Source organism: Rhinoderma darwinii, chromosome 1 (genome assembly GCF_050947455.1).
Source record: "Rhinoderma darwinii isolate aRhiDar2 chromosome 1, aRhiDar2.hap1, whole genome shotgun sequence".
In the NCBI taxonomy this organism is placed as follows: Eukaryota; Metazoa; Chordata; class Amphibia; order Anura; family Rhinodermatidae; genus Rhinoderma; species Rhinoderma darwinii.
This window is the reverse complement of record NC_134687.1, coordinates 406,172,780-406,244,868: the sequence shown is the minus strand read 5'-3', so window position 1 is coordinate 406,244,868 and position 72,089 is coordinate 406,172,780. Positions and strand designations below refer to the sequence as shown.

The following is a 72,089-nucleotide window of genomic DNA, read 5'->3' as shown; positions in this document are numbered from 1 at the left end:
TTTTAACAAAAGGACTTTTTTCATCAGAACAATGTCTGGAACGACCCATTTTCCCCAGTATTTCAGAAGGAAATGCACTATAACCAACATGTGCAACATTTGCCACCCTCCTACCCTAAATAAGGGCCAAAACGGACACCTGTTATTCCACAGAATGAATGACTTCACCAATTTAACCCATCGCTGCTATTATTTTGAACAAGCCCCTTTGAATTAACCCCTTCCCGCTTTGGCCACTTTTGAGCTTCCTGACAGAGTCTCATTTTTCAAATCTGACATGTTTCACTTTATGTGGTAATAACTGCGGAATGCTTTTACCTATCCAAGTGATTCTGAGAGTGCTTTCTTGTGACACATTGGACTTTAAGTTACTGGCAAAATTTGCTCGATACATTCAGTATTTAATTGTGAAAACCACAAAATGTAGCGAAAATTTGCAAAAATGTGAATTTTTCTCAATTTAAATATATCTGCTTGTAAGACAGGCAGTTATACCACACAAAATTGTTACTAATTAACATCTCCCATATGTCTACTTTAGATTGGCATCGTTTTTTGAACATCCTTTTATTTTTATTTTAAAAACTTCACCCCTCAAAGTATTCAAAACAGCATTTAGAAAGTTTATTAACCTTTTAGACGTTTCACAGGAATTAAAGCAAAGTAGAGGTAAAATTTACAAATTTCATATTTTTTTGCAGAAATTAATTTTGAATCCATTTTTTTTGTAACACAGAAAGTTTTACCAGAGAAATACAACTCAATATTTATTGCCCAGGTTCTGCAGTTTTTGGAAATATCCCACATGTGGCCGTAGCGTGTTACTGGACTGAAGCACAGGCCTCAGAAGCAAAGGAGCACCTAGAGGATTTTGGGGCCTTACTTTTATTAGAATATGTTTTAGGCACCATGTTAGGTTTGAAGGGCTCTTGTGGTGCATGTTGACTGCACAGGTTTTTTACAGAAATTATTGGATATAGGCCGTGAAAATTAAAATCTACATTTTTTCAAAGAAAATGTAGGTTTAGCTATTTTTTTTCTCATTTCCACAAGGACTAAAGGAGAAAAAGCACCCCAAAATTTGTAAAGCAATTTCTCCCGAGTAAAACAATACCCCATGTGTAGGCATAAACGGCTGTTTGGACACACGGCAGGGCTTAGAAGGGAAAGAGCGCTATTTGGCTTTTGGAGCTCAAATTTAGCAGTAATGCAGAGGCCATGTCACATTTACAAAGCCATTGAGGGGACAAAACAGTGGAAACCCCCCACAAGTGACCCCATTTTGGAAACTACACCCATTGAGGAAATTATCTAGGGGTATAGTGAGCATTTAGACCACACAGGTTTTTTTGCAGAAATTATTGGAATTAGGCCGTGAAAAAGGAAAATCTAAATTTTTTCAAAGAAAATGTAGATCTAGATAACTTTTTCTCATTTCCATGTAAAATTGAGGCCTAATTTGGCGATTTACAAAGTATTGGTTCTCAATTGCATGGCTCAGATTTGAAATAATAAAAAGAAAGTGACCCCATTTTGGAAACTACACCCCTCAAGGCATTTATTAAGGGTGTAGTGAGCATTTTCACCACACAGGTCTTTCCCATAAATGAATCCGATGCGGATGGTGCAAATTAAAAATTAATATTTTTCCCTACATATGCCATTTAAGTGGCAAATATGTCGTGCCCAGCTTATGCCACTGGAGACACACACCCCAAAATTGTTAAAAGGGTTCTCCCGGGTATGGCGATGCCATATATGCGGAAGTAAACTGCTGTTTGGGCACGCAGTAGGGTTCAGAGTGGAGGGAGTACCATTTGGCTTTTGGAGGGCAGATTTTGCTTGGTAGTAGTTTTGTTTGAGTATTGCTGGTGTTTCCATTTATAATGTGGGGGTACATGTAAGCCGGGCAGAGTACATCAGGGGCATAGTCAGGTGGTATTATAATGGGGTTAAAAAAAACAATAAAATAATCCATAGATGTGTGTTACGCTGTGGAGTAATCCTTTCTGCACAGGCCAGTGTCGCACTGATAAATGGTGTCCTTTCTTATCCCCTTTTTGGTCCACACTCACCTTTGCAGTTTGGGGAATTTTGCTAGGAAGTGTTGTCCTGGTATAATACGGGCATCGTCGCTTCCAGCGAATATGTTTGGGCCCTACCCTTCCTGGTTCCCTAATTTTAGGGCCTTGATAGTTCCCCTCTGATCTGCACAACTGCATATTTTTTCTTTCCTGACTTATTGGAGCCTTAACTAATTTTATTTTTTCATAGACGTAGTGATATGGGGGCTGTTTTTTGCGGGACGAGCTGTAGTTATTATCGGTACCATTATGAGGTACATGCGACTTTTTGATCACTTTTTATCCTATTTTTTGGGAGGCAAGGTGACCAAAAAAACGCAATACTGGCATAGTTTTTTTTATACAGCGTTCACCATGCGTTATAAATTACATTTTAACTTCATTGTGCAGGTCAGTCCGATTCCGGCAATACATATTTTATAGCACTTTTTTATGTTTTACAACGTTTTGCACAATAAAATTACTTTTTATAAAAAGAATGTGTTTTTCTGTCGCCAAGTTGTAAGAGCCATAACTTTTTCGTCGACGGAGCTGTATGAGGGCTTGTTTTTTGCGAGACGAGCTATAGTTTTTTTTATAGGTACCATTTTTGGATACGTGCGACTTTTTGATCATTTTTTATTCCAATATTTGTAGGGCAAAGTGACCAAAAAACAGAAATTCTGGTATGGTTTTTTAAAGTTTTTTTTTACGCTGTTCACCGCGTGCAATAAATAATAATATTTTTATAGCTCAGGCCGTTACGGTCGCGACGATACCAAATACGTATGGCTTATTATTTTTTTTCAATAATAAAGGACTTGATAAGGGAAAAGGGCGATTGTGTTTTATTTTATTACTTGAAACTTTTATTATGCTTTCAAACTTTTATTTTTTTATACAATATTTTATACTTTTTTTCTAATACATTGCACTATCTACGTAGTGCAATGTATTAGATCTGTCAGTTATTCACTGACAGCAAGTCGATTAGGCTTCGCCTCCCGGCGGGGCCTAATCGGCTTCCGTAATGGCAGAGGAGGCCATTGTGTCTCCTGTTGCCATAGCAGCAGTCAGCAGCCCTGATTGCATGTCAGGGCTGGCGATCTGCTAGCAACCGCTAAGATGCAGCGATCGCTGCATCTAAGGGGTTAGTGGCAGGGATCGGAGATAGCTCCGGTTCCTGGCTTTACAGGTAGATGTCAGCTGTAACGTCCACCGCTGAGCCAGCGCCATCTTGCCGGGCGGGTCCTGCTTCCGTGCTAGGCAGACCGGGAGGCCAGTATTTCCAATGAGCTGCAAACACCTTAAATGCAGCCGGATGTCTGCTGTAAGGTACAGCGATGATGGCACCGGCTCAGCTTCTTAGCCGGTGCCATGCATTTGGCGGATGGATACGGCAAAATGCAGGAAGCACTAGCTTTCCATGGCGTACCCATACGGCAAATGTCGGGAAGGGGTTAATGAATCAGTTACTCAGAACGAGCAGCCCGCATGTCCTAATTGTTGGCTCTGTTTTTTTTCTACTTCTCTACTACACTTACAAGTAAATTATTTGCTATGTAGAAATATCACTTCTACCAAAAATATTGATTTATCAGGTTAATGATGTTGGACTGCTATTTTTTTTTTTAAAACTACTATACTAGGGTGTATTTTGCTGCCCCGAACCAATATTGCATTTGCAGCATAGTTACAGGCCTAATCCGTGGCTTTCCCCCACACCTGCCTGGACTGCTTGCACCCGCCTGGCTATTTAACATCTTACCTGCTGTCCCAGCCTGCCTGTTATGCTTGGAGAGCCACCGGAGCAGACAGCCAATTGCTATGAACTTAGATGTGATTAATAACAGGGGGATCATGTGTGTCAGAGACAAGCCGGACCCCGCTATCACCGAAGCGGTCAGTCCCGCTGACCTAACAGATTTGGGTTTTAGTGAAAGATACAGATTATATGTATACAGGATACATAGACGCTGGATCTCAAAAAGTAAATAAAGTTGAATAAAAAGCAAATACAAAGTTGCACTAAACCCTATAAGGCCGGCTTCACATGGGGTGGATACGCTGCGTAAAAGCTACACAGCCTATCTGTCCCAGGGAATTCCAGGCGAAAAACCGCACCAAATTGTGGTACAGTTTTTCGCCCGGAATGTCCGCTGCGGAAAACTGCAGCATTTAGCCGGGCTGCTGGGATGACCATTGCGGTCTGTGATTGGCTGCATCGGCGGTCACATGGGATAAAAGTCATCCGGCTGATCGTTGCCCTGTTTACACAGGGCAATGATCGGGAACGAGCAGAACGCTTTATCATTTGAAATACATGCTCTGAACAATTAGCTGGAAGATTTTAAAAACAGGGCACACAGCGACAACCTGCACATTAGAGGGCTCCCGGAGACTATAACAGGAAAGAAAAGTATGGCGTTGTCAAAGAGGTATTCCCATCTCAGACATTTATATCATATATATCCACAGGTGTGATAAATGTCTGATAGATGAGGGTCCCCGCAGCTATCTTTAGAACGAGCCCCCTGACCCCATCCTAACTTCTTTCGCTGGCCTCAAAGGTGACTTACCTTCCAGAAACAGCTGAGCACATTTTTTTTGCACTATTTCCAGAGCTTCTATAGAAGTGAATGGATGAAAGGTAACAGCTGGTTTCAGAAATTGGCTGCTACAAAAAGCGTATAGCTCGCTGTGCTACAAAGATCCCGTAACTCTATGGGCGTTCCAAAAACAGCATAGCAAAAGGCGCTTGGCTATTTCCGAAAAAACTTGGCCACCTCGCAAGCCAGTGGCTGGAGCCCAGCGACAGGAGGTAGCACCTGAGTCAGGGGTCCCAGATGTGATACCCTCATCTATCAGATAATTATGGCATATCCTGTGTATAATTGACAGAACTGTCAGAAATGAAAATAGCCTTTAACAACTCCATATTTTTCTGTCCAGTACCGACGTGTCATCCCCACCCCCCCATAAATTGCGCACAAGAGAAAGGGAACATAATCTCTCACCCTCAGTCAATAAAGTGGAAATTTTAGTCACCTGCCTCAACTTCACATTGAACAGACTACCCCAGACCTACTCGCTAGATTTTCTCTCTGCCACCCCTGCTCACGGGGTTGGCTGACCTTTTTTATTATTTAATTCAATGCAAATATTATTACACAGAATTTCATAAACATGATATATAATGCCAATTATATATATATTAACCCCAATAAATAAAAATAAAAAAATAACCCACACCACACATCCTTCTTCCATTCTAATCTCCACTCCCTTCTGGATCCATGGAACCCATCCTGAGGAAAAAAACTGAATTTTGTCCCTTTTTTTCTGAAAACAGATTTTTCCAGAATAATAATCCTGTTAGCATAGTTAGCCCATTTAGAAACCAATGGAGGGCATTTACTCTTCCAATTCAAAAGGATGCACTTCCTGGCATAATAAAGTAATTTTCCCACTGCCATAGTCCTCCCCATTGACCCCTCTTTCATCTCCAAAGCTCCCAATAAACATAACCAAGGGTCTAGACCAGGGGTCTCAAACTCGGCAGGGTAAGTGGGCCGCATATAGAAAAAATGGGAAGTTGACGGGCCGCATTACTTTCAAATTTGTTACAATTGATAAAATTATTGTTAATAAATTACTTATTTGAACTACTATAACACTATATTACTATAATAATAATAATAATAATACTACATTACCATAAAAGTAATACTACATTACTATAATAATACCGCTAGGTTTAAAATTTGAGATATTTCTCCACGTGCGTATTTCAACAATCCAGTTTTCCAGTTTAAGTTTCGCTAAATGCAGTCCGGTGGCTCAGTTGGCAGACACACATGACAAGATTGGGCAGCCCCTTTTTAGATAGTGCCACAGTGCCCTCTGTAGAAGCTGCCACAGCGCCCTCTGTAGATGCTGCCACAGTGCCCTCTGTAGATAATGCAACACACCCCTAGATAATGCCACAGTGCCCTCTGTAGATAATGCAACACACCCCTAGATATTCCCAGTGCCCTCCGCAGATGCTGCCAGTGCCCTCCGCAGATGCTGCCAGTGCCCTCCGCAGATGCAGCCACAGTGCCCTCCGCAGATGCTGCCACAGTGCCCTCCGCAGATGCTGCCACAGTGCCCTCCGCAGATGCAGCCACAGTGCCCTCCGCAGATGCTGCCACAGTGCCCTCCGCAGATGCTGCCACAGTGCCCTCCGCAGATGCTGCCAGTGCCCTCCGCAGATGCTGCCACAGTGCCCTCCGCAGATGCTGCCACAGTGCCCTCCGCAGATGCTGCCACAGTGCCCTCCGCAGATGCTGCCACAGTGCCCTCCGCAGATGCTGCCACAGTGATGTCAGGGGCTTGCCCAGAGCTGGAGTCCCGGAGCAGAGCCGCTTCTAGCACTCTGCCTGGGATTCCAGCTCTGCTCCTGACATCACTGTCCATATATGGACAGAGATGTCAGGGGCAACCCCAGAGCTGGAGTCCCGGGCAGAGCGTTAGTAGGCTCTTCCTGGGAGTCCAGGTGTGGTCCTGACATCACTGGGACTCCTGCTCTGGGGAAGCCCCTGACATCATTGTCGATGTATGGACAGCGATGTCAGGGAATTCCACATAGTCCCGGAGCAGAGCCTGTACTAGCGCTCTGCCCGGGACTCTGCGGAAGACCCTGACACACTGTCCATATATGGACAGCGAGGTCAGGAAATTCCACAGAGTCCCGGAGCAGAGCCTGTACTAGCGCCCTGCATGGGATTCCGGCTCTGGGGAAGCCCCAGAAATCGCTGTTCATATGTGGACAGCGATATCAGGGAATTCCAGAGTCTCGGAGCAGAGCCGATACTAGCTGCTCTGTGTCCCGCGGGCCGCAGATAACAGCCCCAGGGGCCGCATGCGGCCCGCGGGCTTGAGACCCCTGGTCTAGACCTACTCTTACTCAAAAATCTCATTACAAATCTCTTCCACTAAACTATTTATTTTTGGACATGACCATAGTAGATGCTGATTATCAGCTTACAAGTTATTACATTTAGGGCATCTAGCTTCCTGAAGCTTATAAAATTTAGCTATCTTAGCCGGAGAAAAGTGTAAATTGTGCGCAATAAAAAACCGTGATATCCTATGCGCGGGACTAGTTGACACTTTTAAGAGGCCCCTTAATACCAGAGACCACTTTCTAATGTCCCGAGTACCTAAGGTCTCTTCCCAATACTTCCTAGGTTTAACTGGGTTCCTCTTCATGCCCGTCTCATATTTAACCCTTTCACGCCGACAATCTGTAGATTCACGTCCTATCCGCATATACCCGCAGATAGGACGTGAATCTGCAGACCTCTGCTTCTTCCGGCATAGCGTTGGGGAGATCGCTCTGACGCCGGCGGTGTCAGTGTCCCCGGCTCACCAGCAACCTGTTCTCTGATAGCCGAACGGATTGGTTAGACTAGAGAATATGATCACCGTTATTAACTGCTTCCTGACCGCCCACGGTAAATTCACGTCGGCGCATGCTGGGCTCTGAATTCACAGTGGGTGTTAAAAGCGTGATCCCGGTGTCTCAGAGTAGCGGTGACACCCGGATCGCGCTGTCAACCACTGCTTCTGGTCCCGGAGACATGATCGGGACCTGATTGGTTCAGGTCCCGATCATGTGATTGCAGGAAAAGTTTGTTGTAGCAACAAACTGGAAATTTTGTTGCTAGAACAAACTTTCCCAGGGACCGATTGAGGGTGCTGCCGTCGGTTGCATGGCAAAACCGGAGGCCATTCACGGAAGCCTATGAGGACCAGCCGGTCGTCATAGGCTTCCTGTCAGTGTGACGGTCAACGTCACACTGACAGTTTATAACACGTTATACTACCTAGGTAGTGTAATGTATTATAGCAGCTATCAGTGCAGCAGGTCTTCAAGTAAAAAAAAAATAAAATGTTTTAGAAAAGTGTAAAAACAAGTTAGAAAAGTTAGAAAAACAAAAAATGCTTCTTTCCTATGTCTTTTATTATAGGAAAAATATTAAAACGTTATAAAAAAGTACACATATTTGCTATCACCGCGTTCGTAACGACCCAAACTATAATATTATTTTTCCCGCACGGCGAACACCGCAAAAAATTATGACAAAACAATGCTAGCATCACAATTTTTTTGGTCATCACCCATCTCAAAATATAGAATAAAAAGTTATCAAAAAGTCGCATATACCCCAAAATACCACCAATAAAAACTACAACCCGACCACAAAAAAACAAGCCCTTACACAGCTTTTTTGACTGAAAAATAAAAAAATGATGGCTCTCAGTATATGGTGACAGAAAAAAATAAATAATAATTTGATAGAAAAGTGATAAAGTGATTTTATTGCGCAAACGCCACAAAACATAAAAAAAACTATATACATATGGTATCGCCGTAATCGTACCGACCCGCAGAATAAAGTAAAACGTCATTTATAGCGCACGGTGAACACTGTAAAAAAAAAAAAAAAGGACAAAAAACATTGTCAAAATGTACCGTATTTTTCGGAGTATAAGACGCATCTGACCATAAGACGCACCCAGGTTTTAAACAGAAAATAGGGAAAAAATTTTGTTAAAAAATAATTTATTCTGTTTCACCACATTCTGAGAGCCAACGTTTTTTAAAATATTTTTTTCATCGATTGAGCGGTGTGAGGGCTTATTTTTTGCGGGACGAGCTGTAGTTTTGTTGGCACCATTTTTTGGTACATACGATTTTTTGGATCACTTTTTTCTTTATTTCATATTTTAAGCACTAAGGTGACCAAAAAAACTATTTTGATGTTTTACATTTTTAAACTAGTAGTGAATGGCAGTTACGGAAGCAGCGAAGCATGGAAGCTACGCTGCTTCCGTAAATACTCTTTATTTCTATGGGAGTTACGGAAACAGCGCAGCTCCGAGAGTTACGCTGTTTCAGTAACTCCACATACAATCAAGTGGCCGGGAGAGCACAGAAAACTAGAACGGGGTTTAGGGGGCCCCGTTCTAGAGATAGGTGCGGGTCCTGCATCCTGTGGATATGTCATAAATGTCCTTCATAGAAAAAAACCCTATAAATGCTGCGGTCGCTATTGACCACGGCATTTAACTAGTTAAAGGGGTTTGCCATAAAACACATTTATCCCCTATCCACAGGATAGGGGCTACATGTGAGATCGCTGGTGGTCCCACTGCTCGGACCCCCAGCGATAAGGAGAACAGGGGACCGAAAGTCACCCAGAGCGCTACATGAGAAGCCTGGACTTCCGGATTCTGTGTCCGGCTTATCTGTTCCACAGCTCCATAGAGATCAATGGAGAGTCGCTCGCGCATGCGCAGAAGAATCCCATTGATCTCTAAGAAGCTGCCGGACACAGAACGCCTAAGTCACAGCTTCTCGTGCAGCGCTCTTGGTAGCTTTCGTTCCCCATTCTCACTATCGATCACACATGTATCCCCTATCCTGTGGATAGGGGATGCATGTGTTTTATGGCACAACCCCTTTAAACTGCCAGGAACAGCGAAATTGCTGTTCCTGGCCGTTACAGCAGCGTAACCAAAAAACAAAGGGGACATAGCACCCAATATTTATACCTATGAATGTATAACTGACACGTATCTTCATAAAATATATAAATCTTTATTGGTACATAATGAATAACGATACGTGATAACAGAAATATTAACAATGGTAAAATAAGTCAGATTCCAAGAACAGCATCAGAGTGGTATAGATGTAATAATACCTGAGGGTATACAGAATAACCTATCTAGAGGAAATGATGCCAAATACACATAGACACCATGTAATATAAAGGACATGTGCAGCTGTAAAAAACAGCATGAATACACAGCCCAAGCAAAAATAACTATAGGTAAGTATATATACAGTGAAGGAAATAAGTATTTGATCCCTTGCTGATATTGTAAGTTTGTCCACTGTCAAAGACATGAACAGTCTAGAATTTTTAGGCTAGGTTAATTTTACGAGTGAGAGATAGATTATATTTAAAAAAAAAAAACAGAAAATCACATAGTCAAAATTATATATATTTTATTGCATTGTGCACAGAGAAATAAGTATTTGATCCGCTACCAACCATTAAGAGTTCAGCCTCCTCCAGACCAGTTACACACTCCAAATCAACTTGGTGCCTGCATTAAAGACAGCTGTCTTACATGGTCACCTGTATAAAAGACTCCTGTCCACAGACTCAATTAATCAGTCTGACTCTAACCTCTACAACATGGGCAAGACCAAAGAGCTTTCTAAGGATGTCAGGGACAAGATCATAGACCTGCACAAGGCTGGAATGGGCTACAAAACCATAAGTAAGACGCTGGGTGAGAAGGAGACAACTGTTGGTGCAATAGTAAGAAAATGGAAGACATACAAAATGACTGTCAATCGACATCGATCTGGGGCTCCATGCAAAATCTCACCTCGTGGGGTATCCTTGATCCTGAGGAAGGTGAGAGCTCAGCCGAAAACTACACGGGGGGAACTTGTTAATGATCTCAAGGCAGCTGGGACCACAGGCACCAAGAAAACCATTGGTAACACATTACGCCGTAATGGATTAAAATCCTGCAGTGCCCGCAAGGTCCCCCTGCTCAAGAAGGCACATGTACAGGCCCGTCTGAAGTTTGCAAATGAACATCTGGATGATTCTGAGAGTGATTGGGAGAAGGTGCTATGGTCAGATGAGACTAAAATTGAGCTCTTTGGCATTAACTCAACTCGCCGTGTTTGGAGGAAGAGAAATGCTGCCTATAACCCAAAGAACACCGTCCCCACTGTCAAGCATGGAGGTGGAAACATTATGTTTTGGGGGTGTTTCTCTGCTAAGGGCACAGGATTACTGCACCGCATCAATGGGAGAATGGATGGAGCCATGTACCGTCAAATCCTGAGTGACAACCTCCTTCCCTCCACCAGGACATTAAAAATGGCTCGTGGCTGGGTCTTCCAGCACGACAATGACCCGAAACATACAGCCAAGGCAACAAAGGAGTGGTTCAAAAAGAAGCACATTAAGGTCATGGAGTGGCCTAGCCAGTCTCCAGACCTTAATCCCATCGAAAACTTATGGAGGGAGCTGAAGATCCGAGTTGCCAAGCGACAGCCTCGAAATCTTAATGATTTACAGATGATCTGCAAAGAGGAGTGGGCCAAAATTCCATCTAACATGTGTGCAAACCTCATCATCAACTACAAAAAACGTCTGAGTGTAGTGCTTGCCAACAAGGGTTTTGCCACCAAGTATTAAGTCTTGTTTGCCAAAGGGATCAAATACTTATTTCTCTGTGCACAATGCAAATAAATATATATAATTTTGACAATGTGATTTTCTTATTTTTTTTTTATATAATCTATCTCTCACTGGTAAAATTAACCTAACCTAAAAATTCTAGACTGTTCAAGTCTTTGACAGTGGGCAAACTTATGTATGTATATACAGCCCTATTTGGAAAGCTATCAAATAGGGAAAAGGCATATCACCAAGGAGAATAAAGCATACCTATAGACATGGTGAAAGGAGATGGACATCAGCCTAGATATGGCACAGAAACAAAGAGCACCTCGACGCACGTTTCGCCTGGGACCGGCTTCGTCAGAAGGCTGACTGCGTTAAAATCAAGGGGGCTTTTATAGAGGTACCGGGAGCACAAGAGAATGAGGTTCTCACCTGTGGGAAAACCGCAAATCGGCGCATAACGGCCATGATGATAAGCACCGCATCGCCGGAAGTGCCATGTGACTGCATGGTCGCAGAGACGCGCAGACAAACATTTTAGGCAGAAGCTGACAGCTGCAGTGTATGGAGTGGGCTCAGCGCGTGAGCCTGCTCCATACATCAACCCCCTCCAACACCATGATGTGCTGGCACGTCATGGGTCGGGAAGGGGTTAAGTAATGACGCGGTCATGGCGCCCGGCGATGCCGGGTCCCTTGACTGCGGACTATAAGACGCAGGGACTTTTTAGCAAGATTTATTCTTGCTAAAAACCGCGTCTCATAGTCCGAAAAATACGGTATGTTTTTTTGTCACTTTGCTTGCCAAAAAAATCGAATAAAAAGTGATCAAAAAAAATCACATGTACCCGAAAATTGTACCAATGAAAACTACAGATTGTAACGTAACAAATAAGCCTTCGCACGGCTCCAGTGGAGAAAAAAGTTCTGGTACTCAGAATATAGCGACAGAAATTGTGCAGAGCGTTCCAAAAGTGCGATACCAGCCACATATCTATGAATTATTATTTATTTACCGCATTATTTTACCCTCTTATTATGCCCTGATGTACTCTGCCCAGCTTACATATGCCCCAACATTATAAACTGAAATACCAGCAAAACCCCAAACAGAACTATTACCAAGCAAAATCTCCGCTCCAAATGGCGCTCCTTCCCTTCTGAGCTCTGACGTGGGTCCAAACAACAGTGTATTACCACATATGGGGTATTGCCGTAATCGGGAGAAATAGCTTTACAAGTTTTCGTGTGCTTTTTATTCTTTATTCCTTGTAAAAATTATTTTTTTTTATATTTTTTCAGAAAAAAAGTAGATTTTCATAGAGTTTCTACTGTTTTGGCACCACAAGACCTCTTCAAACCTGACATGGTGCCTAAAATATATTCTAAAAAAAGGAGACCCCAAAATCCACAAAGATGCTCCTTTGCTTCTGAGGCCTGTGCTTCAGTCCATTACCACACTAGAGCCACATGTGGGCTGTTTCTAAAAACTGCAGAATCTGGGCAATAAATATTGGAGTTGCGTTTCTCTGGTAAAACCTTCTGTGTTACAGAGAAAAAATGTATTACAAATTAATTTCGGCCAAAAAAATGAAATTTGTAAATTACACCTCTACTTTGCTTTAATTCCTGTGAAACGCTTAAAGGGTTAATAAACTTTCTGAATGCTGTTTTGAATACTTTGAGGGTGCCGTTTTGAAAATGGGGTGATTTATGGGGTCTATGTAGTACATAAGGCCCTCAAAGCCACTTCAGAACTGAACTGGTCCTTGAAAAATTGCCTTTTGAAATGTTCTTGAAAATGTGAGAAATTCCTGCTAAGTTCTAAGCCTTGTAACGTCCTAGAAAAATAAAATAATGTTCAAAAAACAATGCAAATATAAAGTAGACATATGGGGTATGTTACTTAGTAATACCACACAAATTTGTTGCTATCTGTTTTACAAGTAGATACATTTAAAATTAGAAAAATTATAATTTTTGCAAATTTTCTTTACATTTTGGTATTTTTTCAAAAGTAAGCTATGAATTTATTGACCAAATTTTTCCATCAACATAAAGTACAATATGTCACGAGAAAACAATCTCAGAATCGCTTGAATAGGCAAAAGCATTCCAGAGTTATTACCACATAAAATGACACGTCAGATTTGAAAAAAATGGGGCTGGTCCTCAAGGGCCAAAATGACCTTGGTCCTGAAAGGGATAATTTATATCGTTTGGACGACAACTTTTTATTGGAGGATGATTTCATCATTAGTCTAACAAAATCTGGAACTTCCACAATCCTCATTGCTCCTTGTTCTTCTGACCAAAAGACGGTATAACTGTATAAAGTAGAACCAGCCTCCTTTTCCCAGTTTAAATTTTCTATATAAAGTCTCAAAATCCAACAAGACACCACTCTCTACTCATTGCTCAATGCACAGGATACCCTTTCTATCCCAATATTTAATATTCAAAATTGTATTAAGTTCTGGGAAATAAACATTATCCCATATAAGACTAAAGACAAATCTCCCCTCTACTTTCCATTTATTTTTTATGTCCCACCATAATTTATCCATCATAACAAGGGCCGGGCACTTCCTAAAGGGTTCTGTCTTGGCTGACTTTTAAGACAAGAGACTTTCCCTGAAATGGTAGAGGCTGCCATTAAAATGTGGAAAATTAAGAGGCCAGACCCAGACGGCTTCCCTGCTTTGTATTATAAAATGTATGCCTATGTTTTGAGAGGTGAGGCCGCAAACTCCACGTTAACTGCGTCTATCTCTGTAATCCCAAAACCTGACCACTTCAGTTGGACCAACTACTGCCCAATTACCTTAATATAGACGTTATATTACTAGCTAAAATTCTTGCTCTTCCTCACATCCGCTGTGTATATACGGAGAGGCTGGGGGGAGGAGTGAAGTATAGAGTGGGCCCATAAGCTGAGCGTGACGGCTGTATGAAACAGCCGACACTTTACTGCAACATGCGGGATCCCACTAGTTTAACCCCTTAGATGCCACGGTCAATAGCGACCACAGCATCTAAGCCACTAGAAACAGGGGGCGGACCCCTCTGACGTCCCATCAGCCCTTACGACACGATTGCGGGGCATCAATGGTTGTTATGGCAGCCTGGGGTCCTAATAAAGGCCCCTAGGGCTGCCATTTTGTGCTCCAATTAAGTCCTGCCAGAGGCAGGCCTTAATAGAGCCATGTTAAAAATTACGATATACTGCAATATATTAGTATTGCAGTATTTCGTGGAAGCGATCGATCGCTGGTTCACGTCCCTTAGGGGGACTAATAAAAAGTAAAATACTGTTTAAAAAATATTGAAAAGCTTGTTTTTCCTCCAAAAGCAATTATTTTCTTTTTTTTACAGAACTGGTATCGCCGCATCCGTAAAAGTCCAAACTATTACAATATAACATTTAACTCGCACGGTGAACGAAGTTGAAAAAAAAACCACGAAAATTAAAAGAATGGAGAAATACCAAAATACCTGTTTTTTGGTCACCTCATCACCCACAAGAAAAGGAATAAAAAGTGATCAAAAACTCATATCTACCTGAACTACAGCTTGTCACGCAAAAATAAAAATGTTATAGCGCTCAGAATATAGTGACAGAACAAATTCGTTTTTTCAATATAAAATGTAGTAAAACATAAAAAAAACTATATAAATGTGGTATCGCCATAATCGTATTGACCCACAGAATAAAGTTATCATGTCGTTTTTACCACATGGTGAAGGCCGTAAAAAAAACAAAGCCCAAAAACCAATGGCGGTATCACTGGGTTTTTCCCCATTCCAACTCAAACAATAATTTTTTTTGCAGTTTTCCAGTACACTATGTGGCAATAGTGGCATAAAAAAAAATACAACTCATCCCGCAAAAAACTAGCCCTCATATGACTAGATCGACTAAAAAAAAAAAAAATTGGGAATGTGGGTTAATCTCAGGTCTGGTAGTCAACCATGCCAAAACCATTGCACTAAATATCTTGCTTCACTCAATGGTCACTACCTTAAAGGGAATGTGACGCTAGAAAAAAATTTATATTTTGTTTAGTTAAACAATTAGTGTATAGGTGATTAAACAGTGTTCTAATTTTTTTCTCGAGTCAGGAAATATTATAGATTAGATTCTAATTTATAATATTTCCCAGTGCTGGGCACTAGATGGAGCAATTCCCAAAATTGCAGCATTGCATGTGGTAAAGCAACCACATTGCTTTATGCTGCAAAATTTGAGAAAACTCACTCGCTCTAGTGAGCTCTCAGAATCCCGCCCCCTCCTTTATCCTGGCTAGTGCCGGGAGAAACGAGGGGATTGAACGGTCAAACCTCCTACACTGTGTGTCGCCATTTTTTGAGCTAACACACAGTGTAGTAGGTTTACATACACTAGTAAACACATAGTAAAACACTTACATACACAGAAATAACTTACCTGCTCCAGCCGCCGCTCCCTCCGGTCCGTCCGCTCCCTCCCGCTCCAAGTGCACAAGTCCGGAAGCCGCGACCGGAAGTAGTAATCTTATTGTCCGGCCGCGACTTCCGGTCCACAGGAAAATGGCGCCGGACGTCGCACAGTTCAACTTGGTCTGTGTGGGAGCGGCGCATGCGCCGTTCCCACAGACGGCGTACAGCATAGTGGATGGAACGGGCCCCGTTCGCATTCACTATGGTACTGTATGTGCCGTATTCCATGTCTGTATGTGTCGTTAATCGGGGGGGGGGGGGGTGTGTATGTGTGTGGTTTGTGTGAGGCGGGGCACCAGACGGAGCAGCTGTGCTCGCTGCTGTTCCTTTAAAATAGCAGATTGGCAGCTATGAAGAATCAGCGGCACACGAGCGCTGCTTATCCTTCACAGCCGCTAATAAGCGGCGAGCACCGCTGCTTTTTCGAGTGCCCCCACACAGAACGCCCCCCCCCTCCCCCTCAAACATGCAGGTAAGGTGTGTGGTGCATGGTTTCGTGTGTGGGGGTCTGTGTGTGTGGCGTGGTTGCATGTTTGGGGGGGGGTGCTCGACAGAGAAGCGGTACTCGCCACTGTTCCTTTAAAACAGCTGATAGTCGGCTGTTTTGAAGGATCAGCGGCAAGCACCGTTGCTCCTACTGTGAACCGCCGTGTAACTATATGGCGATTCACAGTAGGAGTAAGGAATGAAGAAGCAGCGGCATATTACTAACTTTTATTTTTTTTTGTTTTGCAGGTCCCACTGGACCGTTTGGACTACGTTGTAGATTCGTTGGATTACATCGATGATCCACTTTTTATTTTTAATAAAATGGTGAAAGAGTCTGTTATCTGTTTGACGACGTCTATTACGAAGGCGTGGCTTAGTGTTAGCCAGTAAAAAAAGATGCAGCTATCCCCCACAGTCAAGAGGAGTATCGGGAAGAGCCGTGTACGATCCAGTACCTGACCATTTGTAGTGATGCTTGAAACCAATATCAAGAACCTCATGAGGTAGTACTTGATCCCTGCCCGTATAGCCAGGGCAGCATCCGGGTTCTACTTTCGAGGATGTTAGGTACTTGGGAACGTGCTTCATATATGGTGGCACTGCCCTAGAGCATGGAGGCTTTGGATGTCTGCATATTTCCTTATATTAAAGAGGCTCTGTCACCAGATTCTCAAATCCCTATTGCATGTGATCGGCGCTGCAATGTAGAGAACAGTAACGTTTGTTTTTTTTTAAAACATTCATTTTTGGCCAAGTTATGAGCAATTTTATATATATATGCAAATGAGCTTTGAAATGGACAACTGGGCGTGTTTTTTTTCGTATGTCCAACTGGGCGTGTATTGTGTTTTTAACTGGGCGTGTTTACTCGTTTTACTAACTGGGCGTTGTGAATAGAAGTGTATGATGCTGACGAATCAGTGACCAATCAGCATCATGCACTCCTCTCTATTCATTTACACTGCACATAGTGTTCTTACCTGAACGTCATGTGTATTCAGAATCCTGACACTTCTGAATCTTTTCTGTGAGATTCCAGCAAGCCACGCGTAATCTCGCGAGATTACGAGGTAAACGAGATTTCGTTTCCCTTGCTGGAAATCTCACAGAAAAGATTCTGTCAGGATTCTGAATACACATGACGTCCAGGCTGGATGGTCATGTGTATTCATTATCAGGACACTTGTGTATGTGGCTGCACATCGTTCTAGTAAGAACACTATGTGCTGTGTAAATGAACGGAGAGGAGTGCATGATGCTCATTGATTACGGATTCGTCAGCATCATACACTTCTATTCACACCGCCCAGTTAGTAAAACAAGTAAACACGCCCAGTTAAAAACACAATACACGCCCAGTTGGACATACGAAAAAAAAAACACGCCCAGTTGTCCATTTCAAAGCTCATTTGCATATATATAAAATTGCTCATAACTTGGCCAGAAATGAACGTTTTTTTTAAAAAAAACACGTTACTGCTATCTACATTGCAGCGCCGATCACATGCAATAGGAGATAGGGATTTGAGAATCTGGTAACAGAGCCTCTTTAACCCTCACCAGTCAGAATTTAAATTAAAAAAAAACCCTGGGAGGCTCTTCTCAATAAATACATTTAAAACATATCCCACCATTCCTGTGTTTTAATTTCTTTAGTCTTCCTGGCCGTAAAAAGAACAATTGTAGTGTTGTAGAAAAAGCCTTATCTTGACTTTTCTGAAGTTAAGGTCCTCTAACACGGCTCGTTGATCGTCGCTCGTTTGCTCCAATCACAAGGAGCTATGTATGGGGACGGATACTAGGAGACCCTAGCAATTGGCAGGTATATGTTGAATATAGAGGGAACAAGATGTGCCTAGAGCACATTGAAACCAATTTCCCAATTGCTAAACAATGTGGTTAAAATATAACTTTTATTATTTTGCTATTAAAGATGTCCATGGGGACATAACACTCAGCACAAACGGTTAAAATTAGTAGCCAATATTGCTTCAGCACACGCTCTGTATTCACTCGGTCTGCATGTGTTGCCAGACGGAGTGTAAAATACTCAGTTGCCAAGTCTCGTGTCAGCAGCTGCAGACTGCCGAGCTATAGTGGATACGATGTGGTATGCGTGCTCAGAATTGCCAAGCAGGTTAGGCTTTTTAAAATAATAGATTTAGCCCCCCCGACATGTTTCACTGTCAACACAGCGTCCTCAGGGGATCAAAACGGGGCTAGTGAGCGCGCGTGTAGATTGTCAGTCCCTTTAAAAGTTTGCGATTATCCTCACACAGGGTTCACCTGTGTAAGAACCAATTGGAGCTCAGTACAAAGACCGAGCCTCCACAGTGAGAGATTGACACATGTATTGGCCAATATGTGAGCCGTATGTGTGACTAATAGGGCTGTGTTAAGTGCGCATGGGCACTAGCAGCACGGCTGGACTTAGTAAATTTTCTTGCTTTGACACTGTTTTCGGCGCCTGCGTACAAGAGGCACCGATGATCTTAGTCGATTTTCAAGATTGGTAGCTGCATGTGCGCATGTCTAGGCACTTAGAAAAAAGAGATCACTAGATGAATCTCTGTAATAGAGATATACCATCTAGTTTGACCACTATAAAGAAAGTATAAATAGCCTACCAGGATGCAGATCACGTTTACAGGTAACATGACCACAGACAGGCTTGGTTGAACGTCCAGAGATGACTTGGACAGTATCTGAAATAGGGGTCTGAGTGTGTTAGGAACATAATGGTACCGTATTCGCAGTCATATTTAACTAAGTACTCCGAAGTTTTAGTGCGCATGTCTAGGCACTTCGTGAATGCATCAGCAGGGAGTTCTCCTACCGATGGGGTACGTATTATAATAAATGCATATATTTTCTATATTACAAGTCCACCTATACTTCCACAAGGAATACGGCTCAGCCTCACTGTATTGGTTCAAGTAAAGGAAGGAGGGGAGAAGACCACAGGGACGGACAATTAGTCCAATGGACATAATAGACTACTTGAATAGTCAATGTAGAAATATATTGTCTCTTTTTTCAATGAAGATAAGCATTGGTCTTAATGACCAGATGACAGCTGTCAATATATATATATATATATATATATATATATATATACATATGTATACCAATTGTGGCATTAGAAATTAGGGCGATTATAGAAAGGCTGCAAAGGTGAATCCTTCATTTAGCCCATTTGGGCTTAGGGATCTGAGCCTATGAATCCATTTTGCTTCTTCTTGCAATAGTTTTTTATCAAGATTCCCAGCTCTGGGACCCAGCTTAACTTGGGTGATGCCCCAAAATTTAAGAGCATTGATGTTTCCTTGGTGGTGAAGTCTAATATGTTTAGAGAGAGGTGTATCCTCCTTCATATTGATCGTACTTTTGTGCTTCGAGATCCTTCTGCGGAGTTGTTGAATGGTCTTGCCCACGTATAATTTTGGGCAGGGGCACTGTGCGGCATAAACGATACCACTACTTTGACAATTAATGAATTGTTTTATGGTAAAGATCCTCCCATCAACTGGGTTGGAAAAGGTTTTGGTCGTCGGCATCAAAGGGCAAAAGGAGCATCTGCCACAGGGAAAGGAGCCCTGTATTGGGGGCGGAAGCCACGTTTTTTGTTCAGTTAATGGTCTCGAATAGTGACTATGTGTTAGATATTCACGGAGGTTCTTACCTCTCCGATAAGTGATGTTGGGAGTATCAGAGATTGTGTCACAAATGTCACTGTCTGTTAGTAAAATAGACCAGTGTCTCTTTAAGATATTTTTAATTTGATATGAGCAATTATCAAAATTCCCTATGCATCTTATGAGGGAAGATGGTTTATTAACAGCCGGAATGGATTTATCATTCTCCTTTTTTCCATGTAGCAGATCATCCCTCGATGTTGCCCTAGCCCTAGCATAGGCTCTATGCAGGGTTTTCTTTGGGTATCCGCGCGCGAGGAACTTTTTATATAGTGTATCACATTCTAATTGGAAGGTGGTTTCTTCAGAGCAGTTTCTTTTTGCTCTCAAGTACTGTCCGATAGGAATACCTTTTTTGAGGGCCGGCGGATGGAAGCTTCCCCAATGCAGGAAACTGTTTGTTGCAGTTTCTTTTCTGTAGATATTAGTTTGTACTGCCCCACCAGGATCCAGGGAAATTTTTAGGTCCAAGAAGTTAATTTCATTTGTGTGTATAGTGTAGGTGAATTTCATCCCAATATGATTAGTGTTGATGATATCCATGAAGTCGGAGAAAAGAGCAGTGTCCCCCTCCCAAAAAATAAGTATGTCATCTATATATCTACCCCAGAAGGAAATGTGACAAGTGAAGGGGAGTAGATCGTCGTTAAAAATTAAAGTGTCCTCCCACCACCCCAAAAATAAATTTGCGTAAGTGGGTGCACAAACAGTGCCCATGGCCGTGCCTTTAAGTTGGTGGTAGAATTTATTGTCGAAAAGAAAGTAATTGTGTGTGAGTAAAAATTGTAATAAAAATTGTAATTACTCGGATCGCTTGTCCCCATAAATCATGTCGGCAGCACGTCTCCTTGTTTACACAGGGAGATGCGCTACGACAACAATATTTAACTTTTTTTTTTTTAAAAAAAACATTACTCGTTCATCTGCTGATTGCTGCCCTGTTTACACAGGGCAATTATCGGCAACGAGCGTTCTATCAACGATCGTTTGCCCGATAATTGGCCAGTATAAAAGGGCCTTTAGTCTTGGTACATGACCAATGAGAAACTGACAGTCACACGCCCAGATAAAAGTAGAAAGGTTCCAGTTCTCTACGTCCAGCTTTGAAATGTGTCATGCCATGATCCTGTGAGCAAAATCAATAATACCCCTTTACTCCCCACCCCCTTTTTTTAGTTGAGAGATGGCGGAGTAAGATTTGCACAATTATGCTATAGATCACCTAACTGCACTAGAAAAAAAAAATAATAATTTGACTACTGATTTGTTTCTCACCAAGCTATCTTTTTGCACTGTTTCTAGTTCACTTGTTACCAAGTTTTAGGCTTATTTTTTTGGCCTGTTAGCATTTTTATGTGATGTGTCTATTTTCTAATGTACCCCTATTCTTCACTAGAAAAACTAAAATCTGTAAGTTGTTGTGTCCCGCTTCTGAGCCCCACTGTTTTTTCAGACATTGTAGCAAGAAATAATTAGATACTACCCTGCTAGGACCTTCCTCCTCAGTGAAATCACCATAGAACTACAATTTCCTAGAGAGAGTGTGAGAGTGAGTGAGTGGGTTGAGTGAGGTGAGTGTGTGAGTGCACTTGATCATATGTGCTTGTCTCTTTTGCTCGGGAAAATAGCCCAGACTTCAAGAGATAAAAAGTTTGACACACTTACGTCTAACGGAGCCTCTGACGGTAGTGTGAACTCAAGTAAAATGTTTAATGCCCTCAGAAAACACAAGACGCCATGCTCAGAATTAATTATGCAAATCGCGTTAATTAAATTAATTTTATACATCGAATCCTTTAATAGAGCTACATTTTCCAGTACAATCAAAACGAACATGAAACGGACCCCATGAGTCAATATAATAGATTAACAGTTATTCATAACCAGGGTTCCTCACAGATACCAAAGCAACGAGTGGTTAGCAGTAATATGAAATTGCTGGCATGATACACTCGTTGAAAGGCAATGTTGAATAGTGGTCACTCCTCAGCGGCGCTTTCTAAAGCCTGGAAAGGTTAGAAAATAAGTGAATTGGAATAGGTTTACATTTTGCATAACTGAGTTATTGATGTATTGCAAAAATGAACAAGCAATAGTCTAACATAACATACAAACTTGTGTAAAAATGTACCTTTCTTCTTTTTCCCTTTCTTGGGTCCTTTCTTGGATTTCTTGGCAGAAGGCATCATGTCCTATATTTAAGAAAAAAATTTATGAAAAAAATGTATGAAAAAAAGAAAAGAAAAAAAAGGACCCAGTAATAGCCGTCTCTTATTTAATAAAGAAAAACACCCAACTCCAAAAGACATATGTAATGCAGACTGTTTCACATGACTCAGCACTAAAGTGCATTCTGTTTATTACCATATTGTTATGGTGGTCGAATAGTTTGTAGGAACGATCCCATGTACAAACGATTGGCTGAATTGTGGCTGATCTAAATTGAATGTATATGAGCAACTAAAGATGCCCAGCACACAAGCCTCTTCTCACCTCCGTTCTGGCTTCTCCTCCAGTCAGAGCACTAATATCTCTGAAGTGTGTGAGTGAACCGAGCTGTGAGGTCATGGCAAGCGATCTCTTCTTACGGGCCTTTTCCTTTCGAGTCATATTTAATCGAACCATCATAGATTCTTCATAGCTTGTCCTTTAAAAAAGAAAGAACAGAAAATCAGTCTTTCATAAACTAAAGAAAACAAAGCAGAGTGGCAAACTGCTGTCGTAGCCTGACAGGTCACAGCTGGCAAGATAGCAATACTACTCACCGATGCTGGTCTTCTTTGTCATGATGCATCATGTGATAGGCTCTACCTTCTCGGATTTCTTCAGGAGCATCTGTATACTGTTCTTTTAGCTCCCGGATGACCGAGCTGCTCAGAGCCCGTTTCTTAGCCCGCTGTAGAATTCGGAGTTCCTTCTCTGCCTCAGTATCATCTGAGAGAAGATTTACAAATCAGTGCTCCAGAAACTCTAGTTACATGTTACAGATTACAAAGTTAAACGTTACTTACCAAAGTGAACTGGTGCAAGTCTAGGAGGTACATATTTCCTGGCCTTGTTCTGAGACTTCTTTTCTACACCACTCTCATCTTCATTGCTTTCTGAACCCTCTTTATCAGACTCCTCCAACTGTAAAATAGGGGGAAACATATGTGGGTAAGAAAAAGTGTTATTAAGTTGAAGTAAACTAAGGGTTTGTTCACACATACAAAAAGAAAAATTACGGAGCGGTTTTCAAAGCAAAATCAGCTCCAAAAACGCCTCAAGAAGTGACATGCTACTTATTACAAGGCATTTTTTTTTTTCAATTCAGCAGCGTAAAAATACACTTCATGTGAACAGCGAAGTGGATTTCCCATTGAATTCAATGGGAAGATGTTTGTAGGCGTTTTGCTAGTGTTTTTTCCAGGCGTATTTCAAAGCGTTTACGCTCAGACATACGCCTAAAAAAAAGTATGTGTGAACATACCCCAAGTATGAAGTTGATGGGTTAATATAACGGAAAGTGAATTAATGGGCAAAATATTTGCACAACTCATCTTACATCATAACCTTACCTTACTCATTAAGTTCTGAGGATTGGGTTTGAAACGCAGGGGATCATTCTCAGCAAGACTCCCGGTCACAGCAGCTCTCACCAGCTTATCTATTTGATATTTCAGCTTTTGATCAATTGGACGCATTTTTTCCAAAACCTGAGAAAACACAAGTCTTTGAACCCACCGCCAGCCAAAAAGACTTTTTAACATGACGTGTGTGTAAATAAGTTTAACTGAACAAGGTACAACTAACCTTGAAGAGTCTCTGTCACCAGATTATAAGTGCCCTATCTTCTACATAATCTGATCGGCGCTGTAATGTAGATAACAGTGGTTTTTATTTTGAAAAACGATCATTTTTGAGCAAGTTATGAGCAATTTTATATTAATGCTAATTAGTTTCTCAATAGACAACTGGGCGTTTTTTAACAAGTAGGCGTTGTAAAGAGAAATTTATGACGCTGACCAATCAGCATCATACACTTCTCTCCATTCATTTTTAGCTGTAATCGCAGCACAGCGTGATCTCGCGAGATCATGCTGTGCAGTCACATACTCCCATCTTAACTTTACCGAAGTGTCTTGAGAGTGAATAGACATCACCTCCAGCCAGGATGCGATGTCTATTCACACTCCCGACACTTCGGTAAAGTTAATGTGGGAGTATGTGACAGCACAGTGTGATCTTGCGTGATCACGCTGTGTTACGATTACAGCTGAAAATGATTGGTCAGCGTCATACACTTCTCTTTACAACGCCCAGTTGGTAAAAAGGTAAAAAACGCCCAGTTATCTATCAAGAAACTAATTAACATAAATCAAAAATTGTTCATAGCTTGCTAAAATATGATATTGGCTTTTATTTTGAAAAACGTATCTACATTACAGCGCCGATCAGATTTTGTAGGAGATAGGGCACTTATAATCTGGGGACAGAGCCTCTTTAAAACCATTTGTACTATACCATGTGTAGATTTAATAACCCCTGACATATACTTGTAATACAACTGTTCGTTACACAACCACTCTTCACAAGTACAGTAGAGGTCTTCTCTCTCATGTGAGAATAAATGTAAGATAAATTTGATAGAGGGTCTACTTACTGTGCGTATCTCCACCAGTCTCATGATTCCTGGGTTTTCCTTCAGTGACCTCCCAGAAGCTTTTTCCATGATGATGTGAGAAAGATCCTGCATATACAGCAAGAGCAGCTGATCCTTCAGCTCTAGGAAACTAAGACCCTATAAGAAACCACTCAAGATTCAGTCACAAGGTATTTGAAATACACACTATATTGTATAGACAGATTACCATTATATTTTTGTAATAATAGATGGTAGAAGAGTAACCAGATATACTCTGCATCAAGCAATTCCCAATATTGTCTTATTTTAATGATCGCTAAACAGATAGGACTTTCCCCAATTTTTGCTTTCTACGTTAAGATTTTCTAATGTGTTTTAGGTGTGTGCGGTCTGTAGTTTCTTCCTATGCACCAATGATGTTTCTGCAGTCACCATTCCTTTTCTACAAAATCTTAAAAGTAGCCCAGGAAGGTCAAAACTATCTAATATTTCTAGGTCTAATATTTTTTCACACAATACAACTACAATATATTTTGCTACATAAAAAGCTCCAAAAATCCTACCTCTTAGGGGTCGTTCACATATGTGCGCTTCAGTTTTCCCTCCGGCGAGTTGCAGAACACCTAGCTTTCTATGGGATCTATGAGAAAGCTTACAATAGCTTTCTATGGGATCTGTTCTGGCAAAGGGGACATCAGTTGTGGCGCCATAAGGCGCTGGACCTGTGCAGGAGCCGGATCCAAAAAAAGTTACCTGCAGCGTTTTTGGGTCCGGCTCCGTGTCCTATCTTAATTAACTGTGGCCGAGATGAACGCCAGGTCCTGCTGTATCCACCTGAATGCGAGCAGGAGCAGAATTTAGTGACACCCCCCCCCCCTTTTTAGATAGCGCCACTGTAGATGTGGCCGGGCATTCCCTCCAGGAGGAGACCCTGACTCCACTGTCCATATATGTCCACGGTAGGGGGGGTAAGAGCTATGTACAGTGGGGGTGGTACCATCTACAGAGGGCACTACGTTGTTATCTACAGAGAGCACTGTTTCATTACATACACATGAAATTCATCTGTTTTTAAAATTCTTCAAAAACAGAAACACGGAACGGATTGCTGTTGTATCTATTCACACAACAGGGTCCGGGTGTCGGGGTGTAGGAGATGCGGGGTGGGATTGGGTACCTGTAAAGGCACCAAAAACTAGCTACTCCCTGAAATTAGGGCTAGTGTTTGGCGTCTTTGCAGGCTCCCATGGCGGCTTCGAAGATCTGATCTGAGGTAAGGTCAGTGGACAGCAGCTGCCTTCTGGGGTTTCTCTCGGCGCCAGCCTTGGCACTGCACATAATATGATACATGTGACATTACAATGTGTGTGTCAAACTTCAGTGTAGCGCCAAGGCCGGAGCAGAGAAGGAGAGCCCTGACATGGTACACAACATGTATCTCATCTATCATGTATCCAATATATCAGAAGCTATGCACCACTCTGATAAAATTGGCACATTTTTAGAGCCTAGACAACCTTTTTGGTGGACCATTGTAGTAAAAACGGATGTTAAAAATGGATGGTAAAAACTGATGACAACTAAAGACAACTGATGGTTCTGCAGTAAAAATTGTGAAAAAGCCTAATGACAACTGATACATTTTTTTTTTGCATCAGTAATCATTAGAGACAAAAAAACTGATGCTGATGCAACGGATATTTGTGAACGCACCCTTACACTTATCAAATTAAATAAGGCAGAATTCAGTGAAACACCTTCTCACTGTTGGAAAACGTGCCCTATTCTTGTGAAAACTATACCCAGCAGGCAGGCAGGTAGCCAATGCACATAGAAATTTGTTGCTGGCTATCAAATTTTTGGGATGTCTTCCATTGACTCCTATAGGATTATTTATTAACTGGCCTGTACTGGTTGAACTGGCTGTAACGTCTGCGGCCTCCTTATCCTGCCGACGCCTTCCTTCCCAGGAGATGCCAGCACATGCAGCCGTCCTGGCCTGCAGTGACCACTAGGGTGTGCGCGCGAGCACAGTCCCGGCCTTAAAGGCCCAGCGCGCACATATGTTTAGAATTGTCTAATCACCCTGGATTATAAGAAGTGCCCTGCCCCTTCACTCATTGCCTGAGTGTTGTGTTTTCCTTCGTTTTGAAAGCATTCACCGTGCGGTAAAAACGGCATGTTAGCTTTATTCTGCGGTTCAATACGATTACAGCTATATGAAATCTATATCGATTTTTTTAATGTTTTACTACTTTTACAGGGAAAAAAAAATTTGCGTTTTGTCTCCATACTCCGAACCATAACTCTTATTTTTCAGTCACTTGAGCGGTATGAGGCTTTTTTTTTCTTCTTTGAAGGCAAAGTGTGGTCACACCAAATATTGATTTAAATTTAGTTTTCACTTCTGTTCATTCACTTTACATTTGGTTAATTCATTAAATAAGACTATTAACACTTCTATTTTTTAAAGCATTCTTACTATGCACAACTGCCTAAAACCTTTGCACAGTGACGGATATTAAAAAAATATTTAATTTTTACTAGTCCCCCTAGGGGATTTGAACTAGCAATCGTCAGATCGCTTGCATGATATACTGCGATACTAATGTATTGAAGTATATTGTCATACTGACAGTCTCCTATGAAGCCCTGTCTCCACAAAGATGGCCACCAGGCCAACCATCGGCAATCGCATCACAGGTGGGTGGAGATGCAACGTCAGAGGGGGCCGCCTTTCTTGTTTCTAACCCCTAAGATGCCGCGGTCGCTTTTGACCGCGGCATCTGAGGGGGTTAAACCAGCGGGATTCCACTCACTACACTGAAGTGTCGGCTGCTACACACAATTCCACACGCTCGTCCTATGGAACAGCACGTTAGTCTGCTTCTTATTCCCCCACCATGTATGTATATATATATATATATATATATATATATATACGGCTGATGTCAGGAAGGGGTTAAAAGATAAGGCCCTGTTCATATCTGTGTCAGGCCATTCCGTTCTGCTCCGTCAGAGGAGCAGAACAAGGGAATACTGGAAGCAACGGTCCCTTCTCCACGGACACCACCGGCGGCTGATGGAACCCAATGACTTTATATGGGTCTTGTCGGCTTTCCGTTGGGCTGTCCGTGGTTTTCCCCGAAACAATAGCGCCGTTCCATTCATTTGAATGAGGTTGTTTCTCTAGCGGGTGTATGGATTTCAGCAAGTTCTATTTAGGTGAATGGAAACTACTTTTAGTAGAAGAAATTTTGCAACAAAATCTGCCACATGTGACTGCAACCTAAAGCTGGCCATAAACATGAGATGGCTGTCGATATAACGCTCGTTTGGGGGCCATCTCATCCATCACACTTGGTCTGGTAAAGCATGCATGATAGTTTCAAGAGGACATGGGAATCTTATAACGGGTGGGGAACATGCCTGCTCATTTTTGCCTAGTCAAAATCAAGGGGATTTGCTTACATGACTAATGTATATGGCCAGCTTAAAGGGTTATTCTGATAACACAATGTGATGGCATTTTGCTAGAATATTATGCCATCACTGTGATCGGTGGGGGTCCAACTGCCAGGACCCCAACTGATCCTGAGGGTGAAGTGGCCGCAGAGCTGATTTAGCAGTGCCCCCCCCCCAGCGGTGCTCCCACCTACTGGCTGTGCCGTGAACTGCAGTGTGGCTCCAGTCACTTTATTGGATCTGTGTTGCAGCTCGCTGCAGAGTGGGTGGCATGAGCACCAGTACATCCGCAGTAATTTGAAGTTCGGGTAGGAGGGATAAGCACATGAAGAGATGACACTTTATTATAAAAAAATTGGGGATATTTATCAAAACTGATGCAAAGGAAAAGTGGAGCAGTGGTTGATGGCAATACAGGGTTTTTGCTTTCATTTTCCAAAGAAGTAAGAGCTGGACTAGTTCTGACAGATCTCCCCCATTGTGTTAGAGTGAATGGAGGGAGCAGATAGGCTGCAGGCTTGTCCTAGCAAGTGGCTGTAAGGAGAAGCCTGTTTTAAAGGGAACCTGTCATCCACATTATGCTGCCCTCACTAAACTTACATTCAGAGCCCATGCAGTGCTGCCAGAGATGAGTCCCACTTGCTGCTGATTGACAGATGTCTCCCTATGCACCGTAAAAGGGATACATCTGTCAATCAGCAAAGAGCAAGCGGAAAGTGGGCATAGCTTGCAGCAGCTCATGAATACGCCAGACTCCTCTCTGCCAGCTCTGCATGAAGTCTGAATACAAGTTCTCAGAAAAGGGTTTGCAGTAGTAAATATGTGACAGACCACTAAAATCAGCATGTCTGCCACTACATTATGATGCCCTCAGTGAGAGCAGCATATTGTGGATGACAGGTTCCCTTTAATAGGACTCGAAGGCCCTGTTCACACAGAGTATTTTGCAGGCAGAAAAAAAAATCTGCCTCAGAATTCCTTCAGGAATTTTGAGGCAGATTTTAAACCGCCTGCACATATTTTTTTACGTTTTTTCGCCCGTGGCCATTGAAACTAGGACTGCAGGGGAAAAAAATGCAGCAACAAACGCTCAGAAACGAGCGCCGCTGGTTTTTTCTGCCTCCCATTGATTCAATGGGAGGTCAGAGGTGGAACTCAAGACAAGAAAGGACATGACGTTTTTTTTTCCCCACGTGCGGCCAAAAGTGTACAGGGAAAAAAAAACTGCCTCTGCCTCCCATTCAAATCAATGGGGGACGATATTGGCAGCTTTTTGGCGCAGATTCCAACGTGGTCTCCGCATCGAATTCAGCGACAAAAAAACACTGTTAACTGACCCTAAGTGTATGTTCACACGACCTATTTTCAGTCGTTTTTTAGGCCGTAAACGCCCCGAAAAACGGCTAGAAATGCAGGGGCTGAACGCCTCCAAACATCTGCCTATTGATTTATAAAGGGCCGCGTAAAAAAAAACGCCTCGTAAAAATAAGTGCATGTCACTTCTTAAGCAGTTTTTGGAGCCGTTTCTCACTGACTCAATATAAAACAGCTCCAAAACCGGCCGTAAAAAACGCCGCAAAAAACACTAGTTGATTAAATAACGGCTGAAAATCACAGGCAGTTTTCCCTTGAAAACCGCTCTGTATTTTCAGCCGTTTTTTGTTAAGCGTGTGAACATACACTAAGGGTGCAATCACATGCGGCTGATTTTGTTGCAGAAATTATTACGACTGAAAATCAGTTTCCTACGTCTGAATGCAGTTGTTTCTGCAATAGGTTTATGAATTTCTGCAATTTCCATTAAGATGAATGGAACCTATTTTCAGTTGCCAAAATTTCTGCAACAAAATTTGCCGTGTGTGACTTCACCCTTCGTAAGCAGACTAGTCCTCGCAGCTGCTGCCTCATATTAGTGCACAACCCCTTTGTCAACCTAGCCGTAAGGCCGCGCACAATTGTGTTATATGTATATTAATGTAAACTAGAACTTTTAATGTCGAACCATGGTACACTGGCACCAGGGATCTCAGGACCAATATTCAATTCAAAACTCTAGGTTTTCTCCTCACCTTTTCTGTAGGGTAGACCCCATTGCGGACTTTCTCAGTTAGGTTTTGAACATGCGCTGTGACCGCTGTTACCTGTCGTTGGACATAAAGTGTTACATTTATATCATAAAGACCAGTACAAAAGAAAGACTAGAACACTCCACAAATGAAAATGTGCAGAATGAGTCTGGTGGGAGCAGCACATCACTTACCTGCTCTTGTATTGTACTAAACAAAGCCTTTGCTGCTGACAGATCCTCAGATGTTATAGCCTACAAAAAAAAAAAAGAATGATGTCCACAGCCTATTTTCCAGGATGCTTTTGACCTCAAATGCACTTTTCTTGAAAGTTTTGAAAAAAATGGAGACTGTTGAATTAACACATACACGGCAATATCTTATGAAATTGGACAAATAGCAACTCCCTAATCTTAGCAAACCTAATAGTGCAGCAGATCTTTCGCCATACTATGCCGCACGTTACAACTCCTCCTACGCAGACACACATGCAGCTTTTGTGGAAGTTTTTTTTAGCCAAACACATGAGTAGATACAATAGAGAGGAGATGTATCAGTCTTTCCTTTATATTTCTTCTTATTTTTGGATAAAAAAAAACTGCAACAAATACTGCATGTGTGATCCCAGCCTTACGGTATCGTACAGATGTAACAAATTTACAGTAGAATGCTAGTGAGTGCAAAACAAAACCCCATTCACATATAGTAGAAATTTCCACTGTATATTTGACGGCGTGCTGCAGGATTACAGAATTATTATTTTGCAGATTTTAAGTATATGGAAGTTACATAGAGCGCCATCTTCGGCAGCCCCATAGAAATGAATAAAGCAGTGGCCGAGCATGCTCACTACTTCTCCATTCCTATTAAAGGGCAAGGTAAGCCCATTCTCATAAATCAGTGGGGATCCCAGCGGTCAGACTTCTACCGATCAGATATTTATCACCTATCCTGAGGACAAGTGATAAATATTGATTATAGGAAAGCCCATTTAACCCCTTCACGCTTGCCATACGGTTATATACGTTCTAACTCTCGATGCCCCGTGCAGTTAGCACGTGTATAGATGTTGGCAGCCTTGAAAGGGTTCAATGAGTGCAGTGCTGCTTCAGTGTGAGCAGCGCTGCACTCATGTGTGCCGGGGCTTTGAGAGCCCTGGAATACACCCCCACTGTAGATAGTGCCACCCACAACCCTCTGTAGATAGCGCCACCCAAGCTCCCTCCAGCATCGGAATCCCAGGCCAGAGCGAGGATTCCCTTCCTAGAGGGAGCGCCCGCCATCTTCCCATCCCCAGTGTAGATAGTGCCACCCCCGCTGTAAATAGCACCACCTGAACTGAATCTAGGAGCGGAATCCCCAGTGTCAGATCGCACTGGTTGGGGATTCCACTTTTAGACAGACCCCCTGACGTCACTGTCCGTTTGCAGTGACGTTAGTGGCTCTCTCTAAGAGCGGAATCCCCGGCCGACAATTCTGCTACTGGAGAAGCTCCTAGTGTCACTATCCATATATGGACAGTGAGGTCAGGGGCTACTCCTGGAGCGGAATCCCGTCTAGCAGGGGATTCCGCTTTTAGGGTATGATCACACGGCTTATTTTCGGCCATTTTTCGGGCCGTAAAATCGAAACCAGAACGCCCCCAAACATCTGCCCATTGATTTCAATGGGAAAAACAGCGTTCTGTTCCGACGGGCCGTGTTTTTTACGCGGCAGTTTCTTGAGATGTTTTTGGAGCCATTTTTCATACTCTATAGAAAAACAGCTCCAAAAACGGCAGTTAAAAACGCCCTACGGCTATGTTCACACGGGGTATTTTGCAGAGTTTTTTGACGCGGAAACCGCGTCGCAAAACTCGGCAGAAACGGCCCGAGAACGCCTCCCATTGATTTCAATGGGAGGCGTCGGCGTCTTTTTCCCGCGAGCAGTAAAACTGCCTCGCGGGAAAAAGAAGCGACATGCCCTATCTTCGGGCGCTTCCGCCTCTGACCTCCCATTGACTTCAATGGGAGGCAGGAGAAAGCGTATTTCTCGCTGTTTTATGCCCGCGGCGCTCAATGACCGCGGGCGAAAAACGGCACGATAATTGCCGCGAAAATCGGCGTGCAGGGAGAGGAATATCTGCCTCAAAGTTCCAAACGGAATTTTGAGGCAGATATTCCTCCCCCAAAATACTCCGTGTGAACATAGCCTAAAAAACATGAGTTTGCGTAAACGCCTGAAAATCAGGAGCAGTTTTCCCTTGAAAACAGCTCCGTATTTTCAGACGTTTTTGAGTTTGTGTGTGCACATATCCTTGGAGTTAAGCCCTAATGTCACTATTCATATATGGACAGAGACATCAGGGGCTTCCTGTAGAAGAGGAATCTTCGGCCATAGGGATTCCACTCTTACAGGGAGCTAAAGTGGTGCTATTTACAGGAAGGGCGTGCCATTTACGGGGGGGAGGGGGTTTGGCGCTATCTGCAGCAGGCATATTGCTATCTACAGGTAGGGTGACACTATTTACAGGGGGTGTGGCACTATCTACATGGGTACTGTAGCATTATATTGGCACTCTACAGGGGACACTGGCGCTATCTACATGGGCACTGTGTGGCACTAAGTGGGCAGGGAGAACTGTGGCACTATTTGTGTGGTCAATGTGGCACTATCTACAGTGGTATTGCGTCACTATCTACATTGGCACTTTGGTGTTTTCAGGGGGTTGGGACATAAAGCCCTAACAAATAAAATTCATCCATTTTTTTTTTTTAGAACGTCCATGAAAAACGGATGGCAAATGCTGGTTAAAAATGGTCAGACGGCCGGGAAATAGATTCAAATTTTGAGACACATTGATGCAAAACAGCCATGAAAAACTGACAGTTGATTCGTTGTTGACTGACGTTCTTTTCACGTGTATAAAGCCTTCTTCACTCTCCCCTCACAGCGATCCAGGGTGACTGAGAGAGAAGAGGACTAAGGCGGGATTCACACGACCGGGTCCTGCCCGAGCCCGAGTATCGGCCGGTAAAATCGGCCATTTTTCCCGGCCGGTTTGCATTATTTTTGCATCCGTTCCGGGCCGGGCAGATCTGGACAGTGACATCAGCGGCAACTCCTGAAGGGGAATCCCCATGAGTTCGGGGATTCCGCTTCAGGAGTTTCCCCTGATGTCACTGCCCAGATATGGACAGAGACATCAAGCGCTCTGTCCAGGAGCGGAATCCCCGAACACACGGGGATTCCGCTCCTTCAGGGAGCTAAAATAGAGCTAGCACATAGCAGAGCAGGGAGATACCTCCCCGCTCTGCTATAGTGGCGTCGCTACAGCAGCCGCAGCTGCTAGCGGCGCCATGGAAGGTGTCGCCGGGCCAGGGCGCTTTTAAAACAAGCAGGGGAAGGGAGCCAGCGCAGCGCTCCCTTCCACCTGCTGTACACCCCGGCCCTGCCACACAGTGTACAGCGTCCAGCCATTCGTCCGAATGGCATCAACTCCTCCTCCTCACATGCACTCTGCGCTGTGAGGAAGAGGAGATAGAGCGCAAGCCACGGAAAACCCAGCCATCACTCGGGACACATTCCGGTGATGGCCGTGTATTACCCGGCCCCATAGACTTCTATGGGAGCCGGGAACCCGGCCGAAAATAGAGCATGTCCTATTTTTTGATGGCCGGTTTTCCCGGCAGTCAAAAAAATCGGTCGTGTGAATAGCCCCATTAGGGGTCTATTATTCCTAATGCAGCCGGGTGCCGGCCGATTTATGAACGGCCGGCACCCGGACGGGAAACCCTGTCGTGTGAATGAGGACTAATTGTTACAGAGCTCTACAGTGTGTATGTATATAGATAGATAAAATGACAAAAAAAAGTGCGTGTTTTTCTTTAATTTTTTGTGATTTGTCTGCTCATAGTAACAATTAAAACCACTGAATTAAACGAATCTAGAAAACGAAAGCCTCATAAGTCTTGTAAAAAAACAAAGTAAAAATAGTTGTACTATTCAAAGCGGTCCCAAAGATATCGTTTAAAGGAGTGCATATCAAAAATGGAACATTTGACCTGGACAAAGGGGGCATCAATGACCCTTGGTCATGAAAAAGTTAAGTATAGTTATGTCTTTCCATTGACGGTGACTTTAATTGTAACAGAATAGAGCAGGACGACACTTTTTAGAACACTTTGCACCAGAAAAGCTTTGGAAATCTTAACCCGTTAGTGACCGCCAATACGCCTTTTCACGTCAGTCACTAATGGGCTTTATTCTGATGCATACGCCTTTTTACGGCACTGCATCAGGATAAAGTAAACAGAGCAGGGAGCGTCAAATCTCCCTGCTCTCAGCTGCCAGAGGCAGCTGAGGACTGGGAGCGTCCCTGCTCGTACGTGTGAGATCGATATTAGTATCGATCTCACCCGTTTAACCCTTCAGATGCGGTGCGCAATAGCGTGCACCGCATCCGAGTGGTTTTGGAGAGAGGGAGGGAGCTCCCTCTCCCTCCCACCGACACGATCAATGGCAGCCGGGGGCCTAACAAAGGCCCCCAGGTCTGCCTGGAGCGAATGCCTGCTAGATCATGCCGGAGGCATGACCTAGCAGATGCCTGTCCGTGTTAAACGGACAGGCAGTAATACACTGCAATACAAAAGTATTGCAGTGTGTTATAATAGCGATCGCAGAATCGCATATTATAGTCCCCTAGTGGGACTAGTAAAAAAGTTAAAAAAAAAGTTTAATAAAGTTAATTAAAAAAAAAAAATTTGAAAAAAAAATGAAAAACCCACCTTTTCCCCTTACAAAATGCTTTACTATTAAAAAAACAAAAGTAAAAAAGTTACACACATTTGGTATCGCCGCGTCCGTAACGACCCCGACTATAAAGGTATTACATTATTTAACCCGCACGGTGAACGCCGTAAAAAATGTAATAAAAAACTATGGAAAAATTGCTGTTTTCTGTGAATCCTGACTTAAAAAAAACGGGATAAAAAGTGATCAAAAAGTTGTATCTACTCAAAAATGGTACCAATAAAAACTACAAGTCTTCCCGCAAAAAAAAAAAAGCCCTCATACAACCGCATCGGCGAAAAAATAAAAACGTCACGGCTCTTCAAATATGGAGACACAAAAACAAATAATTTTGAAAAAAAAGCGTTTTTACAGTGTAAAAGTAGTAAAACATACAAAAACTATACAAATTTGGTATCGTTGCAATCGTAACAACCCGCTGAATAAAGTTATTGTGTTATTTATACCACACGGTAAACGGTGTAGATTTAAGACGCGAAAAAGAGTGGCGAAATTTCAGGTTTTTTTCTATTCCCCCCAAAAAAAGTTAATCAATAAATAATATGTACCTCAAAATGGTGCTATTAAAAAATAACAACTTGTCCCGCAAAAAACAAGACCTTCTACAGCTATGTCGATGCAAAAATAAAAAGGTTATAGCTCTTAGAATGCGACGATGGAAAAACGTAAAAAATAGGCTGGTCATTAAGGGGTCAAAGCATTCCTTAGTCTATAAAAACGTACACATCAAAGTATGGCCCGAATGCAATGTTGGCAAAGTGTTACGGGCAGACCTGATCACGTATCGCTTTAGACGGGCATACTTATTTAACGTTACGAGTGTGCAGGAGCAAATATGTAACCTGCTGCTTGTGCTAAAAAAAATGCACGTGTAGAAAAGATCGGGATAAAAACGCAGTAATAGAACATTCCAGTTGTAAAAAAAAAAACAAAAAAAAACTGATAGTCAGTGGCCTCCTTTTCTGTTACCAGTGCCTTTCAGGAGGGAAAAAAAAGGTTTAATTCTCGGGAACACCTTTTAGAAATGTTCCACTCTTAACACGTCACTCTTCTGCTTTCAGCACTTGAGGTAAAAGTCGTGCAGCAATTGCGGCCACCTGCACCAAATCTTTCACTAAAACACAATAACTAACTACAAATGAGTTTCTCAACTGAATACCCAAAAACTAGACGCATGATTTCTAAGTATTCAGTAGTCCCTCATACAGCTGGAGACGATACACTTTATTTTCTATAGTCCCGGATTAACCATGGCGGCTTATCACACGGGTGTCTGTAACGTACACGCTGCTCACCTGCACGGCAGCCATGTCTCTGCACTGCTCTTGGGTACACCACGCGCGGGGCGGCGCCTCCAGTACAGCCCCTCCCCGACAAGGAAGCGGAAATCATAGTACAGTATCTACCAATGACTAACTGGCGCTAGCGGTAACCAATCACAGGGGCGCACACTATCCGGTCAGTCCTATACCGGAAGCTGGTCTATTTGGCCGCCTAAAGACCGTGCATAGACCTAATAAGCAGAAAGACAAGAGGCAGACATTGCAGAGCTTTTTTTTAACCCGGATATTAAAGAATAATCGCAGTTTGATTCTGTATGTTGTATTTGATCAGTAAAGTTTGCGGAAGTACCGAGTAAAATCATACCTAGCTGGTGTCTGTGAGCGTCTTCCTCCTTTGAATAAATGTGTTACTTGGGGGCCCTCTGCTGGGCAATGTAAGGCAATACAGGTTGAAGTCAAAATGTACTGTAACAGGTACTGCCCATTAATTGTTCAGTGGGCTAAATAAATACTCGCCCCACTCTATTTCTTCGTTTTGCATCTTCTCCTGGCTCACCTTTTTATTTTCCAAAATACTCGATTACACCTATAAAAAAATTTAGAACAAGGAGGTCCTCCACCTTCGCTGGAACGAGGAGGCAGATGCACTCGGCACATTTGGCTGTATCAGCATTCCTCGTTAGGCTGAAAACGGGCTAGAGACATTCAGCCTAACGGGGAGCACCAATCACAGCCAAAGGTGCATATTGCTAAGCTGATTGCTAAATTTTGCGGGGCGAGCTGTAGTTTTCACCAATACCATTTTGGGGTACATGTGACCTTTTGATCACTTTTTATTCCATTTTTTTTAGTGACATTGGGAGCAGTGCTGGAGTCCCCGGTCAGAGCATCAGCTGATGCTCTGCCTGGGGAATCCAGCGATAGGGAACTCTTGATGTCACTGTCCATATATGGACAGTGACATCGGGAGCAGTGCTGGACTCGCTAGCATTGCGCTGCTCCCGGACTCCAGCGATAGGCAACGTGACAGCCCCTTGTGGTCATGTGCTTCATAACATGCTGACACCAACAGCACAGAAAGCAAGCCCTCAGTCACGTGGGGCCGTGTCGGCGCGTCATCAATATTAGGAATACTACAGGACTTCCGGCAACAATTTACCAGTTTTGAACTGCAGGATTCAGTACAGAATTAAAAATTAAAGTACATTAGTAAGTGACTTCTTTTCACATAAAAATATAAATACAAAGCAATTTTTGGTCCCCGGGTAATCCCTTTAAGGGTATGTGCACACGAGGGCATTACGTCCGTAATTGACGGACGTATTTCGGCCGCAAGTACCGGACCGAACACAGTGCAGGGAGCCGGGCTCCTAGCATCATAGTTATGTACGATGCTAGGAGTCCCTGCCTCTCGGTGGAACTACTGTCCTGTACTCAAAACATGATTACAGTACAGGACAGTTGTCCTGCAGCGAGGCAGGGACTCCTAGCATCGTACATAACTATGATGCTAGGAGCCCGGCTCCCTGCAGTGTGTTCGGTCCGATACTTGCGGCCGAAATACGTCCGTCAATTACTGACGTAATGCCCTCGTGTGCACATACCCTTAAAGGGATTACCCGGGGACCAAAAATACCTGTGAACCTGCATTCTCCACTATGAATTTGGTGAAGAACAGCTACTGCACTCAGATCACAAATTAGCATTTGCATCAGTCTGTTCAAATGGCAGTCACCCTTTTTGTACCTAATTTCAAAGGGCTGGTGAAAAGTAAAGAGATGCCAGTTTTCCCACTAATAAACAATAAATCTGGATGTAAATAGTTTGACAAAGTTTGCAAAAAGTTAGCAAGACAACATCTTTACTACTAGTGTTCAGCTCCGACCTTCAATTAATAATTGTAAGTGGAAATTTGCTAAAAGTAGTCGAATTCCCCTGCTCTAGAGAGTGGGGCTTTAAGAAAGTGGCCAGAAAAAAAACATTGCTTAACCCCTTCCCGCACCTTGGCGTAAATGCACGTCCAGGTGAGCAGTAACTTCGCGCACCTGGGCGTGCAGTTACGTCCGCGCTTTAACAGTTAACCGCCGCGCGGCGCTACACCGCAGCGGCGGTTAACTGTGCAGGGTGTCAGCCCTGCTCTCCCCGTTGCCGATCAGCGGCCTGTCGCTGCTGAAATCGGCAATTAACCCCTTCGATGCGGTGGTCGATTGCGATCACCACATCGAAGAGGTTTACAGCGGATCGGCAGCCCCCCACATGTATTTGCGGGGGCTGGCGATCCTTACCATGGCAACCAGAGGCCAGACAATGACCTCCTGGTTGCCATGTACGGAAGCCTCGGAGGATCAGCCTCCGGCCGGTCCTCCGAGGCTTCCTGTCAGTGTGACAGTTACGTCACAATGACAGAACACATTACACTACGTGTGTAGTGTAATGTGTTCCAGCAGCGATCAAAGCTGCAAGTCTAAGTGTCCCCTAGTGGGACAAGTAAAAAAAAGATAATAAAAATGTTTTTAAAAAGTGTAAAAATCAAAGTTAGAAGTGACAAACAAAGAATGCTTTTTTTCCTATAATAAGTCTTTTATTATAGGAAAAAAATGAACACGTTAAAAAAAGTACACATATTTGGTATCGCCGCGTTCGGAACGACCCCAACTATAAAACTGTAATATTATTTTTCCCGCACGGTGAACACCGCAAAAAAAATTAATGAAAAACAGTGCCCGAATCACAATTTTTTGGTTACCAACCCTCCCAAAATATACAATAAAAAGTGATCAAAAAGTTGCATGTATGCCAAAATGGTACCAATACAAACTACATCCCGTCCCGCAAAAAACAAGCCCTTACACCGTTTTTTTGACTGAAAAATACAAACGTTATGGCTCTCAGAATATGGTGACACAAAAATTTATTTATTTTATAAATAAGTGATTTTATTGCACAAACGCTGCAAAACATAAAAAAATTATATACATCTGGTATCGCCGTAATCGTACCTACCCGCAGAATAAAGTATAATGGTCATTTATAGCCCAGGGTGAAGGCCATAAAAAAACAAATAAAAAACATTGTCAGAATTGATGGTTTTTGGTCACCTTGCTTGCCAAAAACTGGAATAAAACGTGATCAAAAAAATTTCTGGTACCCCAAAATGGTACCAATGAAAACTACAGATTGTCCCACAAAGAATAAACCCTCACACAGCTCCGGTGGAGAAAAAATAAAACCGTTCTGGCTCTCAGAATATGGCGATGCAAAATGTGCAGTGTTCCAAAAGCAGATAAGATCGGGCGCCATTTATCAGTGCAACACCCGCCACACATCTGCGGATTATTATTTATTTACTGCATTATTATACCCTCTTATTATACCCTGATGTACCCCGCACAGATTACATATGCCCCCACATTACAAACTGAAACGCCAGTAAAACCCCAAACTGAACAACTACCAAGCTACATCTGCGCCCCAAAAGCCAAATGGCGTCCCTCCCTTCTGAGCCCTGCAGCGTGCCTAAACACCAATTTACGTCCACAGATATGGCATCGCCATACCCGGGAGAACCCGATTAATATTTTATGAGGTATTTGTCTTCAGTGGCACAAACTGGGCATAACATGTAGTGCACCAAAATGGCATATGAGTGTAATTTTCACTCCGCACCATGCGCTGCGCATTAACCCCTTTGCGCACCACAACATAGCATGTCTTAGTGTGGGGGTGATGTATGGAGCGTCTCACGTGAAAAATAAAGAATTTAAAACGGCAAAATCGCTGTTTTTTTGGTCACCTTCGCTCTACCTAAAAATGTAATAAAAAGTGCTCAAAAAGTTGTATGTACCAAAAAATGGTACCAATAAAAACGAACGCTCGTCCCTCAATAAATAAGCCCTCATACCGCTCTATTGACTGAAAAATAAAAAAGTTGTGGCTCTTGGAACGCGGGGAGGAAAAAACTAAAAAGGAAAAGAAAAAAATGGATCAGTCCAGTAAGGGTTAATTACTTTCTAATGAAAAACCATTTATGACCACACGTGGGGTATTGCCGTACTCGGGAGAAATTGCTTTACAAATGTTGGGCGGCTTTTTTCTCCTTTATCCTTTGTGAAATTGAAAAAAATGCAACATTTTAGTGGAAGAAATGTTGATATTCATTTTCACTGCCTAATTCTAATAAATCCTGCAAAAGACTTGTGGGGTCTAAATGCCCACTATATCCCTAGATAGATTCTTTAAGTGGTGTAATTTCCACTTTTGGGGGGTTTCCACTGTTTTGGTCCCTCAGGGGCTTTGCAAATGCAACATGGCACCCAAAAACCATTTCAGCTAAATTTGAGCTCCAAAAGCCAAATAGCTCTCCTTCCCTTCTGAGCCCTGCTGTGAGTCCAAACAGCAGTTTATTACCATATATGGCATATTTCCGTAATCGGGAGAAATTGTTTTACAAATGTTGGGGTGCTTTTTCTCCTTTATTCCTTGTAAAAATTAAAAATGGCTGCCTTTTTTCAGAAAAAATGTAGATTTTTACCTTTACAGAATAATTCCAATGAATTCAGCAAAACAACCATGGGGTCAAAATGCTAACTTTACCCCTAGAAAAATTCCTTGATGAGTGTAGTTTCCAAAATGGGGTCACTTTCCGGGGGTTTCCACTATTTTGTTCCCTCCAGTGCATTTCAAACGCGACATGGCACTGAAAACTATTCCAGCAAAATCAGAATTTCAAAATCCAAATGGTGCTCCTTCCCTTCTGAGTCCTGCTGTGGGTCCAAACAGCAGTTTATTACCACATATGGGGTATTGCTATAATCAGGAGAAATTGCTTTACATATGTTGGGGTGTTTTTTCTCTTTTATTCCTTGAAAAAATTAAAAAAATCTAAGTTTTTTCAGAAAAAAAGTAGATTTTCATCTTCAGAAACTAATTCAAATAAATTTAGCAAAAAAACTGTAGGTTCAAAATGCTAACTATACCCCTAGATAAATTCCCTGAGGGGTGTAGTTTCCAAAATGAGGTCACTTTTGGGGGTCTTTATTGTTTCGGCCCCACAAGACCTCTTCAAACCTGACATGGTACCTAAAATATATGCAAAAAAAAAGGAGGCCCCAAAATCCACTAGGTGCTCCTTTGCTTCTGAGGCCGGTGTTTCAGGCCATGACCGCACTAAGGCCACTTGTGGGGTATTTCTAAAAACTGCAGAATCTGGGCAATAAATAATAAGTTACATTTCTCGGGTAAAGAAATAAATGTATTACAGATGAATTTTGTAAAACAAAAATGAAATTTGTAACTTTCACCTCTACTTTGCTTTAATTCCTGTGAAACGCCTAAAGGGTTAATACACTTTCTGAATGCTGTTTTGAATACTTTGAGGGGTGCAGTTTTCAAAATGGGGTGATTTATGGGGACTTTCTAATATATAAGGCTCTCAAAGCCACCTCAGAACTGAACTGGTCCTTGTAAAAATCGCCTTTTGAAATTTTCTTGAAAATATGAGAAATCGCTGCTAAAGTTCTAAGTCTTGTAACGTCCTAGAAAAATAAAAGAATGTTCAAAAAACAATGCCAAACTAAAGTAGACATATGGGAAAAGTTAACTAGTAACTATTTTGTGTGGTATTACAATCTGTTTTACAAGCAGATACATTTAAATTTAGAAAAATGCAAATTTTTGCAAATTTTCTCCAAATCTTGGTGTTTTTTACAAATAAGTATTGAATTTATCAACCAAATTTTTTCACTAACATAAAGTACAATATGTCACGAGAAAACATTCTCAGAATCGCTTGGCTAGGTAAAAGCATTCCTGAGTTATTACCACATAAAGTGACACATGTCAGATTTGAAAAATCGGCTTCGTCCTGAAGGCCAAAACAGGCTCAGTCCTGAAGCGGTTAAAGAGGCTCTGTCACCAGATTCTCAAATCCCTATCTCCTATTGCATGTGATCGGCGCTGCGATGTAGATAGCAGTAACGTTTTTTTTAAAAAAAGCGTTCATTTTTAGCCAAGTTATGAGCTATTTTATATATATATATGCAAATGAGGTTTGAAATGGACAATTGGGCATTTTTTTTTTGTTATGTCCAACTGGGCGTGTATTGTGTTTTTAACTGGGCGTGTTTACGTGTATGACGCTGACCAATCAATGACCAGTCAGCGTCATACACTCATCTCCATTGATTTACACAGCAGCGATGTGCAGCCACATAAACACAGATTAACGTTAATCAAGTGTCCTGATAATGAATACACATGATCATCCAGCCTGGACGTCATGTGTATTCAGAATCCTGACACTTCTGACTCTTTTCTGAGCATTTGTACTCACTGCATAGCGAGATCACGCTGTGCTGTCGCATACACCCACATTAACTTTACTGAAGTGTCTTGAGAGTGAGTAGACATTGCCTCCAGCCAGGACTGGCTGGTGGTAATGTATTTTTTTGGCGTGTTTTTTGCGCGTTTTCCGACGCGGTTTCCGCATCAAAACGTCTCAAAAAACGGCAGAAAATGCCTTCCATTGATTTCAATGGGAGGCGGAGGTGTTTTTTCCAGCGAGCGGTAAAACCGGCTCGCGGGAAAATGAAGCGACGTGCCCTATCTTCGGGCGTTTACTCCTCTGACCTCCCATTAACATTAATGAGAGGTAAAGAAAGGGTTTTTCTCTGCGTTTTTGCCCGCATCGCTCAATGGCCGCAGACAGAAAACGCTGTGAAAAACGTGGCAAACGTGGCAAAAAACTTTGTGTGAACAGGGCCTTACAGTGAAGCAAACACCAAACAATGGTAAAACTTTTTTTTTTTTTACATAGTTTACTATAAATGTATGTGTCTCTCACTATTATTTACTATATATATATATATATATATATATATACGCACAGATCAAGCAATATAACCACATCCTGTTATTGATATGTATAGATATACACTAACGGTCAAAAGTTTAGGGTCACATAGAAATTTCCTTATTTTTGAAAGAAAAGCAGTTTTTTTTCAATGAAGATAACATTAAATTAATCAGAAATACACTCTATACATTGTTAGGGTATGTTCACACGGCCTATTTACGGACGTAATTCGGGCGTTTTGGCCCCGAATTACGTCTGAAAATAGCGCCTCAATAGCGCTGACAAACATCTGCCCATTGAAAGCAATGGGCAGACGTTTGTCTGTTCACACGAGGCGTATATTTACGCGCCGCTGTCAAATGACGGCGCGCAAATAGACGCCCGCGTCAAAGAAGTGACCTGTCACTTCTATGGCCGTAATTGGAGCCGCTATTCATTGACTCCAATGAACAGCAGCGCTAATTACGGCCGTAATTGACGCGGCGTTCAAGCGCCTGCACATGCCGGTACGGCTGAAATTACGGGGATGTTTTCAGGCTGAAACATCCCCGTAATTTCAGCCGTTACGGACCCCCTGCCGTGTGAACATACCCTTAATGTGCTAAATGACTATTCTAGCTGCAAACGTCTGTTTTTTAATGCAATATCTACATAGATGTATAGAGGCCCATTTCCATTCACTCCAGTGTTCTAATGGTACATTGTGTTTGCTAACTGTGTTAGAAGGCTAATGGATGATTAGAAAACACTTGAAAACCCTTGTGCAATTATGTTAGCACCGCTGTAAACAGTTTTGCTGTTTAGAGGAGCTATAAAACTGACCTTCCTTTGAGCTAGTTGAGAATCTGGAGCATTACATTTGTGGGTTCGATTAACCTCTCAAAATGGCTAGAAAAAAAGAGCTTTCATGTGAAACTCGACAGTCTATTCTTGTTCTTAGAAATGAAGGCTATTCCATGCGAGAAATTGCCAAGAAACTGAAGATTTCCTACAACGGTGTGTACTACTCCCTTCAGAGGGCAGCACACACAGGCTCTAACCAGAGTAGAAATAGAAGTGGGAGGCCCCGCTGCACAACTGAGCAACAAGACAAGTACATTAAAGTCTCTAGTTTGAGAAATAGACTCCTCACAGGTCCTCAACTGGCAGCTTCATTAAATAGTACCCGCAAAATGCCAGTGTCAACGTCTACAGTGAAGAGGCGACTCCGGGATGCTGGCCTTCAGGGCAGAGTGGCAAAGAAAAAGCCATATCTGAGACTGGCTAATAAAAGGAAAAGATTAATATGGACAAAAGCACACAGACATTGGACAGAGGAAGATTGGAAAAAAGTGTTATGGACAGACGAATCGAAGTTTGAGGTGTTTGGATCACACAGAAGAACATTTGTGAGACGCAGAACATCTGAAAAGATGCTGGAAGAGTGCCTTACGCCATCTGTCAAGCATGGTGCAGGTAATGTGATGGTCTGGGGTTGCTTTGGTGCTGGTAAAGTGGGAGATTTTTTACAAGGTAAAAGGGATTTTGAATAAGGAAGGCTATCACTCCATTTTGCAACGCCATGCCATACCCTGTGGACAGTGCTTGATTGGAGCCAATTTCATCCTACAACAGGACAATGACCCAAAGCACACCTCCAAATTATGCAAGAACTATTTAGGGAAGAAGCAGGCAGCTGGTATTCTATCTGTAATGGAGTGGCCAGCGCAGTCACCAGATATCAACCCCATAGAGCTGTTGTGGGAGCAGCTTGACCGTATGGTACGCAAGAAGTGCCCATCAAGCCAATCCAACTTGTGGGAGGGCCTTCTGGAAGCATGGGGTGAAATTTCTCCTGATTACCTCAGCAAATTAACAGCTAGAATGCCAAAGGTCTGCAATGCTGTAATTGCTGCAAATGGAGCATTCTTTGACGAAAGCAAAGTTTGAAGGAGAAAATTATTATTTGAAATAAAAATCATTATTTCTAACCTTGTCAATGTCTTGACTATATTTTCTAGTCATTTTGCAACTCATTTGATAAATATAAGTGTGAGTTTTCATGGAAAACACGATTGTCTGGGTGACCCCAAACTTTTGAACGGTAGCGTATATATTTTTATGTGTGTGTATATGTGTGTGTATATATATACATATATATATATATATATATATATATACATATATATATATATATATATATATACATATATATATATATATATATATATATATATATATATATATATATATATATACACAGAAAGAGCAAGTAAACACAGCACTCCACGACTCCAAAAAATCAGGCCATGTGCTCGTCACCAGGGGATGAATCAATTCCCCTTCTTTTTAGACAGAAACCAGCATAGAATATAGTAACGGCACAAGGACTTCAAGGCAGATGAAAAACAGGGTGGATTTATTCACCTCAAACACAGCAACGTTTCGGTTCAACAGGAACCTTTCTCAAGCCATGATGGGATCAAATACTTATTTCTCTGTGCACAATGCAAATAAATATATATAATTTTGACAATGTGATTTTTTATATAGAAACCAGAATAGAATATAGTAACGGCACCAGGACTTCAAGGCAGATGAAAAACAGGGTGGATTTATTCACCTCAAACACAGCAACGTTTCGGTTCAACAGGAACCTTTCTCAAGCCATGATGGGATCAAATACTTATTTCTCTGTGCACAATGCAAATAAATATATATAATTTTGACAATGTGATTTTTTATTTTTATTTTTATATAATCTATCTCTCACTGGTAAAATTAACCTAGCCTAAAAATTCTGGACTGTTCATGCCTTTGACAGTGGGCAAACTTACAAAATCAGCAAGGGATCAAATACTTATTTCCTTCACTATATATATAGTGAAGGAAATAAGTATTTGATCCCTTGCTGATTTTGTAAGTTTGCCCACTGTCAAAGACATGAACAGTCCAGAATTTTTAGGCTAGGTTAATTTTACCAGTGAGAGATAGATTATATAAAAATAAAAATAAAAAATCACATTGTCAAAATTATATATATTTATTTGCATTGTGCACAGAGAAATAAGTATTTGATCCCTTTGGCAAACAAGACTTAATACTTGGTGGCAAAACCCTTGTTGGCAAGCACAGCAGTCAGACATTTTTAGTAGTTGATAATGAGGTTTGCACACATGTTAGATGGAATTTTGGCCCACTCCTCTTTGCAGATCATCTGTAAATCATTAAGATTTCGAGGCTGTCGCTTGGCAACTCGGATCTTCAGCTCCCTCCATAAGTTTTCGATGGGATTAAGGTCTGGAGACTGGCTAGGCCACTCAATGACCTTAATGTGCTTCTTTTTGAGCCACTCCTTTGTTGCCTTGGCTGTATGTTTCGGGTAATTGTCGTGCTGGAAGACCCAGCCACGAGCCATTTTTAATGTCCTGGTGGAGGGAAGGAAGTTGTCACTCAGGATTTGACGGTACATGGCTCAATCCATTCTCCCATTGATGCGGTGAAGTAGTCCTGTGCCCTTAGCAGAGAAACACCCCCAAAACATAATGTTTCCACCTCCATGCTTGACAGTGGGGACGGTGTTCTTTGGGTCATAGGCAGCATTTCTCTTCCTCCAAAAACGGCGAGTTGAGTTAATGCCAAAGAGCTCAATTTTAGTCTCATCTGACCACAGCACCTTCTCCCAATCACTCTCAGAATCATCCAGATGTTCATTTGCAAACTTCAGACGGGCCTGTACATGTGCCTTCTTGAGCAGGGGGACCTTGCGGGCACTGCAGGATTTTAATCCATTACGGCGTAATGTGTTACCAATGGTTTTCTTGGTGACTGTGGTCCCAGCTGCCTTGAGATCATTAACAAGTTCCCCCCGTGTAGTTTTCGGCTGAGCTCTCACCTTCCTCAGGATCAAGGATACCCCACGAGGTGAGATTTTTCATGGAGCCCCAGATCGATGTCGATTGACAGTCATTTTGTATGTCTTCCATTTTCTTACTATTGCACCAACAGTTGTCTCCTTCTCACCCAGCGTCTTACTTATGGTTTTGTAGCCCATTCCAGCCTTGTGCAGGTCTATGATCTTGTCCCTGACATCCTTAGAAAGCTCTTTGGTCTTGCCCATGTTGTAGAGGTTAGAGTCAGACTGATTAATTGAGTCTGTGGACAGGAGTCTTTTATACAGGTGACCATGTAAGACAGCTGTCTTTAATGCAGGCACCAAGTTGATTTGGAGCGTGTAACTGGTCTGGAGGAGGCTGAACTCTTAATGGTTGGTAGGGGATCAAATACTTATTTCTCTGTGCACAATGCAAATAAATATATATAATTTTGACAATGTGATTTTTTTTTAATTTTTTTTTATATAATCTATCTCTCACTGGTAAAATTAACCTAGCCTAAAAATTCTAGACTGTTCATGACTTTGACAGTGGGCAAACTTACAAAATCAGCAAGGGATCAAATACTTATTTCCTCCACTGTATATATATATTACACACTCATAGGAGGGGGCTTGTTAGAGGAGAGACAAGGCGGTCAGGCAGTGCAGAAAGTCCTAGAGTGAAGGAAGAGATGTGGACGACGAGATAGGAGGAGTAGGAGGGGGGCGTGTACTATGATGACGCTCCGTGTCACTGCTAAGACAGCACTTCCGACTGTGTAGAGACACGGCGCGTCATCAACTACCTTTAGACCTCATTCACACAACAGGGTCCGAGTGTCGGCCGATAAAATCGGCCGTTTTTCCCGGCCGGTTTGCATCCGTTTTGCATCCGTTCCGTTCCGGGCCGTGTTTCCATTTTTATCGGCCGATTTTGACCCGTTTTGCAATCGTTTTTTTCCCTGTCCGTTTTAAAATCGGCTGAATTTCATTTAAATTTGTTGCCACACATAGCCCTCTGTAGATAATGCCACAGCCCCCTGGTAGGTAATGCCACCCAGCCCCCTGGTAGGTAATGCCACCCAGCCCCCTGGTAGGTAATGCCACCCAGCCCCCTGGTAGGTAATGCCAAATTCAAAAAAGGCTGCCTGCCGGCAGAAATAAGCCCTGTTTTCCAACCATTATTAAAGAGTAAAAATAAAATAAAAAAGTCTTTATTCAATTTGCAACAAGGACAGACTACATGAAATTTAAAAGTTAATGTCCATTTCTGACAGCAATTAGCACAGTGCCAGACGTAAGAGCTCTGTCTAGTAAGGGTTAAGTACCACAACCACAGAGAACTAGTTATTAGTTAGATTCCAAGGTGTCAATAGGACAATTATTAAAATAAAGGTAGAAGCCCCCCCGACATGTTTCGCTACGATGTAGCGTCCTCAGGGGTATCGGGGCCAATGACCTTTTTGACCCGTTTTGCAATCGTTTTTTTCCCTGTCCGTTTTAAAATCGGCTGAATTTCATTTAAATTTGTTGCCACACATAGCCCTCTGTAGATAATGCCACAGCCCCCTGGTAGGTAATGCCACCCAGCCCCCTGGTAGGTAATGCCACCCAGCCCCCTGGTAGGTAATGCCACCCAGCCCCCTGGTAGGTAATGCCACCCAGCCCCCTGGTAGGTAATGCCACCCAGCCCCCTGGTAGGTAATGCCACCCAGCCCCCTGGTAGGTAATGCCACCCAGCCCCCTGGTAGGTAATGACACCCAGCCTCCGGCAGGTAATGCCACCCAGCCCCCTTGTAGGTAATGCCACCCAGCCCCCTGGTAGGTAATGCCACGCAGCCCCCTGGTAGGTAATGCCACGCAGCCCCCGGCAGGTAATGCCACGCAGCCCCCGGCAGGTAATGCCACGCAGCCCCCGGCAGGTAATGCCATGCAGCCCCCGGCAGGTAATGCCACCCAGTCCTCTGTAGGTAATACCATAGAGCCCCTTGTAGGTAATGCCAGCAAGTCCCCTGTAGGTTGCACCCATCCCCCCCTTGCAGGAGAAGTCACTGACTTCAATGTCCATATATGGACAGTGCAGTCACTGACCTCCTGGAGAGGACTCCCCGACCCGGGGATTCCGCTTCAGAAGTGAGTGACGTCGCTGTGTCCATATATGGACAGTGTGGTCACTCACTTCTTCTGTAGCGGAATCCCCCGTCACATGGTCGAGGATTCCGCTTCAGAAGTGAGTGATGTTACTGTGTCCATATATGGACAGTGTAGTCACTCACTTCTCCTGTAGCGAAATCCCCAATCCCCGGCCGGTGATTGGGGATTCCGACTCCTACAGGGAGCAAAAAAAGACCCTCCTCCTCCTCACATGCACTCTGCACTGTGAGGAGGAGGAGAGAGAGCGCGAGCGACGGAAGACACGGCCGTCACTCGGGACACATTCCGGTGATGACCGTGTATTACCCGGCCCCTGTAGACTTCTATGGCAGCCAGGCGGCCGGGTAAAAGGCCAAAAATAGGGCATGTCCCTTTTTTTGACGGCCAGGTTTCCCAGGCCGTCAAAAAAATCGGTCGTGTGAATAGCCCCATTAGGGGTCTATTGTTCCTGCTGCAGCCGTGTGACGGGCGTTTTATGAACGGCCGTTACCCGGCTGGGAAACCCTGTCGTGTGAATAAGGGCTTGCCCGGCCCCATAGACTTCTATGGGAACCGGGCGGCCGGATAAACGGCCGAAAATAGGGCATGTCCCTTTTTTTGATGGCCAGGTTTCCCGGGCCGTCAAAAAATCGGTCGTGTGAATAGCCCCATTAGGGGTCTATTGTTCCTACTGCAGCCGTGTGACGGCCGTTTTATGAACGGCCGTTACCCGGCCGGGAGACCCTGTCGTGTGAATAAGGGCTTAGGCTCTATTCACACAATAGGGTCCGATTGTTGGCCGACAAAAAACGCGGTTTTGGTCCGTTTTTCTTGGCCGTTTTGCATCCGTTTCCGTTCCGGGCCATGTTTCCATTTTTAACGGACGATTTTGACCCGTTTTGCATCCGTTTTTTTCCTTGTCCGTTTTAATAATGGATGAATTTCATTTGTAAATTTTCTGCCACACACGTCCCTCTTTAGATAATGCCACACACTGACCTCTGTATATAATGCCACACAGTGTCCTCTGTAGACAATGCCACACACTACCTTCTATAGATACTGCCACAGCCCACCTTGTAGGTAGTGCCACACAGCCCACCTTGTAGGTAGTGCCACACGGCCCACCTTGTAGGTAGTGCCACACGGCCCACCTTGTAGGTAGTGCCACACGGCCCACCTTGTAGGTAGTGCCACACGGCCCACCTTGTAGGTAGTGCCACACGGCCCACCTTGTAGGTAGTGCCACACGGCCCACCTTGTAGGTAGTGCCACACGGCCCACCTTGTAGGTAGTGCCACACGGCCCACCTTGTAGGTAGTGCCACACGGCCCACCTTGTAGGTAGTGCCACACCGCCCACCTTGTAGGTAGTTCCACACGGCCCACCTTGTAGGTAGTGCCACACAGACCACCTTGTAGGTATTGCCACACGGCCCCCCTGCAGGTAGTGCCACATGGCCCCCCTGCAGGTAATGCCACACGGCCCCCCCTGTAGGTAATGCCACACGGCCCCCCCTGTAGGTAATGCCACACGGCCCCCCCTGTAGGTAATGCCACACGGCCCCCCCTGTATGTAATGCCACATGGCCCCCCCTGTATGTAATGCCACACGGCCCCCCTGTAGGTAATGCCACACAGCCCCCCTGTAGGTAATGCCACGCAGCCCCCTTGTACATAGTCACCCCACTTCCTGTAGGGGACAGCTCCAGGAGAAGCCCCTCACTTCACTGTCCATGTATGGACAGTGAAGGCAGGGACTTCTCCTGGAGCGTAATCCCCGGTCACAGCTTCGGCAACTCTGTGGCTGGGGATTAGGAATTCCGCTCCTCCTTCTCACATGCACTTCAGTGTGAGAGCTCCAAAAGTGAAGGGGGAGGAGGCGTGGACGACGAGACAGGAGGAGGAGGAGGGGCGTGTACTATGATTGATGACGCTCCGTGTCTTTGCTCAGCCTGCACTTCCTGCTGTGTAAAGACACGGCGCGTCATCAACTAGGTCTACAGGCGGCGGGACCAGAGGAGGCGGAGCTCTGAAAAGCTCATGAAATATCCGCCCGGGCCACTGCCTGTAAATGTAGTTGATGACGCGCCGTGCCTTTCTCAGCCGGAAGTGCTGGCTGAGCAAAGACACGGTACGTCACAGGAAATAAAAAAATTACCCTGGGTGCGGTCACGTGACTGCAGATCAGAATAGGGTGAGGGTATGTTCACACGCAGTAGCAAAATACGTCTGAAATTACGGAGCTGTTTTCGCCTGAAAACAGCTCCTGATTTTCAGACGTTTTTGTAACTACTCGCGTTTTTCGCAGCGTATTTTACGGACGTTATTGGAGCTGTTTTTCAATTGAGTCAATGAAAAATGGCTCCAAAAACGTCCCAAGAAGTGACATGCACTTCTTTGACGCAGGGGTCTTTTTACGCGCCGTCTTTTGACGGAGACGCGTAAAATTACACCTCGTGGGAACAGAACACCGTAAAACCCATTGAAAGCAATGGGCAGATGTTTGTAGGCATAATGGAGCCGTTTTTTCATGTTCACACGCACTGTTTTCAGACGTAATTCGGGCGTTTTACGCCTCGAATTACGTCTGAAAACAGTGCGTGTGAACATACCCTGACGCTGGCACAGGTAAATAGACACTATATTAGAAATGTTATTAAATATGTCTAAATTAAAATTTAAATAAAATTTATTCCTGGACAACCCCTTTAATCCAATTCAGAATCTGTGGTATGGCTTTGTGCAGTAACGCAACCATTTACCTTGAAGGCGTTGGAGCAGTTTCACCTGAAAGAATGGGCAGAAATCCCAGTGTCTAGATGTGATAAGCGAATAGAGACATACCCCAGAGACCTGCATCTGTAATTGCAGCAAAAAGTGTCTCCACAAAGTATTGACGTTCAGGGGGTGAATACTTATGCACATTAACCCCTTAAGGACACGGCCAATTTGAGTGTTTTCATTTTAGATTTTTCCTCCCCGCATTCCAAAAGCCATAACTTTTTTATTTCTTTGTCGCCATATGAGAGTTTGTTTTTTGTGGGACAAGTGGTAGTTTTTCATGAAACCATTTATTGTATCGTATAATTTTTAGTCACTTCAGCTCCCCAAAAAATTGAATAAATAGGGATCAAAAAGTCGCATGTACCCAAAAATTGGACCAATAAAAACTACAGTTTGTTCCGCAAAAAACAAGCCCTCACACAACTTTCTTGATGGAAAAATAAAAGTTATGGCGACACAAAAATAAAATAATTTTTTTAAAACCGTGATTTTATCGTGCAAGCACCATAAAAAACCTATGGTATCGCCGTAATTGCATCGACCCACAGAATAAATTAAATATGTCATTTATAGCGCACGGTGAACGCCGTAAAAAATAAGTATAAAAAACCATAGAAGTTTTAACGGCCTAATTACACTAAATTCAGCAAAAAAACTATGGGCTCAAAATACTTACTACACCCCTAGATAAATTCTTTTTAGGGCTGTAGTTTCCCACATGGGGGGTGTCCACTGTTTTGGTCCCTCAGGGGCTTTGCAAATGCGACATGACAGCCGAAAACCAATCCAGCAAACTTGATCTCCAAAAGCCAAATAGTGCTCCTTCCCTTCTGAGCCCTGCCGTGTGTCCAAACAGCCGTTTATTACCACATATGGGGTATTGCCGTAATCAGGAGAAATTGCTTTACAAATCTTGGGGCGCTATTTCTTCTTTATTCCTTGTAAAGTTTTATTGGAAAAAATTTAGATTTTCATTTTTACGGACTAATTCCACTAAATTCAGCAAAAAACATGTGGGGTTAAAATGCTCACTATACGCCTTGATGAATTCCTTGAGGGGTGTAGTTTGCCAAATGGTGTATTTTTGGGGGTGTTTCCACAGTTTTGGCACTACAAGACCTCTTCAAACCTGACATGGTGCCTAAAATATATTCTAATAAAATGGAGGCCCCAAAATCCTCTAGGTGCGCCTTTGTTTCTGAGGCCGGTGCTTCAGTCCATTAGCACGCTAGAGCCACATGTGGGATATTTATAAAAACTGCAGACTCTGGGCAATAAATATTGAGTTGCGTTTCTCTGGTAAAACCATCTGTGCTACAGAAAAAAATTGATTAAAATGGATTTTCCGACAAAAAAAAGAAATTTGTAAATTTGCTTTAATTCCTGTGAAACACATAAAGGGTTAAGAAACTTTCTAAATGCTGTATTGAATACTTTGAGGTGTGCAGTTTTTAAAATTGGGTGATATATGGTGGTTTCTAATATATAAGGCTCTCAAAGCCACATCAGAACTGAACTGGTACCTATAAAATAGGTTTTGGAAATTTTCTTGAAAATGTGAGAAATTGCTGCTAAAGTTCTAAGCCTTGTAACGTCCTAGAAAAATAAAAGGATGTTCAGAAAACGATGCCAGTGCTCGCTTCGGCAGCACATGCTAAAATTGGAACGATACAGAGAAGATTAGCATGGCCCCTGCGCAAGGATGACACGCAAATTGGTGAAGCGTTCCATATTTTTTAAAGTAAGTGCCGGCGGTCCTGCACAGGATATACCCTTCTACATCGGATCGGTGTTGGCGTTGTTGACTGGCGAGGGGAACGATGACCCATGTATGGTGTGGGTGCCCGCTCCTTCGCCCATTCTGGGGCTCAATACTATCTTTAATTGAGAAGATCCTTGACATAACTTTAGAATTGTCCAAAAGTACTGCTTCTGTCCATAATACCGGGTGCCACCATGGTCTGTTCCCGCACGCTGCTAGGCTACATACTGGTTGCAGCCAGGACGGTGATTCCTAGACATTGGGAAAGTAATATTATCCCCACGGTGTCGGAATGGGTTAGAGAAATGTCACACATACACGATATGGAAGAGTCGACAGCTCTCGTCCACCAATGCTTCGACTCTCACTCTCGGATTTGGCAGAAGTGGCGAGATTTTTGTAACACTCCAGAGTGTGAGGCACTTACCTCCTAGGTACAGGAGATTGACGAGGATCTGGAGGTTATGAGGGGATGAATCTGGTTAGGTCGCAGTCATCTGCATTAGCATTGGCTCATCTGTCTGGTTTATTTTATTCTTCTTCTTCTCTTTTCCTGTTTCACCCAGTCCATTTTTTTGCCTGCCCCTTCTTTTCCACTTGTTTCATGAATGGTAGGCACCATGATTACTCCTGGTAGTAATTACTAATAGCTTCCATGCAGGTCGTGTTGGATCTTGGTATGCTGGATTTAAGCGAAGTAACAGATTTATCACGTGTTATGTCAGGCATGTTCTTTGTAAAAGCATATTACCGGTTGATTCACGTGCTTGTGTACTGTTACAAAATTGTATCCTGTTATGACGAATTTTTGTTTGTGTCTACCCCCCTTCCCGTGCATTTTTTCCTTTCTGTATCCCCTTTGCAATTGTTGTTGTAAAAAAAATTACTTTAAATAAATAATTTAAAATAAAAAAACGATGCCAACATAAAGTAGACATATGGGGGATGTTAGTTAGTAACTATTTTGTGTGATATAACTGCCTGTCTTACAAGCAGATTGTAAAGGATTTGCCAGACACAGCTTCTGTGTCGATGCCCCTGGTTAATCAGTCTGCATCTGCTCCTAGGTCTGATAGAGTGACTCGATCTTCTACCACTCAGGCTGGTAGGCTGAGGAGTGGGAGAACCTATCGCAGCCTGGCCAGACGGAGCTAGCTCCCGCCCTCGGTCTATTTATACCTTCATTTCCTGCTCCTCCTTTGCCTGTGATTCTGTCTTGTTTCCTGGCTCTGCAGTTCTGCTAGTACTATTGACCTCTGCTTTAGATTGACCCTGGCTTTACTGACTACGCTCCTGCTCTGCGTTTGGTACCTCGTATACTCCTGGTTTGACTCGGCTCATTCACTACTCTTGTTGCTCACGGTGTTGCTGTGGGCAACTGCCCCATTTCCCTTAGCTTCTGTGTACCCCGGTTTGTTTGTCTGTTGTGCACGTATTGAGCGTAGGGACCGTCGCCCAGTTGTACGCCGTCGCCTAGGACGGATCGTGCAAGTAGGCAGGGACTGAGTGGCGGGTAGATTAGGGCTCACCTGTCTGTCTCCCTACCCCGGCCATTACATAATCACGGGCCCATATACCTTTTCTACCCTGGTTCCTATTACTATGGACCCCCTTGGGACCCTGGCACATCAAATGCAGGGTCTCTCCCTACAGGTCCAAGCCCTGGCTCAGAGGTGCGACCAGCGTGATGCTAACCAGCTAGTGCCCTCCACCTCACCTCTTGAACCCCATCTCAAGTTGCCTGACCGGTTCTCAGGGGACCGCAAGACTTTTTTCTCCTTTCGGGAGAGTTGTAGACTCTATTTCCGTCTGAGAGCCAGCGAGTGGGTATTATTGTCTCCCGGCTCCAGGATGGGCCCCAAGAATGGGCCTTCTCCTTGGCTCCTGACGCCCCTGAACTTTCCTCTGTTGACCTTTTTTTTTTCCGCTCTCGGGCTCATCTATGACGAGACTGACAAGACTGCCTTTGACGAGAGTCAGCTGGTGACCTTACGTCAGGGTAAGAGACCCGTTGAAGAGTACTGTTCTGACTTTAGGAAGTGGTGTGTAGCTTCTCGCTGGAATGACCCTGCCTTGAGGTGCCAGTTTAGATTGGGTCTGTCCAACGCCCTGAAAGACCTGTTAGTTAGCTATCCCTCTTCTGACTCTCTAGATCAGGTTATGGCTTTAGCGGTACGTCTTGACCGACGTCTCAGGGAACGATGACTTGAACGTTATTCTGCCTTCTCCTCTGACTCCCCCATGATGGCTCCCGAGGTTCCGTTGCTTAGTTCTTCCACGGACAACTCGGATGAACCAATGCAACTCGGGGCCTCCGTGTCTCCCCAACAATGTAGAGCGTTCCGCAGGAAGTATGGTCTCTGCTTCTACTGTGGGGATGACAAGCATCAAGTGAACAACTGTCCTAGGCGTAAGAATACTCCAGCCGGAAAACTTCCGCGCCTAAGTGACCATCGGGGAGGTCGCTTGGGCGCACAGGTATTTCCCGTAAATATGAAATCTAATAAGATCTTGCTTCCCTTTCAGGTCTCTTTTGAGGGTAGGTCTGCCAATGGCAGTGCCTTCGTGGATTCAGGTTCTTCTGCTAATATTATGTCTGTGGAATTTGCTATGTCTCTAGCTATGCCATTAATTGAATTGCCTAAACCTGTCCCGTTAGTGGGTATCGAATCCACCCCACTTGCTAATGGTTATTTTACGCAGCATACCCCTGTTTTTGAACTCATTGTTGGCTCCATTCATTTGGAGCAGTGTTCTGTACTGGTGATGCAGGGATTATCATCCGATTTGGTTTTAGGCCTTCCCTGGTTGCAGATGCATAATCCCATATTTAACTGGAGTACTGGGGATCTTACTAAATGGGGTAATGAATGCATGACGTCCTGTTTTTCTGTTAATTTTATTTCTCTCCCTGAGGAGGTGAACACTCTACCTGACTTTATTCAGCTAGAATAGAGTAAAAGAGACACGGCGCCACATGGTGCAGATAAAAGCGATGTACAACACGGGAGCAAATGACGTCAAGAAAATTGTTCACCTTAAATTGTAGATACCAATAGGTGTCACAAAAGCAAGAAAGCTGCTGCCAGGTCCATACACAAGCAAAACAAGGTTTGCTGTCAAAGGAAGAGCTAAGTGAAATGGAAAAAGGACCAACGGCGCTGCTGTAGTAACGATGTCAGTTGTTTATTCAACTGTGACATCGTTACTACAGCAGCGCCGTTGGTCCTTTTTCCATTTCATTTAGATTTTGACTTTATTCAGGACTTCGGAGGCTTTTTTAGAAAAAACATCAGCGAAGTGTTACCTCCTCATAGAGAATACGATTGCGCAATCGATTTGGTACCAGGAGCTAAGCTCCCTAAGGGTAGGATATTTAATCTCTCTTGTCCCGAACGTGAGGCCATGAGAGAATATATCCAGGAAAGCCTGGCCAAGGGTTACATTCGCCCCTCTACTTCTCCGGTAGGTGCTGGCTTCTTCTTCGTAGGGAAGAAGGATGGTGGTCTTAGGCCGTGCATCGATTACCGAAACTTGAATAAGGTCACTGTAAGGAACCAGTATCCCCTTCCTTTGATTCCTGATCTCTTCAATCAGGTTCAGGGGGCCCAATGGTTCTCTAAGTTTGATCTTCGGGGGGCTTATAACCTTATCCGAGTCAGAGAAGGGGATGAGTGGAAGACTGCGTTTAACACGCACGAAGGTCATTTTGAATACCTCATCATGCACTTTGGGTTGTGTATAGCTCTCGCGGTCTTCCAGAATTTCATAAATGAGATTTTAAGAGACTACCTGGGCGTATTTCATGTAGTGTACCTTGATGACATGCTTGTGTTTTCCAAGGACTGGTCCTCCCACATTGAGCATGTCAGGAAGGTGCTCCAGGCCCTTCGGGGAAACAAACTCTTTGCTAAATCTGAAAAATGTGTGTTTGGGGTGCAGGAGATACCATTTTGGGTCAAATCCTCACTCCTAATGAATTCCGCATGGACCCTACCAAGGTTCAGGCTGTGGTGGAATGGGTCCAACCTGCCTCCCTGAAGGCTTTACAGTGTTTCCTGGGGTTCACTAATTATTACAGCAGATTTATTGCTAACTTCTCGGTCATCGCTAAGCCTCTTACGGACCTTACTTACAAAGGTGCTGATCTCCTCCACTGGCCTCCAGAGGCGGTTCAGGCTTTTGAAGTCCTTAAGAGGTGCTTTGTCTGCCCCAGTGCTGATTCAGCCTAAACAAATGGAGCCATTCATCGTGGAGGTTGACGCCTCCGAGGTGGGAGTGGGTGCTGTCTTGTCCCAGGGTACTAGGTCTCTGACCCATCTCCGTCCCTGTGCCTACTTCTCCAGGAAGTTCTCCCCCACTGAGAGTAACTATGACGTTGGCAACCACGAACTCTTAGCCATTAAATGGGCATTTGAAGAGTGGCGCCACTTCCTGGAGGGGGCTAGACACCAGGTAACGGTCCTTACCGACCACAAGAATCTGGTTTTCCTAGAATCTGCCCGGAGGCTAAACCCGAGACAAGCTCGATGGGCGTTTGTTTTATACTAGATTCAACTTTGTGGTCACCTATAGGGCTGGGTCTAAGAATATTAAAGCTGATGCACTCTTGCGTAGCTTCATGGCCAGCCCTTCTCCTGAGAAGGATCCTGCTTGTGTTTTGCCCCCAGGTATAATCATATCCTCTGTTGATTCTGACTTAGCCTCCGAAATTGCGACTGATCAAGGTTCAGCTCCCGGGAACCTTCCGGAGTACAAGCTGTTTGTTCCCCTGCAATTCCGGCTAAGGGTACTCAGGGAGAATCATGACTCTGCACTATCTGGCCATCCAGGCATCCTGGTCTACCAAGCACCTCATTTCTAGAACTTATTGGTGGCCTGGGTTGCTTAAAGACGTTAAGGCCTACGTCACCGATTGTGAAACTTGTGCTATGTCCAAGACTCCCAGGTCCCAACCAGCGGGCTTACTATGTTCTTTGCACATTCCCCAGAGACCTTGGACCCATATCTCCATGGATTTTATCACCGATCTGCCTCCATCCCAAGGCAAGTCGGTGGTGTGGGTTGTATTAGACCGCTTCAGCAAGATGTCCCACTTTGTACCCCTCAAGAAACTACCCAATGCCAAGACGTTAGCTACCTTGTTTGTCAAACACATCCTGCATCTCCATGGGGTTCCTGTCAATATAGTTTCTGACAAAGGGGTGCAATTTGTTTCATTGTTTTGGAGAGCCTTCTGTAAGAAGTTGGAGATTGATCAGTCCTTCTCCTCGGCCTTCCATCCTGAAACTAAGGGCCAAACTGAGAGGACTAATCAGTCTCTAGAACAATATTGAAGGTGTTTTATCTCAGACTGTCAAGATGATTGGGTCTCCTTCATTCCCCTCGCCGAATTCTCCCTTAATAACCAGGTCAGTAACTTGTCGGGGGTCTCCCCCTTCTGTAATTTTGGTTTTAATCCACGGTTCTCCTCTGGTTCACCTGGTGGTTCCAAAAATCCTGAGGTAGATGTAGTTCATCGGAAACTGTGCACAGTCTGGGCCCAGGTTCAGAAGAACCTAGAGGCGTCCCAGAGCATACAAAAGACTCAGGCTGATAGAAGACGTTCTGCTAACCCCTTGTTTGTGGTCGGGGATCTGGTGTGGCTATCTTCAAAAAATTTACGTCTTAAAGTTCCGTCCAAAAAGTTTGCTCCCCGGTATATAGGGCCGTACAATGTCATTGAGGTCCTTAACATTGTCTCCTTCCGGCTGGAGTTACCCCCGTCTTTCCAAATACAGGACGTGTTTCATGCCTCCCCCCTGAAACGCTGCTCCCCGTCCTTGGCTACCTCAAGGAAACCTCCGGTCACTGTTCTCACCCCTGAAGGGGTAGAATTCGAGGTGGCCAAGATTGTGGACAGCAGGATGGTCCAAGGCTCCCTCCAGTACCTGGTCCATTGGAGAGGATAGGGGCCTGAGGAGAGGACTTGGGTACCCGCCCGGGACGTCCACGCTGGGGTATTGCTCAGGAGGTTCCATCTTCGGTTCCCCAATAAGCCAGGTCCACCTAGGAAGGGTCCAGTGGCCCCTCATAAAAGGGGGGGGTACAGTAAAGGATTTGCCAGACACAGCTTGTGTGTCGACGCCCCTGGTTAATCAGTCTGCATCTGCTCCTAGGTCTGATAGAGTGACTTGATCTTCTACCACTCAGGCTGGTAGGCTGAGGAGTTGGAGAACCTATCACAGCCTGGCCAGACGGAGCTAGCTCCTGCCCTCGGTCTTGGCTCTGCAGTTCTGCTAGTACTATTGACCTCTGCTTTAGATTGACCCTGGCTTTACTGACTACGCTCCTGCTCTGCGTTTGGTACCTCGTATACTCCTGGTTTGACTCGGCTCATTCACTACTCTTGTTGCTCACGGTGTTGCTGTGGGCAACTGCCCCATTTCCCTTAGCTTCTGTGTACCCCGGTTTGTTTGTCTGTTGTGCACGTATTGAGCGTAGGGACCGTCGCCCAGTTGTACGCCGTCGCCTAGGACGGGTAATGCAAGTAGGCAGGGACTGAGTGGCGGGTAGATTAGGGCTCACCTGTCTGGCTCCCTACCCCGGCCATTACACAGATACATTTAAATTTAGAAAAATGCAAATTTTTGGTAATTTTCTCTAAAGTTTGGTGATTTTCACAAACAAATACTGAATTTATTGATCAAATTTTTCCACTAACATAAAGTACAGTATGTCGAATCTTAGAATCACTTGGATAGGTAAAAGCATTCCCAAGTTACTACCACATAAAGTGACACATGTCAGATTTGAAAAAATTGGCTGCGTCCACAAGGCCAAAACAGGCTCAGTCCTGAAGGGGTTAAAGTGTCTGATGGAGCCAGCAAATATGTACAACACTTAAATAAACACGGTTAATGACGAAAGAGCTCCAAATCATGTATGTTATCATGTGTTTAATGACAAGTACTCTGGTAGTACAACATGCAAGTTCTCCCACACCATTACCTGTTGCAGACAAGTGCAGGTATTGTGCGATTTAATAGCATCAGTGCCTGGTATCACATTAATATATCAAAAAGAGCCATACCCAGACTAGGACTAAAAAAACAGCTGTGGTACTGTACACAAGTCACTCCAACCCACACACATAACCATGGGTGGCTCTCTCTCTTTCTCAGTCCCCATGGTGATCTGTTCCTTTACCAGTTCAAGTTGGCCGCATCATTCTTGGTCTTCAGCATGACACCCCTCTTATTCTTGGTCCTCAGCATGGCACCCCTCTTAATTTTGGTGCCCAGCATGATTCCCCTCTTGGTCCTCTGCATGACTCCCCTCTTATCACACTATGGCTCCTCTCATTCTTAGACCCCTTCCACTGCTAACCTTGACACCCCTGTGGCAGTCTGCAGGCTCCCTTGCTCAGCAATCACACAGGCTACTCAGTGCAGCATGACATGTGCTGCACCCTCCCCTTCTCTGGCAGCCTCCCTTTTTCTTCCTCTGTGGTGCTGGAAATGCTCCTCCTCCTGCACTCTCTGCTCCAATGATAAATTCTGATTCTGGCAGCTTCTCTCCCCTGAGGTGCCACACACGTTTCCTCCTACTACTCTCTCCGATCCGGTGATATGGCGCAGACCCACATCCAGATGATTTACATTGCATGTAATGACAATTTGTGATCTTTTCAAAGGGGTTCTCATTGAAAAATGTGCCACAAAAAAAAGAATAGGGGATGGTTATAGAGGGGCAGTCTTCATAGCCTATAATGATGGGAAAATACGTCACACAAAAATTTAGTCCGGATGGGAGAGGCGTTGGTTACAGAAAAGTGTAAAAAGAAATTGGTAAAGGAAGACAACCTCCATGGAGACAGCCTAATATAAAATGTTAGCATGAAATATGCTGAGGAGTCACATAATTGATTATCTCTGCTTAGCTCCCCTTTCTGGTCTTGTGACATTCCAGTTTATATTTGCACTTATGTGGCAGAAAAAAGTGCTCGATTATCGAAATTTCTGGATTATTAGACCCCGGATTATAGGAGTTTTAGTGCAAATGAAAAGTAACATAAGCAGGAGTTAAAGGGGTTATCCAGTATTAAAGAGAGTCTGTCACCAGGACTTTTGTTTGGAACTAGCAGTATGCTAATATAGTTTATGCTAACCTGATTTTAAATGTAATTTCCTTTTTCCCCAGGGTACCGGCAAATTAGCATTTCGGTGTGACGAGGGCGTGGCCGTTGCACCAAAATGCTAGGGCTTCATTGCCCTGTTCAACCCCCCCCTCCTTCCCTGCTTGCTGTGATTGACATGGGCCAGGCCCCGTAGTGTAGTGAACGCGTGCACATTCCTACATCTTAGTCAGCGCATGCACAGTATGTCCGCCGTTGTAATCGGCACTACTGCAGATACGCTGATGACGTCATCATTGCATTCGTAGTAGTGCCGATTACAATGACTGACATATTGTTTATACTGCGCATGCGCCGACTAAGATGTAGGCACGCGCGTGTTCACTACACTACGGGGCCCGGCGTGAACTCGCCGAGTATGCTGCCTGACCCATGTCACTATATGACCTATATTAGCATACTGCTAGTTCAAAAAGGAAGTTCTGGTGACAGACTCCCTTTAAGTTTTATTTTTACCTTACCCATAAGTGGCCATGTTTTTAGAAATTAGCTAACTTTGGCCACGGCTTCATGTAAACATTGCAGTCGCTTTCTCCAATTCTCACTTGTCCCCGTTCTCCGGACAGGTGGGATTCTCAGAGGTGGGACACCAACCTATCAGATATTCATGGCGTATTCTACAGTGGTCAGAGCCCCCCACTGAAACATTGATGGCATATCCTAGCAATATGCCATTAAGAACCCCTTTCACCTCTTGCCCCATAGGGGTACTAAAAAAAAGACGTTAAATATGTTACATTTTTATATATAAAAAAAGAAAAATATGAAACTTTAAAAAAAAAAAAAAAAAACTTTTATTTTTTCACCCAAAAGCTATGTAAAAAAATACATTTCCAATATAACGTTATTTAACCCGCATGGTGAACATGGTAAAAAATATATATATATATAATCATCTCTCACAAAAAATGGGATAAAAAGTCCAAACGACAGCCCACCTGCAAAAAAAAAAAAAAAAAAAAGCCCTGAAACAGCTTTGGCGACGCAAAAATAAAGAAGTTATGGATCTTAGAAAAGTGTTATGTACCCCAGAATGATGCATTACCACTGCATCAAACTGCCAATACATGCAAGATGTGCAAAATGGAAAGTCAAATATCAGGGGTACACAATGTGACATTATGTGCGGTCGGGCCGTGGAAAACATGAAAACAGAGAGACACTGTGAAAAAACAACATTTAGAAGTAAAAAATAACAATTTAAAAGTGATTACTGTGTTATGTTTACAGGTATCGTAGACAAGTCCATAGGAGGAGGACACAAAGCGGTGGAGAAGATCAGGCCGTTAGCGAACGGCACGAAGACTTTCCCCAGTATGATGCAGTGGTCATGCATCATTAATCAGTTACTGTGTTTATTTTTGGCTTATTCATATTTTCTGCATTAACATCTGTTTACATGATGACGTCACTGACAGCTGCTCTTTCCATGAGCTCTGTTTTCGCGTTTTTTTGGGGCTGTTCCGGATTTGTGTAATCTTGTTTGGATTTGGATATGTCAGCTCACCCTCCCAGGTGCACGAAGAAGACATCGATCTCCATGCTATAGGAACAACATTCAGGAGGAAAAGATCAGCACTCCTTGTGGCATTTTGAAAAATAAATCTTCTTTATTTGTTTCAATAGCCAGTGGAAAAGTTGAACAGCTTGAAGTGGACAAATTACATAAAGCGTCCGTCCCCTCTGACGCGTTTCTAGCTCTCAAGAGCCATTACTCATAGAAATCATCTATGAGTAATGGCGTGATTGAGAGCTAGAAACGCGTCAGAGGGGCTATTTAAACAAATAAAGAAGATTTATTTTTCAAAATTCCACGAGGAGTGCTGATCTTTTCCTCCTGTATATTAAATAAATTAAGGAATCTACCATTGATAATCGTTTCTCACCAGCAGCGCTCTCCTGTATATCCATACATTTTCTTCCATTTTTAATTATTCATATTGCGGTACCAGGTTTTACGCTACCGGCATCTGGGGAGCTGCAGCTGTTTTTAAATCTATTCATACTTATATCAGTGTTGTACCTGACTTGTCCAACCCATAAAGGTGAGTGTAATTACCTCTCCTTGCAATTGTTCTACCTTATCCACGAGGTTTATCTTGCACCATGTGGCGCTGTGTACTCTTTCCCCCCCCCCCTTTGGTTTCACTATATACAGTGTGGCTGTATGACGCTATATACAGGGAGGGGGCTGTATTGTGCTATATACAGGGAGGGGGCTGTATTGTGCTATATACAGGGAGGGGGCTGTATGGCACTATTTACAAGGAGGGGGCTGTATGGCACTATCTACAGGGGGGCTGTATGGCACTATCTACAGGGGGGCTGTATGGCGCTTTATACAGGGAGGGAGCTTATACAAGGGGGGGTTGTGTGGCACCTAGGGAGGGGGGGCAGTCAAAAGTTTGCTATGGGGCCCAGTCTTTCCTAGTTACGCCACTGAATATGGGTGTTGTTGTGCTGCGTTGTGCACCTGCCCCTATATCCAGCACCCAGGCTTTAGAATAGCAGAGATGCTTCTGTTAAACCTCAGTATCTCCGTAGCTGAGCCATGGATTATACATTGTCCCAGAAAACAGCAGCTGCTAATAACACAAGTGCTTTCTTTCTTTTTATTTATATCTCGCTCTTCTGTCCTTTATTCTCTTGAGTGATCCTTCTCATATATTTGGTGAGACGTTTACTTTGCCCTTTTCCTTTATATGTACCTCATTTCTTTGTACTCCACTTTTTTTCTCCCTTTATGTCATCCTATGATATAACTGTGTTCTTTAGACATTGTGTGCAGGCTTGTATCCAGCATCCGATCACAGATGTTATTTCTAGCTATGCTTTTCCACATAAGGTATAATGTGTCTGTGACAACCAAAAGAAGAGCAGGCATCTACATTTAGAAACAAATTCCTTTCGTCTTCATCACTTGTCCTTTGTTACTAATCTAGGAACCTGGCAATTCAGGAAGCACTCTAGTGCTATACGACATCCATTATGTAGGTTCTATCAAGAGGGTATACGTTCTTCATTCCTCTATAGATGGACAGTCTAATGCTATTTATTTCCTTGGTTCTTTTTAGGCTCTCTGGCAATTCCTTACTTTGTCGGAATAGGAAAAGATAACCGTTATTCATCCTCCCTCTCCAGAGAGCAGTAATTTGCCTTTTTACTGTGCACGGATAGGAGAGGCTGTAATCACAGTGATTATAGTAAAGCAAGCTCTTAGACCCAAAGTCTGATTTGCATTACATACCAGTACTGGCGCTAGCTGCCATCAGTTTTATTGTGTTTGTGTTCCTTCATGCAGGTAAAGATAAAGTGGGAAAGGTGCATGGTAGCCAATGGCCACTTCTCCTGTGTGTTATTCAAGGAGGGTTCACACAAAGGGTGGACTGAGAATTGTCTTGGCCCCCATGCCATTGTCATGGGCCTCTTTTCATTCACAATAGGTTTTTTTTAACTTTTTTAAAAAATGTAAATTTTTTAAGTTAATTTAATCTGGTCTCCCACTGCTGGTCTTTTGCCCACTGCTGTGATAACTAGACAGTACTCATTCTTTGTAGTGTAGCGTCACATGGCCACATTCTTCAAAGGGTTTTGCGACGTAACAAAGCCTACAGCCATTGGATAATGCTGTTTTTCTGTGGTGACAGAAATATATATCTTTTTAGGAGTCTGAGATCTTTTTTTTTTTATATAGCCCCCCGGTCTGGCAAGAATCCCGCTTCCTGGCCGGATCCATCGGCAGCAGGTGGTTTGGTCCCCATGGGGCGGGGGACACCACCTGGCTCCAGGTCAGTCTCCCCTGGATCAGCGGTGGGCCGACTTTGGGATGGTCCAGTCGGACGGCCCATCTGTGCACAAGACAGAGGTTTTATCAGTAGGATTGTTGGGGGACCTGTCCCCGGTGGCTGCTTGGGGCGGTGGTAGTGGGATTCCGCAGGGTATGGGAGGAGTCCCATTGGTGGTGGGCATGCCGGTGGTTCATGAAGCGGGGGTTACAGTGTCAGTTCAGATGGAAAAAGATGGGGCAGTGGATCGGGTGCGGTTGGATGATAGGGCGAAGGAAGAGGTGTATGTTTGTTTTGAGGGGCCGTTGGGAGCTCATTTAAAACCGGAAGTTAAAGAAAAGATCTGAAAGGATGAGTATGTAGAAATTTTTTCACTGCTCCCTTTGGAAAAGTTCAATCTAGATAAATGGAGGTACCTCAGACATTTCCCAATTGGCTGCAGGCGTTTGCCATCTTGGCGAGTGTTATTGGGGAGAAGGCACCGGATAATTGCTCAAGCCTTTTTTTTCTATATGGACGCCATTGGGGAGGCTTATAGGGTGTATGGGGGTATGACGTGGCTCAGGTATAATGAGCAGTTCCGGCAAAGGAAGGCAGTCCGCCCGAATATACAGTGGGATCAGAAGGATATTGGGTTGTGGTTGTGGTTGAGGGTTATGGCCTCGGTGCGTTTTGGGAGGGAGTCCTTTCCAGGGGTGGCCGGGGGGTCCGGCCAATATAGCCAGCAGGTGGATGGGGGACAGACAGGGAATTCCTCTGGGAATTCGGGCCTTTGTTGGCAATTCAATGAGGGTCAGTGTAAGTTTGGAGCGTGCTGCAAATTTAAACACTCCTGTTCAGTCTGTAGTGGGGCATCCCATGGCACGTCGCTGTGTTTTAGGTAAGGTAAGGGGAGAGAGAGCGCAGCCGGTAGCCATGGGAGTGATGCCGGTGAAGTTGGGAGAGATGCTGCCGTATCTAAATAGGTACCCGGATAGGGAGAAGGCCAGTTGGTTGGAGGGGGGGTTTCGCAACGGTTTCCGGATCCCACCCCCTTCTCATGTTATCCCTTTTTTATGTAATTTCAAATCTGCACGGGATTACCCAACGGTTGTGTCCGAGAAATTTAGTAAAGTAGTGCGGCTGGGGAAGATGGTGGCTCCTTTTTTGTCCCCTCCTTTCGTAGACACGGTAGTTCCTAAGAAAGAGCCTAATAAGTTCCGGTTAATACGTCATTTATCACATCAAGGGGGGGGCTCGGTGAATGACTGATTGATCCAGCTCTTTGTTCTGTTTATACATCTTTTGACGCGGCGGTTAAGTGGGTTAGACAGTATGGTCTGGGGGCTCTCATGGCAAAAACTAAAGTGGAGTCAGCTTTTCGTTTGCTTCCAGTGCACCCTGATAGTGTTCGGTTGTTGGGCTGTTACTGGGAGGGTTCGTATTTTGTGGACAGATGTCTTCCGATGGACTGCTCCATTTCCTGCGCCTATTTTGAAGCCTTCAGTTCATTCTTGGAATGGGTGATTTGTGAGGTGGCGGGAGTTGCCTCCGTTATCCATTACTTGGATGATTTCCTTTGCGTGGGGCCAGCGGAATCGCCCGTTCGCAGAAACTTGTTGGCAACGGCGGAGTGGGTGGCTGGTCGTTTTGGAGAGGCCCTCGCGCCTGAAAAAATGGAGGGTCCAGGGTCGGTCCTGGTGTTTTTGGGTATCACGATTGATTCCGAGAGCATGGAATGCAGGCTCCCCCAGGAGAAATTGGAGGATTTGAAGTTATTATTAGTTAGGGCGTGCCATTTGAGGAAGATTACGTTGCATGACTTGCAATCTTCGCTTGCCGTATCATGCCTATGGGGGGGGGGTTTCTGTAGGTGTTTGGCGAGGGCTATGGCAGGAGTAACGGCCCCATATCATTTCATTAGGTTGGGTGAGGAACATCGAGAGGGTTTAAAAGTATGATGGGACTTCCTGGGTCAGTATAATGGGAGGTCGATTATCATAGCGCCGGTGGTTGAGAATGTTTATTTGGATTTATTCACGGATGCGTCAGGGAGTGTGGGCTTCGGAGCCTATTGTGGGGGACAGTGGTGTGTAGGTCAATGGCCTGCTAAGTGGGTGGAGGTGGGCTTGGTGCATAACCTGGCATTTTTGGAGTTGTTCCCTATCGTGGTAGCGGTGTCTATTTGGGGGGACAGATATAGGAATAAGAAGGTGCGTTTCCATTGTGATAACATGGGGGTGGTGATGACAATTAATAATGTTTCGGCGTCATCTTCCCCTGTTTGTTTAAGACATTTGGTCCTACTTTGTCTGTCACTGAATGCTTGGGTTACAGCTGTTCACGTCCCGGGAGTGGATAACTCAATTGCGGGTTCTCTTTCTCACTTGCAGTGGCATCGTTTTCGGCAGTTGGTCCCGGAGGCAGATGCGATAGGGCTCCAGTGCCCTCCGCACTTGTGGGAGCTGGTCTATAGGGAGCGAATCAACTGATCCGGTCTTCATTGGCTCTGGGACGTGGACCGCTTATGAGGCAGCCTGGCGAGAATGGGAGGCTTGGTTGGATGGGGTAGTTTCTTATGGGGATCAAGTGGTGGCGTTGGCATTTTTGGGTCATGTGTCTGCTGCGGGCTGTTCGGTTGTGAAGGTTAATTGCTTTGTGGCGGCCCTAGCATTTGGATTTAAATGGAGAGGTTTAAGGGACGCCACAAAGGAATTTTTGGTGGGTCGGGCCATATAGGGGTGTATGGTTTTCATGTGAATGATATTTGTATGGGGGGTTTGCGTGAAAAGGTTATTTACCTCTTCCCGCGCTGCGCCGCAACTGTACGTCCTGGAGATGACGTTGTGGAGCGGTTCCTGGCGCACACTGTCTTAACGGACAGCGTCCGGGAACGGGAGGTCAGCTGTCCCCGACAGCTGACACTCCAGTCTTGCCGGTCAGCGGACCATCGCCGCTGATTTCGGCAATTAACGCCATAAATGTGGCGACCGATTGCGATCGCTGCATTTAAGGGGTTTGAAGCACATCAGCAGCCGAGTGAGTGGGGGCTGCCAATGCTTGTTGTGGCAATCGGAAGCTAGACAATGGCCTCTGGGTTGCCATGTACGGAAGCCTCGGAGGACAAGCCTCCGGCCGGTCCTCCTAGGCTTCCTGTCAGTGTGACTGTCACGTCACAATGACAGTTAGAACACATTACACTACATAGGTAGTGTAATGTGTTCTAGCAGCGATCAAAGCTACAAGTCTAAATGTCCCCTAGTGGAACAAGCAAAAAAAGTTACTAAAAATGTTTTTAAAAAAAGTGGCAAAATAAGTTATAAGTTACATAACCAAAAAATGAATTTTTTCCTATAATAAGACTTTCATTATAGGAAAAAAATGAACACGTTAAAAAAAGTACACATCTGGTATCACCACGTTCATAACGACCCCAACTATAAAACTATAATGTTGTTTTTCCCGCGCGATGAACACCCCAAAAAAAACTACACCAGAATCGCTATTTTTTTGGTCACCACCCCTCCCAAAATAGAGAATAAAAAGTGATCAAAAAGTCGCATGTACCCGAAAATAGTACCAATAAAAACTACAATCCGTCCCGCAAAAAACAAGGCCTTACACAGCTTTATTGACTAAAAAATAAAAAAGTTAAGGCTCTCAGAATATGGTGACACAGAAAATAAATGATTCTATAAAAAAGTGATTCTATTGCGCAAACGCTGCAAAACATAAATAAACTATATACATATGGTATCGCCGTCAGTTCTGGCTCTCAGAATATGACGATGCAAAATGTGCAGTGTTCAAAAAGCGGATAAGATCGGGTGCCATTTAGCAGTGCGACACCGGCCATATATCTATGAATTATTATTAATTTACCACATTATTATGCCCTTTTATTATGCCCTGATGTTCTCCGCACAGATTACATATGCCCCCACATTATAAACTGAAACACCAGTAAAACCTACTACCAAGCAAAATCTGCGCTCCAAAAGCAAAATGGCGCTCCCTACCTTCTGCCCCTGCAGCGTACCCAAACAGCAGTTTGCGCCAACATATATGGCATCGCCATGCCCGGGAGAACCCGCTTAACATTTTATGAGGTACCGTATTTTTCGGACTATAAAACGCACCTGACCATAAGACGCACCCAGGTTTTAAACAGAGAATAGGAAAAAAAATATTTGTTAAAAAATTATTTATTCTGTTTCACCACATTCTGAGAGCCAAATTTTTTTAATATTTTTTTCATCGATTGAGCAGTGTGAGGGCTTACTTTTTGCGGGACCAGCTGTAGTTTTATTGGCATCATTTTTTGGTACATATGTTTTTTTTTTATCACTTTTTTATCTTTATTTCATATTTTAAGCACTAAGGTGACCAAAAAACTATTTTGATGTGTTACATTTTCAAACTCACCGTGCGAGTTAAATGGTATATTGTAATAGATCAGACTTTTACGGACACAGCGATACCAAATTATTTTATTCTTTACATTGTGCTTGGGGAAAAATGGAAAAGGTTTTTTTTTTTACAACTCCTGAAAATGTATCTAACATTTTTTTTTTAAAACATATCTTATTAGTTCCCCTAGTTGTGGTCAATGATTCCTACTCTGAATGGTCCCCGGTTATAAGTGATGTACCCCAGGCTTCAGTGCTGGGACCACTATTATTCAACTTATTTATTAATGATATAGAGGATGGGATTAATAGCACTATTTCTATTTTTGCAGATGACACCAAGCTATGTAATATAGTTCAGTCTATGGAAGATGTTCATGAATTGCAGGCAGATTTAAACAAACTAAGTGTTTGGGCGTCCACTTGGCAGATGAAGTTTAATGTAGATAAATGTAAAGTTATGCATCTGGGTACCAACAACCTGCATGCATCATATGTCCTAGGGGGAGCTACACTGGCGGATTCACTTGTTGAGAAGGATCTGGGTGTACTTGTAAATCATAAACTAAATAACAGCATGCAGTGTCAATCAGCTGCTTCAAAGGCCAGCAGGATATTGTCGTGTATTAAAAGAGGCATGGACTCGCGGGACGGGGATATAATATTACCACTTTACAAAGCATTAGTGAGGCCTCATCTAGAATATGCAGTTCAGTTCTGGGCTCCAGTTCATAGAAAGGATGCCCTGGAGTTGGAAAAAATACAAAGAAGAGCAACGAAGCTAATTAGGGGCATGGAGAATTTAAGTTATGAGGAAAGATTAAAAGAATTAAACCTATTTAGCCTTGAAAAAAAGACGACTAAGGGGGGACATGATTAACTTATATAAATATATTAATGGCACATACAAAAAATATGGTAAAATCGTGTTCCATGTAAAAAACCCTCAAAAAACAAGGGGGCACTCCCTCCGTCTGGAGAAAAAAAGGTTCAACCTGCAGAGGCGACAAGCCTTCTTTACAGTGAGAACTGTGAATCTATGGAATAGCCTACCGCAGGAGCTGGTCACAGCAGGGACAGTAGATGGCTTTAAAAAAGGGTTAGATAATTTCCTAGAACAAAAAAATATTAGCTCCTATGTGTAGAAATTTTTCCTTCCCTTTTCCCGTCCCTTGGTTGAACTTGATGGACATGTGTCTTTTTTCAGCCGTACTAACTATGTAACTATGTAACTATGTAACTTGACCAATGGCCACTTGGCTACATGTGGAGTTACTGAAACAGCGTAACTACACTGTTTCCCTAAGGCCGGTTTCACACGAGCGTATGCGTTTTGTGCGCGCGCAAAAGCACCATAAAAGCTCCGTGTGTCATCAGCATATGATGCGTGGCTGCGTGATTTTCGCGCAGCCGCCATCATTATGACACTCTGTTTTTATGTTTGTAAATAGAAAAGCACTTGGTGCTTTTCTGTTTTCATTCATAGTTCTTACTGCTGTTGCGCGAATCACGAGCGTCACACGGAAGTGCTTCCGTGTGCTGCGTGTGATTTTCACGCACCCATTGACTTCAATGGGTGCGTGATGCGCGAAAAATGGCCAAAGATAGGACATGTCGTGAGTTTTTCACAGCGGCCATACGCTGCGTGAAAATCACTGACAGTCTGTACGGCCCCATAGACTAACATAGGTCCGTGCGACAGACGTAGCACGGACGTATTACACGTTTGTCTGACTAAGCCCTTACTCCCATAGTAGTGAATGACAGTTAAGGAAGCAGTGTAGCATGCGAGATACGCTGTTTCCGTAACTACTGTTCAGTTCTATGGCATTTACGGAAACCGCGTAGCTCCGAGTTACGCTGTTTCAGTAACTCCACATGTGATCAAGTGGCCGGGAGAGCACAGAAAGCTCGAACGGGGTTTAGTGGGCCCCGTTCTAGAGATAGGTGCGGGTTCCAGAGGTGAGACCTGCATCTATCTGCAATTTGACATATCCTGTGGATATGTCATAAATGTCCTTCATAGAAAAACCCCTATAAATGCCACAGTCGCTATTGACCACGGTATTTAACTAGTTAAAGGGGTTTGCTATAAAACACATTTATCCCCTATCCACAGGATAGGGGCTT

At 43.7% G+C, this 72,089-nt stretch overlaps 1 protein-coding gene and 1 non-coding gene across 3 annotated transcripts; one reads left to right on the top strand and one right to left on the bottom strand.

Moving 5' to 3' along the window:
• Nucleotides 1–21,765: 21,765 nt before the first annotated feature.
• Nucleotides 21,766–36,344, bottom strand: NGDN (neuroguidin). Of its 2 annotated transcripts, none has more exons than XM_075828915.1 (10): nt 36,222–36,344; nt 30,341–30,400; nt 30,150–30,221; nt 24,634–24,771; nt 23,549–23,686; nt 23,003–23,120; nt 22,757–22,925; nt 22,485–22,638; nt 22,123–22,183; nt 21,766–21,997 (listed from the first exon to the last, which is right to left on the bottom strand). In XM_075828915.1, the coding sequence occupies exons 1-10, from the start codon at nt 36,327–36,329 to the stop codon at nt 21,978–21,980; spliced, it is 1,038 nt and encodes a 345-aa protein (XP_075685030.1). In that variant the 5' UTR covers nt 36,330–36,344; the 3' UTR covers nt 21,766–21,977. The 2 variants fall into 2 exon arrangements, with proteins under 2 accessions (XP_075685030.1, XP_075685031.1); XM_075828916.1 differs by having other exon boundaries at nt 36,233–36,335.
• Nucleotides 36,345–53,482: 17,138 nt separating this feature from the next.
• On the top strand, nt 53,483–53,585 carry LOC142722543 (U6 spliceosomal RNA). The gene has a single exon (XR_012874839.1). It is a non-coding gene; the product is annotated as a U6 spliceosomal RNA (small nuclear RNA).
• The last annotated feature ends 18,504 nt before the right edge of the window (nt 53,586–72,089 follow it).

Coding starts and splice junctions, on each gene's coding strand:
- NGDN (XM_075828915.1), bottom strand. CDS start 36,329: ATGATTTCCGCTTCCTTGTCGGGGAGGGGCTGTACTGGAGGCGCCGCC. Junction 30,401..36,221: donor GCCGTGCAGGTGAGCAGCGT/GTACGTTACAGA, acceptor TTTTTTTTGTAG/GCTATAACATCTGAGGATCT. Junction 22,926..23,002: donor ACTTGCACCAGTTCACTTTG/GTAAGTAACGTT, acceptor ATCTTCTCTCAG/ATGATACTGAGGCAGAGAAG.